General features: G+C 37.9%; 2 protein-coding genes across 2 annotated transcripts; both read right to left on the bottom strand.

The window, feature by feature from the left end:
* Positions 1–5,366: 5,366 nt before the first annotated feature.
* Positions 5,367–38,544, bottom strand: DNAL1 (dynein axonemal light chain 1). The gene is made up of 8 exons (XM_061182714.1): positions 38,502–38,544; positions 31,477–31,515; positions 27,399–27,508; positions 24,029–24,084; positions 18,433–18,488; positions 9,350–9,476; positions 8,333–8,473; positions 5,367–5,462 (listed from the first exon to the last, which is right to left on the bottom strand). Exons 1-8 carry the CDS (start codon positions 38,502–38,504, stop codon positions 5,422–5,424), a joined length of 573 nt encoding a protein of 190 aa, XP_061038697.1. The 5' UTR covers positions 38,505–38,544; the 3' UTR covers positions 5,367–5,421.
* A 17,674-nt stretch (positions 38,545–56,218) lies between these two features.
* ACOT6 (acyl-CoA thioesterase 6) lies at positions 56,219–62,551 on the bottom strand. Its single transcript, XM_061182712.1, has 3 exons — positions 61,951–62,551; positions 59,787–59,989; positions 56,219–57,947 (listed from the first exon to the last, which is right to left on the bottom strand). Exons 1-3 carry the CDS (start codon positions 62,405–62,407, stop codon positions 57,342–57,344), a joined length of 1,266 nt encoding a protein of 421 aa, XP_061038695.1. The 5' UTR covers positions 62,408–62,551; the 3' UTR covers positions 56,219–57,341.
* Between the last annotated feature and the right edge of the window lie 1,315 nt (positions 62,552–63,866).

Genomic DNA, 63,866 nt, shown 5'->3' with positions numbered 1-63,866 from the left:
TTTGCTAGATCATAATTTGGTTGGCTGGTTCCCTTCTAACCTGCCCAATATGGGAAATTAACTAGAATCCAGTTATGACTTCTCCAAGTGTCAAGTGGAAATTTATCTTAGGTTAGAAAAAGGTAAGACTCAGTTTAGTTTTTCAGTTTTCTTTCTTTGTAGTCAGTGGTTGATAAAAAGGCAAGAATAGAGATATAGATGAGGGATTTCTAAAAGTTCAGTGATTTAAAAAAAAAATACCTTTAATTTTTTTATTGCACTTACTTTTAGTTAAAAACACTCATGCTAAAATGAAGATTAAGGAATATGGTCAAGTTAGCTATGTCAGAAGCACCAACTCTGCTACACTGAATCTTGTTTTATATTTAATTATTTACAGGCACGTTAAGCAGCCCAAATAACGAAAATGTGTGCCAAAGAAATTAATTTCTGGTAAAGTATAACTTTCAGTTTAGCAGTTATTTTTTCCTCCTTTACCAATACTTAACAATGTAAGGTCTTTGTGAACAGACAATCAGACTGCAGTTAAAGAGACAATCAGACTACTCATGATTGATGCTTTGACACTTTCCCCCCAATTTTTTAATGATTTAATCCAACCTCTCTAGGCCCTATACTTTTTTCCATTTAGTCCTAAGAAAAATCCAGCTGGAAGATTCTGGGTCACATAGATATCCACCTTCGACTCTACTTACACATCACCAACTCTGAGAATAAGTTAACAGTTAAGATTCATTTCGTACTCCTCTTTATTCTACTTCAGACCACTGGTAAGAGGTATCAGAAGAAGCATCTATTCCAATCAAAATTTCTTTCTATACAGGAACCACATTTACGTGTCTTATACCACCACTATTTGTGGAATAGATCCAGTAACCATACCAAGTTATCATGACCAGACAGTCTTCGGTCCACATGCAAAATCAGTGCCTATACCAGCTACTTTCATATATGATTACCAAATTTTATACAATATTTTTCAGTATTTAATGACTGCTACAGTCTACAAATTTTGTGCATTATTGGACAATGAATGAATACTTAAAGAATGAACACCTAAGAAGGATGATCCATTTTCTAAAGTACACTTAAAATGTTAAACTTTAGAGACAAAGCAAAATCTATCATAAAGTTGGATTCTGTTGATAGTAGGAGAGAGGTAGGTTAATAATTACTGTCCTAAGATAAGAATGCTAAACAATAAAAGCTGAGGCCCTGCTAAAAAACAAGTTGAACCTTCCAGCCCTGAGTTTCTAATGTTATGTGAAAATTATTAAAATGAGCATGACAAAGGAAAACACCAGTGACCATTTCCTTCCATCCACGATTATTAAATACATCACCTTCTCTCAAATAACAACTCAGGTAGCATACGGCTACAGAGTGAAAATAAATGGACCTTGGAAAAAGGAATGTTGCTACAAAGCACTGGTTCTTAAGCGGGGGCGAATTTGTTCCCACCTTTCTGCCCCAGAGGATAGATGGCAATGTCTGAAGACACTTCTGATTGTCACAACTTGGGAGAGGGTTCTACTGGCATCTAATGTGTAAAGCCAGAGATGCTGCTAAACATCCTATACTACAAAGGACAGCCCCCCTCCCCACAACATTATCCAGCCTAAAATATTAATAGTGCCAAGGTTGAGAAACTCTGGTTCAAAGGAACAAACGCCTATTTACAGAGAACACAAAAACCTTTCAAGACCTGACAAGGTAATACAGCCATAAGCTTAGAGTTAGGGAACAGAGGAAAGCTGAATTCCTTGGTAGACGAAAATAAAATTTCCTGGGAAAAATTAAAATACTGTACTGATTCCATCATTATAAGAAGAGAAGAAATTGAATGATCCACTAAAATGGCATAATGCTTTAAACAAGGAGCACAGAGAGAATCTCTTCCAAGTAGGTCAAATATCTAATCCAAGAAGCGTAAACCAAAAGCATTTAATATCAGCTAAATTTGCAGCAGTAAAGGATGATTTAAGGAATGATTTGAGAGGATATTCTGAACTTCTTCATATACCTTATCTTCCATTTTCTAATAACATGGATTCTGGCTTTAATTCCAAGAAAAGGAGGCACAGAAGTCATTCAATATTTGTTGAGTGGAACTGAATTATGAATTTTGTGTGAAATGGACACAGAAAAGCACCTTACACTTCTCTGAGAACTACCAGTGATTAAAAGACATTAAGAAACAAGGAGAAACAGAGAAAATTAGTTTCTATATTAAGAATTCAGAAAAACCAAACACCAACACTGTAAGCCATTTTATAAATAAATTCAGTATGAAGTCATTCATTCATTCCCTACTATATTCACTTCCAGCGTAACTTTTAGAAAATACAGCCATACCTGGCAATAGGGCTTTAAGCTTACCTACTAGATGAAGTGCAGAGTACAAGAAAAGATCGTCTTCTTAGTTTAAACATCACCAAGGAAAATTCTCATTGCCTATGGTTCACAAAAGAAATAGTCAAAGGCTTTGAATGTATAAGCCAGTCAGAGTAAAGATTTCTTCCTATCAGACTGTAAGGAAGAGCAAAAGGAAGCTAAAAAAAGTATTGGACCTTTATTTAGAATTGATTGTCAAAGCAGTGGTCCCTTTTGATCAGAGTGACTCAGAGAAATCATGTAATTCCTACTTAAATGACAGCTGAAAACTTCGGAAAGCCAGGACTACTTATGCAATCACTTTTTAAAAATGACTCTTCCCTCTTTGACTAGTTTTACACAAGTAAATGGGGAAATAGGAGCCAATAGTCTCTGGTTGAGGGACTTTAGGCACAATATGGCAGAGGGCCTCTGACTTCTTTTTTGCAATCTATCAGTGACTCAGTCACAGCCTACTATGGACTTCATCTGGTTACTGACTACCGTATCTTGCATTTTCCAAAAACAATTTTTTCTTATATGATAAATTCCAAGCTCTGCATCCAACTATTGCTTTGCAATTCTGAGGTTAAATCACCTGCTATGCTTCACAGAAGAGGCAATCCTCAAAAATAATGCCGTTTGCCTGGGATTCCATAATGAAACATCTCTTTTCCATCCACAACCATATACATAATTCACTTTAAGAGCTGTTTAACTTAAACTTTTTGAAAAAATATATTTTGAAATACTAAATTTCACTTATTGAAAGGTACCAAATCCAGTCTTTCAAGTTCTACACCCTTACAACAATCACTTCTCTCAACATGAGGGTCAACAGACAAAAGTTATTAGGGCAAATTTTAAAAAATATGAATGGCCAACATTTAGGCTAGGAATTCAAATATAACTACTGCTTATATATATTTACTTATCTAACATATTGGGTTGGCCAAAAAGTTCCTTTGGTTTTTAAGTAAAAATAAAAGACACATTTTTCACTTTAATGAAGAACTTTATTGAACAGCATATTCACCCTTTTGTTCCACTACCTTCTGCCATTTTTCAGGCAACTTCATAATTCCATCTTCCTAAAACTTTTAATCTTTTTGAGCAAAGAACTGTTCCAGGTGCCTTTTACAGTCTTCCAGGGAATTGAAATTTTTTCCATTAAGAGAATTTTGTAAAGACTGAATAAATGGAAATCTGAAGGTGCAATGTCTGGTGAATACAGTGGATGAATCAGAACTTCCCAGCCAAGCTATAACAGTTTTTGCCTGGTCATCAAAGAAACGTGCAGTCTTGCGTTATCCTGATGGAAGATTATGTGTTTTCTGTTGACTAATTCCGGATGCTTTTTGACGAGTGCTGCTTTCAGTTGGTCTAATTGGGAGCAGTACTTGTTGGAATTAATCGTTTGGTTTTCCAGAAGAAGCTCATAATAGAGGACTCCCTTCCAATCCCACCATGTACACAACATCACCTTCTTTGGACGAAGACCGGCCTTTGGTGTGGTTGGTGGTGGTTCATTTCACTTGCCCCACGATCTCTTCTTTTCCATATTATTGTACAGTGTCCACTTTCATCGGCCGTCACAATTTGTTTTAAAAACGGAATGTTTTTGTTACGTTTAAGTAGAGAATTGCATGCAGAAATACAGTCTAGAAGGTTTTTTTCGCTTAATTTATGTGGAACCCAAACATCAAAGCAATTCACATAACCAAGGTGGAGCAAATGATTTTCAACTCTTGATTTGGATATTTTGAGTATGTTGGCTATCTCCAACGTGATATAACGTTGATTGTTCTCAATTAATGTCTTGATTTGATGGCTATCAACTTCAACTGATCTACCCGACCGTGGAGCATCGTCCAGCGAGAAATCTCCAGCACGAAACTTCGCAAACCACTTTTGACACATTCGATCAGCCACAGCACCATCTCCATACGCTGCACAAATCTTTTTTTGCGTTTCAGTTGCGTTTTTACCTTTCTTGAAATAATAAAGCATAATGTGCAGAAACTGTTGCTTTTTTTCTTCCATCTTCAATATTAAAATGGCTACACAAAAATTCACCAATTTTGATAATTTTTTTTTTAAATGCATGCTGATACGACAGCTGTCACAATACAATCTAACAAAATTGTTTCAAATGAAGTTAAAGACAACTAAGTGCTCATAGAGCCATCTTATAGAAAAAACCGAAGAAACCTTTTGGCCAACCCAATATGAGGAACTATAACCAAAAAGTATGCCTAAGATCAGGTCCATATGTGTAATAAGGCCAAAGTATTGGTCAAAGGAGTGATCATAACAGTCATTTTAACCACTGACCTGGATCATGGAATGACTGGCTGGCTGTTTGCAGGACTAGAGTGGACATGCAGGTAAACACAACATAAATTCCAGTTGACAATGCACACACTTTTGGAACAACAAAAAAGTAAATATAACATGGGCTATAAGGCCTCCAAGGTACTAATTTTTCCTTTTTTCACCATAGTTTTTCCAGCTGGACTTTGGAGTCTTGATTCTAGGACTGCTGCTATATTTCTAAGAGGAGCTCTTCCCAAACCAAAGGCATGACACATTTGTGCTTCTGAGTCATAAAGAGATGGACCTTCAAGAAAGATGGCCTACAGATTCAAAAGTTAAGTGTATATATTTAAATGCCTGGCCTAAAAAAAAACAAAAACAAAAATGAAAAAACTAAACAAACTGAATAAAGAATCACATTTGTTCCCTTGTTGTTAAAAATGACTGGTCTATAAAGGTTTCGGTAGATGGGGCCACGCAGTACATAACGGGGACTGAAGACAAAAATTGAAAATTTATAGCTTCTAAAAAGAGAACTAGAATATATAAAGTTGGTGTTATCATTTTGGGGGAGAAACACTGAATAGGTTACGAGAAAAAAAGGAATGAAAGATTTGTTTTATCTTAAGAACCATTTGCCCCACACAGAATCTTTAAAATAGACAACTATACAAAACTTATCTATTGTTCTTATGACATTTAAATAAGTTACACAAAGTGGAAAATGTGGTGTTAGTTATCTTCTTCCTCATCCTCTTTAATTACTGGGGTACCTAAAATGAAAAAGAAAATTATTACTGGTCATTCTCAAGAGATTGTTAAATTCTAAATGAAAATATTTTTCTGTTAACCTGAGGAGTTCTGAGATGCTGAGAAGTGTGCCATAATAAAAATAATATCATAAAATAATCTTTTAAATTTCTAATTAACCAAAAAGCCTCTCAGGAGAATTCCCAAATGGATGAATATAAGTAATTATAAATATTCAGGTCCCCAAATGCAGAGTTACAAATAAAAACACCTACAGGTACCAGGCAGAAAAATAAGGCCCTATACACACTAAAAACTTTGTATGTTAAACACAAAGAAATATTCATTTTTCGCAATAAAATACGCAATCCCAGTATTGCCAGAATCTGAATTTTTATGTTACTCCCCCAAATACTAAACATTGGGGATAAATTGGAAAAAAATAAAAAGAACCAAGGCACAGAAAATAAAATACATCTGCAGGCTCTCACTGGCCCAAGAGCCAGCCATTTCTGAGCTCTGGCATTTGAAGCATGCCCACAATCTGACCCTAGTCAACTGTTCAGTCTTAACTCTTCAGCCAGTCACCCTCCACTCCAGATGAACTGATCAACTCATTATCTCCCAAACTCATCTTGCAGACTACTACCTCTGGACTCCTGGCTAACAAAGTTCCTCCATTTTGGAATGCCCCCATAACACCCCTTCCATCTAGGCCCTACCCTTAATTAAGAGCCATCTCCAGTGCCTCTTCCTGTGTGATTCTTCTTTATGGCAACGAGCAGAGTCTTACCCCTCTGTACTCCCCACAGCATCTGTTTGTGGGGGGTAGTGAATGTTTTATTGAAATATACATACAAAGTACACAAATTTTAAGTGTACAGATTGATAAATGTATACAAAGTGAACACATCTGGTAACCAGCACCCAGCTTAGGAAGAGAACATTATCAGAACCCCCAAAACTTCCTCAGGTCCCCTTCCAGTCACTGTCCCCCCACAAAAGGTATATTCTATCCTAATGTCTAACACCATGGATTATGTTGCCTGATTTTGAAACTGATATGAATAGAATGATGTAGCGTGTGCTCTGTGTCTGGCCTCTTTTGCTCAACATTATGTTTATATGATTCATGTATAGTGTGTGAAGCTATAGTTCATTCATTCTCATTGCTGTTTAATATTCCATTGTACGAATATGTCATAATTTACTTATCTATTCTATTGTTGTTGGGCATTTGGGTTGTTTCCAATTTATAGCTATTAAAATAGTGGTGCAATGAGCATTGTCATACAGGTCTTTTGGTAAACATCCATGCTCTTTTCTTCTGCGTATACAGCTAGGAGAAAAGTTGCTGGGTCATGTGGGATATGTATGTAGAGCTTCTGTAGATAATGCCAGTTTTCCAAAGTTATACCAAGTTACATTACTATCCAGCAGGGTATGAGAGTTCTAGTTGCTCCATGTTCCACTAACATTTGGTATTGTCTGTCTTTTTCATTTTAGCTCTTTAACACCCCTCAGTTTTTCTTACAAGCAACTGAAGAGGAGCAAAAAGAGGCAAGCTAGCAGCTGTGGCCATCTGTGTTCTGGTCCATCTCACTGGTTTAGGATAGACCAGCTGGTTTTTCTAGGGGCTGTTCAGATTGGCCTGAAGTCAATATTTGGTCCAAAAGGCTGTATATAATGTGGCTTGGTCTATTCAGGGTCTACATAAGGGATTCTTTTCCATTCTTAATGGAAGGGGTTCACTTCCTGTGCACAATGAGAAAGGAAGACAAATGATTTCAAATGGTTTCTAGAGGTCAAAGTTGAACATAAAAAGGCTGAAGTCCAAGGCTCTAATGTACCCTCTCTTTTGTTCTATTTTATTTTAAATTATGAAATATTCATTCATATAGATACAATATAAATAAAGAGTAACAAAACCAATTATTGTATACCCACCACCCAGTTTAGGAAACAGAACATCACCAGTATCTAAGAAACCTGTTTGCATCTTTCTGTTTATTCCTGTACCTCCCACAAGAGGCAATCTACTGTCTTTGTTATTTTACCGCTAGGTATGTAACCAGAGGGAAAAAAGGGAACATTCTGCATGATTCCATTTATATAAAACTCTATAAAATACAAACTAATCTATAGGGACAGAAAGCAGATCAGTGACTGCCTCGGGAGGGATGGTGGTGAGCAGCAGGAGGGAGAGATTACAAAGAGGCAAAAGGAAATTTTTTGGGGTGATATATATGTTCATTATCTTTTCCCCCCAACTTTATTGAGATATGATTGATATATAACATTGTGTAGGTTTAAGGTAAAAATGGCCTGGCTTCCTCATAGGACCACTGGAAGGAGGAAAGACCCAGGGAGGTCTGTGACTCTTTTATCATTTCTGGTTTTCAGATGACAAAAGAACAAAGTTTGGTGAGATGAATTAACCAGCCCAATGACAAAAAAGCTAGAACTGGGACTTGAACCCAGTCAGTCAGGGATCTCTCCTGACATTATCACCTATCTTAGGTATTGAGAAACTAAAATTAGGGGGGAGAGGGAGAGAGAACATTACAATTTTGATCCAATTGTGAAAAAGCAACTCCTTACTATTTATGTCTAATTATTTTGCAAAATAATATGTTTGGGACTTGAGAATAAACCCAGCTTTCTTATAAGCTTTTGGTTTAGGGATGATCTTATACCAGTCTAAATATTCTAGGAGTCTTTCATCTCACTCTGGCCCAAACTGGGACCACAAAATTTCCTATGGACAGAAATGGCCTTGGAGACCAGAGATAACCTATCATTTTCTTTAGTTTTGCTCCTTTTCATGATTCCGCGCTACAAATTCAATTCTTACACCCAGAAAACATTTCCAAGCTGGCCCAGAGTCACTCACCATCTAGCTTTTTCAGTTTGGGTACTCTCTTGGTTGCCTCGTCAATCCAGTTCCCTTCAGCAGAATGTTTCTCTTCCAAGGGATTGCCTACAAACACCAGGTCTTCTAGGCATGGTAGTTCTGCCAGCTTCACAAATTCACCTACAAGTACAAAGAATACATTCCATATTAAAATGGCAAGTTTTACTCTTATGATTTTGAAGGGTGAATCCCAGTATCACTAGCCCTCAGTTTGTGACTATTCAGAACAATTCGTTGTTTAAGATTTTGAAGGAAGTAGGGGAAATGATACCATATGAAGTCATTCTCTGAAGACACTATGGAAAGGGAGGGAAAGCGAGATGTACATCTTCTACCTTTATGCTAATCTAAGGATGGGATAAGAAGAGGAAATGAGGTTCAGAATCAACAAATCAATCTCCAGTGACAGGTCTTCTCTATACTGTACTACATCAGTATCAGCTGAGCTAAACTGCCTTTGTCTCTACCCATTCTCTCATCTCTAAATTCTTAAAGCAACTCATTCAAGCCTCTGTTGTAGAACTTATCACACAGTTTTCTAATTATTAACTCATAAACTAATCTTTCCCACTAAGCTGTGAACTCCTTGAGGGCAGGGATAATGTCCTATTCAACTATGTATCTCAACAGCCTGGCATAGTTCATGGCACACAATAGGGCTTTAAAATGCTAAATGGATAATGTACAATAAAAAAGAAAACCAATATATATGTTAAATAAGTCTTCCACTCAAGAATTATTAAACCGATTCCTTTTGGCCTTTGGACAATAGTTTAATTTTTTTCATGATTAATAGGACCAGGACCTATTCAATTATAATCATTCTAAGTAAATATTTAAATGTAAATTTCAAGTGTTTAGATGAAATATAGGAACTCCTATAGCTATTTCCCTCTTTGCTTAGAAAGAAATGTCCCCATTTCGTATCTTGTTCCCTATAGGGCTATTTTCTATAAACATGAGGTAGAAGATTAGCAAAGAGCCAGCCTCACTTACCCCAGTCTTTCACCAGGTTATTAGACATGTAAAGAATCTTCAATTTCTTCATTACATGGATCCCTTTCAACTTCTCAATAAAATTGTAGGAGATCCACAGTTCTTCTAACGTGTCCCCTACTGCTTCCTGAAAAAGAAAGCAATTTGATTTACATACTTATTTTTAAGCTTTTCCTTCTGTCCCCTTCCTCATAAACATAAAGACAATGGCCTTCAGAGAGAACTGAGACCAACCTGTCCCCTGGCAGGAGAGCTGAAGGCTGTGTGGGAGTTTTTTCTCATTAAGAAAGCCACGTAGAACATTTTCTTCCTCTCTTCAAACTGATCTGAACTAAGAATAGCTACTGAAATCACCAAGAGGCAAAATAAGAGCACTATTTTATCATTTTTATTGAATAGTATACTTTTCAAATTACTTCCCTATACATTGTATTATTTGATCCTTATTTAATTAAGATAGGCAAAGCAGGTTATTTGATTTCTATTCTAGATAGATTAAGGGATTTTTCTAAGCTCACAATGCTATTTTTTTTTTTTTTTTTGGCTGCACCACGCAGCTTGCAGGATCTTAGTTCCCCTACCAGGGATAGAGCCCAAGCCCACGGCAGTGAAAGCGCGCAGTCCTAACCACTGGACCACCAAGGAATTCCCAACAATGTTATTAAATAGTAGACCTATGTCTAAATTTCAGGGTTTTTAAAAAATATTTATTATGAAAACTTTCAAACGTAAAAAAGTTGAAAGAATATTATAGTAAATACCCATATATCTACTACCCAGCTTCTACCATTAACATTCTACTATCCTTTTCCTGTCACATATCTGGTCCATCTATCCATCCTGCTATCTATGCATCAATTCACCTTATTTTTTCTGATGTATAAAACTCAACTTAAAACCCATAGTCTTTTCATTATACTATAATGATTATGTCACACTGACCCTTAAATGCTAGATACAATCAATAGTGGCACAAAAACGTTTCCTTCTTTCATATACAAAAGACAAAATGTAGTGATTATTTGTTCCTTAAAAAACAAAAAAATGACTAGGCAGAATCAATTCGATGCTCAATCCCCTCTTAACCCTAAAGAATTTACCTACATCCACATGGTAATGCTAGAATGTAGGACCCAGGTCTATGTCCTGGTAACTGTCCCTTTGAAGACTATAAAGAGAAAAAATGTACTCTGGATAAAGATCATTAATGCATTTTCCATACAGATGGAACCAAGGGGAAAAGCTGAGAATGGAGTGGTCTGAGTTAGTTCTGTGTGTCATCCCAAGGCCCACAATTCATCTTAGTTTCAACTTTCTCAGTAGAAGAAACAACAATTTCGAAGTAAAAGAAACTTTTAAATCAGTCCATCCTGGCACTGAAAGTGTGAGGCAGCAGAAAAAATAGTGACTAAATAATACTAATTAGAAAGTTTAGGCTCAATTCTGGGTTCTGCCACTTACTTAGTGTCGTTTTACATGCGCAGATGAGGACTCCTGGTCAGTTTTCACCTAGCCAATTTGATCAATTCTCCAAACAGCCAATTTGCTGAATTTACTCTTTTACTGATTTACTGAAAAATTGGTTAACTACTTACAAATTATAGCAATTTGTTTTAGATAGGATAGGATAGAAATTACTTTAGACAGGATAACTTCTGAAGATGTCTGTTGTGCTTTGTTCATTCCTTACAAGCATTAATTGAGTTTCAGTTTAGTTTTCAGCCATTTGGATGCAGCTGTTCTGCCACGACCAAATTTCTGTGCATTTGGGGACTTTACTTGGGAATATAAATTCTCATTGCAGAATGAGAATTTCTTATGTATATTGGCTAACAAATGTTGTATAGATTTTGGGTGTCCAGGGCATAGTTTTGTCTTTCAGTACATTTTCAATCTATTCCACTGTTTTTCCTACTTCCCTAAATATAGCAATTCACTACCCAACTCAATTAGATTACTATTTTTATGTGTTTTAATCATTTGAGAAGTGATCAGTGTCTAAAATATGAAACTGACATTCTACAAAGATGGACTGACAAATCTAACAGCTGGGATAAAACAACTGCACTAAAATTAATACTAAATAAAATCTTAAAGAAAAGTTTAAAAGGTGTTGAAACCATTCCAAGCAACACAATTTTCTATATATTTTAAGTAGGTAATAAAGACAAAACTTTGGTGAAGCAATCTGGTGAATGTTAATCACTAAAAACTGGCTAAGTCTGTGTGACTCAATTCAGTGAAATCTGTCATTCAATAAACTAGCCCTTTGGAGAACTGTACATTGAATGAACAGGCATTTAGCAAACTGGTCTGCTTCTGCATGTGAATAAATCACTTCTCTTCTTAGTTTCTAACTCTGTAAAATAAGGAGGCTGGCACAATGAGCTAGCACCTCATACCTGTTAGGATGACTACTGTCAAACAAACAGAAAATAACAAGTATTGGCAAGGATATGGAGAAATTGGAACACTTGAGCACTGTTGGTGTGAATGTAGAATGGTGTAGATGCTATGGAAAACATTTTGGCAGTTCATCCAAAAATTAAAAACATTATGAACCAGCAATCCCACTCCTGGGCATATATCCAAAATAATTTAAAGTAGGGTTTCAAAGAGATATTTGGATACCCATGTTCACAGCAGCATAATTTACACCAGCCAAAAGGAAGAAACAACCCAAGTGTTCGTTGATGGATGAATGGATAAACAAAATATGGTCTATTCATACAACAGAATATTATTCATCCTTAAAAAGGAAAGAAATTCTGATATATACTACAACATGGATGAACCTTGAGGACATTATGCTAAGTGAACTAAGCCAGTCACAAAAAGACAAATACTGTATGATTCTACTTATATGAGATATCTAGAGTAGTCGAATTCATAGAGACAGAAAGTAGAATGGTGGTTGCCAGAGCTGGTGGGGAGGAGACAATGGGAAGTTACTGTTTAATAGGTATAGAGGTTCGGTTTTCTAAAATGAAAAGAAATCAATTCTCTCCAAGTCAATCTATAGATTCAATGCAACTCTACTAAGACTTCCAATGGGATTTTATTTTTTACGAACTTGATAGGCTGATTTTCAAGTTTCTCTTGAAGAGTAAATGTCCAAGAAAAGCCACAAACATTTTGAACAAAGAGAGAGGACTTGTCTCAATAGATACCAAAACATATTATAAAGCGAAAGAAAAGTAAAGCAACATGATATTGGAGCTGAAATATATAGGTAACACAACAAACAGAAAGAAACTTGAGGGACTTCCCTGGTGGTCCAGTGGGTAAGACTCCACGCTCCCAATGCAGGGGGCCCAGGTTCGATCCCTGGTCAGGAAACTAGATCCCACATGCCGCAACTAAGATCCGCATGCTGCAACTAAGAAGTCTGCATGTCACAACTAAAGATCCTGCACAGCCTAAATAAATAAGTAAATATTTTAAATAAATAAATAAAATAAATAAAAAGCACTTGCCAAAAGGATTAGCCTTAAAAAAAGAAAGAAAGAAAGAAACTTGACCATCCAGTAACCTACCCATGCATATACAAGAGTTTATTTAGTATGTGGCATTTCCAAACAGTAGGAAAAGGAGACTTTTCAATATATGGCTAACCATTTGGAGGAAAAAAAATAAGGTCTGATATCTGTCACATGCAATTTGCAAAAATAAACTCCAGATGGATTAAAGGTATAAACTTTTTAAATTTATACTTAAAAAACAATAGAAGTACTAAAAGAAAATATAAGATGATTTTTTTATAATCTAGAAGTGAAGACCTATATAAGATACAAAACACAGATGTTATAAAGATCTGACAAATAAAAATTTTAGAACTCCATACGGCAACTATGAATAAAGTAAAATGACAAGTGATAAACTAAGAGAAAATATATTAAATAATTCTGAAAACTTTGCATTAAATTGCAGTGTGGAACTTGCAATCAGATTGCCTAGATTTGACTAAGTCCTCCACCTTTTCCTCTTCCTTCCTGCCCTTTTTCTCTCCTTCATCATCTTTTCTTTTGTATGTTTAGCTATTCATTTGTAGATGGACACTTGGGTTGCTTCCATCTTTTGACTGTTGTGCATAATGCTGCTATGAATATGAGTGCACAAATATTTTGTTTGTATTTTGAGGGGGGATCATTAGTTGTTTTTTTTAATTTAAAGAGTAACATACATAATCATCACCTAAATAAAAATATAAAATATTTTTTAAAAAAGAGTAACACACAAGATAACAACATAACAAAAATCAAATAGTGCAAACAAGTATAATGAAAAGTCTCTTTCTCACCCACGCCCGTTCCCTTCCCCAGAGGTAACAGCTATCATCAGAAATATTCTATGCATATATGTACAGAGAAATATCCACTTTGCTTCTTTTCATTTAATAATATACTTTGCAAATTATTCTATTTCAGCACATATAGGTAAGTCCTACCTCATTTTCCCCCTTGATATATTTTGTTTAGCTAGTCTACTACTGATAGGCACTTAGATTGTTGCAGTCTTTTATACAAGCTATATTTCAATGAATGTACTTGGTCCACCATCTTTGTTTATGTATGTGAGTATGAAAAACTCCTCGATATAGAATAGTTGGGACAAACTAAATACACATTGAAGACACTGATAGCTATTGACAGACTGCTCATCTCAGCAATAGGGTTTAACAGTGCCTGTTCACTATACCTGGGCATTTTACATAACTATCTGAGCCTCAGTTTCTTTATCTTAAAATGAGGACTGAGGATTTTTTATCTTAAAAGGAGGATATTATCTACTTGTTGTGAGTTTCAAATGAGATAATGCATGTAAAGAGTTCATACACAGTTCATAAATGTAACAACAATAATAGGAATAACATTATCAATACTGGATAAACATTAGGAATATTGAGGAGTGCCTAGAATTTAATAAGAAAAAGATAAAAGTAGAAAATGGGTAAAAAATGTTAGGTCAATTTCCAAAAGAGGAAACATGCATAACCAATAAGTATATAAAAAGATGTTCAAAGTCACAACTAACTAAAGAATACAGATTAAAACAATGTAATACTCCCTTTTTGCCTATCATATTGGCAAATATTAAAAATATGGATAATACTCAGGGATGTTGAGGGTGGAGGGAGTAATCCTCACCCTTATACCATTGATGGAAGTGGAAACTGGCATAAGCATTGTGGGAGCAATCTGAGGTACTTGTCAAAAATTTAAATGCACAAAAATAACCTCAGCTTTTCTACTTTTAGGAATCTAGCCCCTGTAAAGATTCAAATAACTGCTAAAGGATATATGTAAAAAGATGTTCACTACAGCATGATTTGTAATAGCAAAAAAAAGAGAGACAGACGCCCCTTCCTCAATAAAATATCTGGAAATACTCTAAATGTTCAGCAGTATATGAATAGTTAAATACATTACCATATACTGATAATGTAGAAGACAACAGCTATTGAAAAGAATGCATTAAATCTGCCGTTTTTACATGGAAGGATATTCCTGATATATTATTGAATGAAAAAGCAGGAAAAATATGTCCAGTATATTATCAGTACAAATATATATTACACACACACTCACATGCATGCACATGCATACACACACACACACACACACAGAGATATCTGTTTATTTGTGCACAGAAAAAAATTTAAAGTATACCAATATTATTTCTGTTACCTCATGGACTTGAGGAGGTAGGGAGAGGAAAGACTTTCACAGTGTATTTCATACATTTATGAATTGCTTGATTTGTTTTTTAAATACAATTACATCTATTACTCTTAGAATTAAAATTTTAACCTAATAGTTTTTCTAATTAGTAATATTACAAAGCATTATTAAGTCACAATAAATATTTATAGAGTGCCTACTACATGTATCAAGCACCAATGTAGATGGTGATGAACAGAACTGACTTGCTTATCAGGATTTGTGTGTGTGTGACACAGAGAGAAAGAGACAGAGACAGAGGGAGAGACAGAGAGAGGGAAAGAGAATAAACAAATAAGAAAAATGGAAAAAAATTATAGGTGATAAGAGTTATTGTCTAGAGGACTGCTTTATATATAGGATAGTTGGGTCTCTTTTGAGGAAGTGACATCTGAACTGAAGTGTGAAAGTTAAGGAGCCAGTAATGTGGAAATCCAGGGTAACAGAGTTTTTTAAGGCAGAGGAAACAGCAAGTACAAATGTCCTCAGGTGGGAATGAACCTGGCATGTTCAAGGAAGAGAAAGAAGGCCAGTGGCTGGAGATTACCAACTAGGAAGAAGAGTAATATGAAATGAGATCCGAAAGGAAAGCAGAGGCCAGCCAATCACATATAAGAACAGGCTTATAATGTACCTTAATAGTCAGTTTTCTTAAGTAGTTTTAAATAGACTCCTTTTCTTCAATTTAACATTCCATGTTTCACATATTAGAGTAGTTATTTGTAACTTACTGAGGCAGCTATTCAAATCATGCTATGAGGCTGATGTGTCTAGATGAATAACTCAGTTAGCATGTGAACCTATTTGAAGTCCACCATCTGTATCCCTATGGAGACGTATTTTTCTTTAGTCTTTGCATAAGTAGTAAAGCTTTTGGACTGGTTAAATGTTTTTGGTGTATGTATACACACACACACACACACACACACACACACACATACACACATCCTGGGGAAAAAACCAACTGTTGGGGGTTATTGATGGCAGTCTATAGAAAGTAAAGAGATCGAAGTAAGTGATGGTTCAGCTAGATAATATCGCCATACATGCCTTTAATCCTATATTTACAATTTTTTTGTGGTTTCTAGGTATATATTACATTTCATGGGAGAAATTATACACCATATCAATAGTTGAGAATCTGGTGTTCTGTAAATACCTGGGGGAACATCAAGCATTTATCATATTGGCCCTAAAAATTTAGGGGTATATTTATTTGCAAACTCTTCCTTTACAGATAATTCAAAGTAATGTTTAGCCTGAAGTATAATAAATTCTGAATTTTTGTACTATAATTTAATATTTTATCCATTATGAATAATGTCCCTATATATGACATTTTTACCATCTAAGGCTCACAGAATGAAGAGAAGGCAAAATGTCGTTACATTTACCAATCATTTAGAACATCAAAAAAAATTTTTTTCATAGATCATTAGGATTTTATTCATCACATCTAGCTAGAAAGCAAATAATTCACCTAACTACAGAATGTAATCTCTAAGAATTTCCAAGCATTTTATAAATTTATGTCAGTAAGTAGACATGTAGATGTGGGAATATTATCAGATAATTCAAGATAATTCCAAAATTGCACCTCTGAACACTGACTCCTATTCACGTGTTTTGGCTGTTTCTGTAATGGGTGGGGGAGGGGAATGGTCATTTTAGCCTGTCTGGTCTTGGGAGGTTATTGTTGGGAAGCACTGCAGTTTCAGCCTCATTGACTCTTATGAAGAACAAGCTAGAGTTATCGGGCTTGTGGGGGGACAGGAGACCCAAGTGACAAAATATTTCAGGGTTTTTATGAAGTATTTAACAATCAGCACTTTAAAAAAAATTATTATCTTTTGGGGAACATACACAAGAAAAAGAAATTAGTTTCATCTTTTCTGAAATTGCCTAGTTTTACAATATTGTTTCATCTCAACTTTGCAAGGAAATTCAAATGGCCAATAAATATACAAATAAAATACACTGTCAAAAACTTTAAAAAATTTAAAAATGCCCAAGGTTGGTAAAGGGAAATGAAAACCCTCATACATTATTGATGGTAGTATAAATTGTTACAAGCTTTCCGAAGGGTAACTTGATAATATGTCACAAAAGCCTTAAAAGAAATTCATACTTTTGACCCAGCAATTCCATTTCAAGGAATTTATCCAAGGAATTATTCATAGATGTGTGCAATAATATAGCTAAAAGGAGATTTATAACAGCATTGATTATAATAACTCCAAACTGGAAATAAATAATGAATAATAACTTATTTAAATAAATTATGTACATCAACAAAACAGAATATTATGCTGTCATTAAAAAAGTATGGTTGAAAATTATTTTAAAAACTTAAATAACATCCTCTGATCAAAAACCTCCAATGGCTTTGCAAGCCACTTGGAAAAAAATCTAAAATCTTACCAAGTCCTATAAGGATTGGTTCTTGGCTCCCTCTCCAACCACGCTGAGGACAATTCTCCCTCATTCAACTCTTGCTCTTACTCAAGCATACCAAGGAGCTTCAGTTTCAAGACATCTGCACTTGCTGTCCCTCTTCAGTCTGGAGCACTGGTCCCTTGGTCAGCTCTAGAGCCTACATTCTCACTTTTAGAGAGGACTTCCCATCAATCTACGTTCTCTTATATGCCTCATTTTTGTTTTTGTTTTTTTTAATCAATAATTATATTTTATTCCATGATCACCATAAAATCCATATAAATGCTACAAAGACAGAGATGGCATGTTAACCACATAGGAAGATAACATAAATTTGGAAAAATATATAAATTAGGAAAATATAAAATTAGAATTTAAAATTTTCTGGCCAGGCAGAAACTTGAGATAATTTTTAACAGTAAAATTTAATGGAAATAATTATCTATTTGGAATATATGTGTCTCGTTTTTCTTCATTGCATTCATCACCACCTGATGTATTATTATACAATTATTTTCTAGTCTGTCTCCCTCCACTATAATTTAAATTCAATGAGAGCAAGGACTTTATTTTATATCCTGCTGTATCTCTAGTGCCTAGAACAGTGCCTGGCTAAAAGCAGGCATTCAGGAAATATATTGAATGAATTTGCTGAATGAATGAATGACATGGAAAAAATGATCTTTATATACTAAGTAAAAAAAAGAGATGCAAGACAATATATATGGTATGATTTCATTCTCTACATACCCACCAAAGAATAGGAAAAAAAAGGCAAGAAAGATGTCAATCAAAATGTTAGCAGTGGTTTATAGGTAATTTTTATATTTGCTTTTCTATTTTGTAAAGTTTCTGCAACAGACAAGTATTATTTGAATACTCAAGAAAAAGAGTGTATGCTTTTTTAAGTAATAAATAACAACCTACCAGTCCATTTAAGTTCTTTATGTTGTTTCTTCCTAAAGACAATATTCTCAAGTTTTCTGGAGAGGAAAGAAAACAATTTTGGTTTATTAGAATCATATTACACAATTGTTATAAATCTAATATAATAAAGCTTTAATACATTTATATAGGGACTTCTCTGGTGGCGCAGTGGTTAAGAATCCGCCAGCCAATGCAGGGGACACGGGTTTGAGCCCTGGTCCAGGAAGATCCCACATGCACAGAGCAACTAAGTCCATGTGCCACAACTACTGAGCCTGCACTCTAGAGCCCTTGAGTCACAACTACTGAGCTCGCGTGCCACAACTACTGAAGTCGTGCGCCTAGAGTTCGTGCTCCACAGCAAGAGAAGCCGCCGCAATGAGAAGCCCATGCATCGCAACGAAAAGCAGCCCCCGCTCGCTGCAACTAGAGAAAGCCCGTGTGCAGAAACGAAGACCCAATGCAGCCAAAAATTAAAAAAATAATAATAATAATTTTTTTAATTAAAAAAATACACTTATATAATATCCTTATATAATAAAAAAGGCTGTATTAATAAAACATGGTAATCAAGTAAGAAATAACATAGACATATCACTAAGGTAAACACTACAACTACAATTGCACATCACGCCAATGTTAAATTTTAAATGGTTAGCTATTTGAAATGCATGGTTTTAATATTATAAGGATAAAATAAGAGTAAAGAAGATTTGAACTTTAAATTTGGGAGCATATATATTTCAAATCTCTTATAATATGAGGACTTACACTAGAAAATAGAAAACATATTCATGTTTGGTCCACCTTGCTCCACAAAGGATTAGAAGTGAAATCAAATGAATCAGTATTTTAAAAATCTTTTGCTTTCATTTTTTTAATAACTAAATTGTGATTGGTTAAAAAATGTCTATTTGTATTTTTTAAAAGAATGTTTCTATTTTTATATCTATAGGCTATTTCTGGAAGAGAAAAGTAGAAACAGTGGTTGGTTTGGGGGAGGAACTGAGAGTCAGTCTATGGTCAGAGGAAGATATTTTTATTTTTATTTATTTATTTATTTATTTATTTTATTTTGGCTGCAACGGGTCTTAGTTGCGGCATGCGGGATCTTCATTGCGGCATGAGGGATCTTTAGTTGAGGCATGTGGGCTTCTTAGTTGTGGCATGCGGACTCTTAGTTGCTGCATGCAAACTCCTAATTGCAGCATGCATGCGGGATCTAGTTCCCCGACCAGGGATCGAACCCAGGCCCCCTGTATTGGGAGCGTGGAGTCTTACCCACTGGACCACCAGGGAAGTCCCTGGAGGAAGACATTTTTAACTGTACCCTCTTCTGAACTATTTGCATAAAACCATGTACATACATTATTTTTCAAAATTAAAATAAAAGATTTTCTAGTAAAACACAGGAAACCTCACTTCTGTCCTAAAAAACTACTGTGATTACTTATGCATAAGTTATACATTTAATTTTCACAACTTAAACTTCTATAACTATGCTGTCCAGTATGGTAGTTACTAACCACATGTGGATATTTAATTTAATTAAAATTAAATACGATAAAAAATTCAGTTTCTCCGTCACATTAATCACATTTCAAGAGCCTAATAGCTACATATGGCTAGTGGCAACTGTATTGGGACAGTGCAGATAATTCTGTTGGATGGCACTGTTCTATAACATCCATAATTCAATGGTTAAGAGCACAAATCCATAACTGAGTTCCAATCCTAACTCTCTAGGGAAGTAACCAAACCTCTTAGAATCTCAGTTCTGTCATATGTAAAATGAGGAAGTATAGGATCTACCTTATAAGAGTATAAGGATTAAATGAGATAATTGTCTAAAATATTCAGCACAAGGCTTAATCCATGGTGAGTACAAATAAATGATGTACGTGTGTGTGTATCAGGCATATATAGTGAGAGAGGAGTCAAGAAATTACCAAGGAGTTTGGCCTGAGCAACTAGAAGAATGCAGTTGTCACTATCTGAGACAGACACACAAGAAGTTGGGTTAGCTAGGGCTGGGGAAGGACATCAGGACTCAGTATTGGACATGTTAAGTATGAGATGTCCAGTAGACATCCAATGGAAATGTCGGGCAACTGAATGTGTGAATCTGGAGTTCAGAGGAGATGTATGGACTAGAGATATAAATTTGGGAGCCATCAGCATATAGATGGTAAAGCCATGATCTGGATGAGATAATCTAGGGAGTAGGTGAAGATAGAAAAGAGAAGAGATCCAAGAACTGAGTCCCCAGATACTCCAACATTTAAAATTTGAGGACACGAGACTGGGAAGAAGTAGCCAAAAAGGCAGGAGAAAATCAGAAGGGTACAATGTCCTAGAAATCCAGTACTGAAATTGCTTCAAAGAGAAAAGAAATCATCCATGTCAAAATACACTTAGGTCAACTAAGATAAGAACTGATCTCAGAAACTAGAGATAACAGATATATACAAATCTTTTAAAGATAGTATCTAACTTAAATATACACAACTCCTTTTTTTAAAAATGCACATGAAAATGGCAATGAAAGGCTAAAGAGATCTTACTTATTGCTGTACGGGGAAGTAAATTATGATATCAAACTTAATAGATTAACTCTTCTAACATTACAGAATTATGTATTTTCCATATTTTATATGCTGCATAAGTAGAGAGCACCACTAGAAGGAAAACACTGTTTTTTTCTTCTTAGGTCCTGATGAAAATCAAAACAATATCTTAAAGTTTTATGTTTACTTATTTAGTAAACTGAAGGAGTATACTTTTTTACCAAGAAACTTTACTTTCTAATCTTTAATATGAGAGTATTAATATTCACACTGTACAGCTTTTTAGTCACAGTTTTGAACATAGTCATGTCATACAGTTTTCTAGTCACAGTTTTGAAACAATATATACTGCTGTTAGGGTTATTCTGCCTTATAACCCCACTGTTAAATAGGAATACCTACTTATTTCAGATCCTCTTATCACAGCGTAGTAGGTAAGACTATAGTGCTCATGAAAGGAAAGGGGTGGGAGGCAAGCTAGCGTCATATATTCAATCTTTTGCATGAATCAGTTGGCTTCATTTTGCTTCATAGTCACAGACAAAGTGTATTCTCTCCATAGACTGCAGAAATACCATTTGTTATAAGCAGAACTAAAATGAGATGCATCAAATACAGCAAATACATGGTACAAATGCCTATTCTCTCTCATTCCATGCCTACATCAGACATCAATAATTGATCAAGGTACTCTTTTCCACTGAATTTTTGGAACTCTTCTTCATACGACTTTCCTGAGAGTCACTACCAATTGACCAAAGAGAATATGAGTTCAAACCCATTACCAGCCTTATATAGAAGGTTTTTCATATTTTCATTTTCATATTGTCATAGTCATGTTTTTATGAAAGAAAAGCATGTTATCCATACTGATAAATAATATGTTATCAATTTAGTCTCCTTTAAGCAAGTTATTTCAAATACAGACAAAGAATAGGGAATAAAATGAAACATAAATTGTTTAATGAGTCAGTGAAAAATGGAATAGACAGAATCATCTTATACACAACTCTAATAGTAAACACTTCCTCTCCAGCACTATGTAAATACTGAGTGCACCTTTGAGTACAGTACTGGGGGCGGGGGATGGAGATTTGGAATAGAAGATAGAAAGATTAATAAGATGTGATGTTTGTCCTCAAGGAGCTCATTATCTGAAGAGACAGAACATATTCCTCACTAACTATAATAACAGCGAATATTTCTTGAGCATTTATATGCACTAGGCACTATTCTAAGAACTTTATACACACTACTCATTTAATCTTCACAATAACTATATGAAGTAAGTAATTATTATTATAATCTAAGGTAGACTGTTATAAATGTTCCCAAGAAAGAGTAATTATTATGATGATGGAGATTAAAGAAGTCTTTAGGGGTCTCCCTCTAAATGACATTTAAACTTGGCATTCTTAATCTTAATTTTGTTTCTTGTAGGGTTTTCCTGCTAGAGGAAGGGGCTGTTCTCAATGAAAAGCACTGCATTAACAAGTGCACAAAGTCATAGAAAAACAATTATATGTTTGGGTGTGAAGAGGATGTCACAAGCTTTTAGATGACCCTGAATGCAACCTTAAGGCATCTGGTCTTTACTAGGCAAAGGGGAGGCATTAAAGGTCTGATCTGGAGGAATGATAATGAGAACAATATTTTTAAAAAGAAACCTCTGGTGTTAGTGCTGAAGGTCAATGGAAGAACAGAAAGATAGGCGACAAGGAGATCAACTGGGAGGCTATAACAGAAGTTGTAAGGCAGTGTTTTTTCAAACTGTGGGTCATGTGAAATCAACTTAGTGGGTTGTGACAAGCATTTAAAAAACAATGAAATCACGCTAAAAAAATTTATACTGGAACCTACGCTATTAGGGTAAATATTGTTTTACAAATTTTAATCCAGTTCATATGCATATGCTATATTTGATATATGTATTCATATGAATATATATATACTGAGTCGTTAATTCAAATGTATTTCTTACTGTGGGAAGTGATAAAAAACATCTAAAAAATATGACCTAAGGGGGAGATGATGAGGGTCTAAATTAAAGCTGTAGCTCCTGGAAATGGAAAAGCAACAAATTATTTGAGAGCTCTTTCAAAGAATAGAGTTAACAGGACTTACGGATGAACTTGCATGTAGGGCTTGAGGGAAGTAAAGGGAAATATGATAGGCTAAATAATGGCTCACCAAAAGATACCTATATCCTAATCCCTGGAACCTGTGAATGTTACTATATATGGGGAAAAATTACTTTGCAGATATGATTAAGTTAGGGATCTTAAGATGGGGAGAGTATCCTTGATTACCCAGGTGTTCCCTAAATGCAATCACATGTATCCTCATAAGAGGGTGACAGAGAAAGATATGACAGAGACAAAAGAGGAGAAGGCAATATGACGACAGAGGCAGATACTGGAGTGACACAGTCACAAGCCAAGGAATCTGGCAGCCATCAGAATCTAGAAAAGGCAAGGAAAAGATTCTCCCCTGAAGCCTCTAGAGAAGGTGTGGCCCTCTTGATTTTGGCCCAGTGAAACTGATTTCAGACTTCTGGCCTCTAGAACAGTGAGGGAATACATTTCTGCAGTTTTAAGCCACCAAGTTTCTGCAGCCACAGGCAACTAGCACAAGGAGTCTTGGCAACTGGGAAGGTGTCGATGTCATTAACAAAGACAAGGAGGACAGGAAAAACAGGGATGGTCAAGAATAAAATTTTAAATGTAATAAGTATGAAATACAGGATAAATCTGAACAAAAAAATATAAAAAACCTGATTTTCTATTTAAGATATTTCAATTCTAACACTACAAAAACTTTATAATGTCTTTAAACTGCTCAGGTTTCATGTTATCTCTACTTTTCTTTGGATAATTAAATAAGACACATGGTTTATATATTCTTTCTGACATCTGACAATTACTGTGGTTAAAACAGGTGCCAGCTTCTAGGATTATGTAGTGCCTCTGGAATGTTTATTCCAAATAACTACAAAATCCAAGAACCATCTGTTACTGTGGATCACTTACTTAAGCCATTCAGGTTTGCAATTTTTTCAATGCAGTTTGTAGACAGTGAAAGCTTCCTAAAAAAAAAAAAAAAGGAACACTTGAATTAATAAGAAAAAAATGTTAATGGTATATCAGAAATTATTCCTCAAGTGCCCACAGAAGATGATATTTAAGTCACATTTCCTTTTACACTGAATCCTTTTTTCCCTCTCAGACATGACATGTATTCCTTCATTTTGAAATCTTCATACTTTTTCCCTGATTACAAAAGTTAATATACACTACTGTATAAAATCAAAAAAACCTTTTTGAGGGTAATTTGGTGTTACCTATTAAATTTTTAAATGCATGTATTTTTGACCCAGTAATTCATTTCTAGGAATATGTCCTATTGACATACTAATACAAATGCCAAAAAATATATGAATTAGATTATTTACTGTATTATTGTAATAGCAAAAAAGTGGGAAAAATTTATAAATACCCATCAGCTGAGGAATACAGATAATGAAATACTATCTGCCACTAAAGCAAACAAGATTGGGCTATACATACCAACTTGGGAAAATGTCCATGATATGTGTATAATAAAAAGTTATGTAATCCTAACCACCCCACACATTCCCCCAGAGATAATGACTTTTAATAGTTCGTATATATTTTTCTAGATTTTTTTCCTATACATACTTTAATTGTATAAAAACAAATTTTTAAAGGGAGCATAATTACACGTTATTAATCTTTTCTTGACAAAAATGTTTAATATCTTAGTAAATTTCATGCAAAGAATATAATAAAAGCTAATTTTATTGAACACTTAATGTGTGCCTAGTATTCTTCTAAGAACTTTACATGTATTAACTATTTTAACCATCAGAACAATCCTATGAAATAAGTATTATTATCCAAATTTTACAAATGAGGAAACTGAGGCACAAAGATGTTAAACAATTTGCCTGATATTATACAACCAGAAAGTAGCACAGGCAAATTTAAGACGCCAAAAAACTGACTCTAGAACATATGATCTTATCCTTCTGATTTGACCTGAAGAGGAATTCTTCTTCTTCTTTTTTTTTTTTTTTGCTTGAAACACTAAAAGCAATTACTGTACACTGTAAATTACTGGTCAAATCTGTGTATTTTCTAGTCATTCTCCATTCTCAAGAACAACCAGTTAAAGTGAAAAATGGACTGGAAAATCTGGGACTACGGTTGGGGAATGATTCTTTAATTGTTGTTTAGGCAACCTGCTCAAAGAGTGTCAGCAAAAATATGAAGAGGGTGACTCTTTCTAAGCAGTTTCCAAGGTACTTTGGTATGGGGTACAGAACCTTCTCAAATGCTTGCCTTTGAAATGGCTTTATGATAAAAAGATATTTGACCACTTTGAAATAATGCTCTTTGAAATCATGATTTTTGAAGCCAAAAACACATCTAAGGTGGGTTTTTATGTAATACATTGTGTTCTCATCACAAAGGACAAGTTGCATACAATAACTAAATACGTTTGCTTTTCCCTTTAATTCCAAAGACAGGTATTAGTCTAATGCATGAGTTCACAAATATGCATCTAAGAGTCATTCAGATTGCTTATTATAAATACAGATACCTAGTTTCATCAGTAGATTCTGTTTCTATAAATTTGGAGTGGGGCTTATCTACTGCACAAGGAGATTCTTATATAGGTAGTCAGGGGACCACAGTTAGAAAAACACAGGATGAAGAGATCAGAAAGAACCCCAATTGATTCTGTAACATTCTACACCCCCGACAAGACACTGCAGCCTGAGAGCACGGTTACAAGGTGTCATGGTATAATATCCTCAAATTAGCCACAGAACCCTGCTAAAAAGTGTGTATTTAGAAAATAAGTTAAAAGGAATAAATATAGATCTGATACTTAAAGTCTTGGATAAATAGGATTACAAATAAATGTAACTTGATCCCAATTAGGAAAAAAAAATTAGAAGGTGCTATATCAAAATGCTGAGACTTCCCTGGCGGTCCAATGGTTAAGACTCTGCGCTTCCATTGCAGGGGGCAGGGGTGAGATCCCTGATCCCTGGTCGGGGAAGTAAGATCCCACATGCCCTGCGGTGTGACCAAAAAATTAAAAAAATAATAAAATAAAAAACAAAATGCTAACACTGGTTCTCAAAAGGTGTGCAATTTTGGTTGATATTATTTCCCTTTGTGCTTTTAATATTTTCTAGGTTCTTTTTTTTAAAAATTATTTTGTGTCCCTCATGACTTTTTTTTTTTTTTTTTTAATGGCTGTGTTGGGTCTTCGTTTCTGTGCGAGGGCTTTCTCTAGTTGCGGCAAGCGGGGGCCACTCTTCATCGCGGTGCGCAGGCCTCTCGTTATCGCGGCCTCTCTTGTTGCGGAGCACAGGCTCCAGACGCGCAGGCTCAGTAATTGTGGCTCACGGGCCCAGTTGCTCCGCGGCATGTGGGATCTTCCCAGACCAGGGCTCGAACCCATGTCCCCTGCATTGGCAGGCAGATTCTCAACCACTGCGCCACCAGGGAAGCCTCCCTCATGACTTTTAAAGAGGGCTCTTTTTTTTTTTTAATTTATTTATTTTTGGCTGCGTTGGGTCTTCATTGCTGTGCGCGGGGCTTTCTGTAGTTGTGGTGAGCGGGGGCTACTCTTCGATGCGGTGAGCGGGCTTCTCATTGCAGTGGCTTGTCTTGTTGTGGAGCACAGGCTCTAGGCACGCGAGCTTCAGTAGTTGTGGCACGTGGGCTCAGTAGTTGTGGCTCGTGGGCTCTAGAGCACAGGCTCAGTAGTTGTGGCGCACAGGCTTAGTTGCTCCGCGGCATGTGGGCTCTTCCCAGACTAGGGATCAAATCCGTGTCCCCTGCATTGGCAGGCAGATTCTTAACCACTGCGCCACCAGGGAAGCCCTTCCAGGTGCTTTACAATGTATTTTCATAGTTTGAAAAGTATTTTTTAAAGCAGTATCTCTTATGTCTCTGAGTAAGTATAGTATTGACTTTGGTGGATAATCTTACAAGAGAAAGTACTAGATTTTATGACAGAGAAATAGTTTAATTGTGTTATTTAGCTTCTCCTAAGAGACAAGGAAATTTCTATTCTCCAGGCATATTGTAAAAATTGTACTGTAAAAAAATACAGTACAGGATTATTCAGGATTACTCTATTAATAATCCTAGAAACCAATAATCTTTTATGTTTGGCTTTGCCAAAGCGAGAATCAGAAAAAGAAAGAAAGAAGGGAGGGAGGGAGGAAAGAAGGAAGGAAGGAAGGAAGGGAAATGAAGATCAAGAAAATAAATATATTTTTCTAGTTTGTGTATTTAGAAAAGGAAGTGAAACTTAACAGCAATACTAGAAAGGACGAAAAAAGACAAGAGAACTTACTCGCAATTAAAGAGTGTGGACAAGGACGCATCCATCTTCTCTATAGGGGGAATCTGGGCATACAGCTTTATCTCTCTGGCTTCGGATGGCTTCTGACTGGTTTTCTCTTCCTATGATAAAAATTAATTTGGAAGAAAATAATCCAAATGTGGAACTAAAAAAGGCCAAAATTTCTCAAGGCTTTTCAACGTTTATTTCAAAACAATTATTAAAATTCAATAATTCTGTACATTCTTGACAGTTATTGACAACATTACTTATTGACAACATTTACTTACTGAACCTGATAACTAGCCTTATACATGGCTGATTCAGATAATTCACTGTTAGGTCTCAACCAAATGGAAAAGAGGAGGAAAGAATCTAACTTTTATTTCCGTAATTTTAAAAATCCTTTTAGAGTCTATCAATTAATAAACAAAAGTAAAACACAACAACAAAAACATTTTCCTGGGAAGAATTCCTTTTCCCTAAACAAACTTTTCCTAAGTATCGGATTCAGACCTATAAGATCAACTCTTTCTGTCATCTCATCTTTCTGTTCCTATATACAATTTAGTCTGAGCTAGAATCACCAAATACCAAGAATTTGGGAAGATTTTCTCTTTATGACAAAGCTGAGGTCAAATTTATTTGCTCTACAATAATTTACTACTAAATTCTACCTTAGAGTTTAATTTCAGTACTAAGTACACAGTTTAAATTTTAATTACCAGGATATGCTGCCTAATAATAGTTTCTAAGTACCTCAATACTTAGAGTTAGCTCTATCTCTCCAACAAAACAAGAAGATGCTACAGCTCAGGGACCATTTTCTTACTTTCCTATATTTTCTATAACCTGATATTAGACACAAAAGAGGCTTGTTTTTAAAAAATCAAATCATAACACATCAATAATAGAAAATATATAATCAGTTGAAAGAGATCTAATACACATTCACTCAGTATTTTTTTTGTGCCATACATTTATAGGTTAGGAGATGGGAGACTGACACCAAGTAGATCCTTAATGAATGTTGGGTTAATGAGTGCAAGAATGAGCATGATGTCTTCAAATAATCTTAAAGTCAAAGATTTATGGCCATAATGTAATCTAGAAATAGAATCTACAAACCAAACCAAAAAATCAACCACTTGTTATTATAAATAAATAAAATAAAATCCTAAAATCTGATTGAAGGAAATCAAATCTAATACTAAGCCTACTCCACACTTTTTTATTAAACAAAACAGATCTTTCACTAACTAAGCAGAAAAAAAATTTTTTAATGTAATTAGAGTACAAAGAAGTTTATAAGCACTAAAACAAAAATTCAAATATTTCATTATCCTACCCATTTTGTCTATTTTCCCTAGACACCAAGTTTCTTGAAAGACTTTTTATTTAAAGCCCAGCTACAAAAGCAAAAGATACATTATTATACAAAAAAACAACTGATAACATAGTCAAATATGTTATCACTGGGCATAGAAATTGAGGAGCCATCTCTATACTCTATGGAAATTCTATCTATAATGCTGAAATACAACTGTTCAAACTTTATAGAATGTTATATTCAAAATATTTGTTTATATTTAATGCATTTTTTACAATGCAGTTTCCTCTCTAATATTACTATATGCTTTTTAAAAATGTATTTTGTGTATGTATTGTGTATTTTTTCCAGATATAATGATATATAGCACTGAATAAGTTTAATATATACAGCATAACAATTTGACTTATAAAATCACAAAACGATTACCACAATAAGTTTAGTGAACATCCATCATCTCATAAGATACAAAATAAAAGAAAAAGAAAAAAATGTTTCCTTGTGATGAGAACTCTTAGGATTTACTCTCTTAACTTTCATATATAACATACAGCAGTGTTAATTATATTAATCATGTTGTACATTACATCCCTAGTACTTATTTACCTTGTAACTGGAAGCTTGTACCTATTGACCATCTTCATCCAATTCCCCCTACCCCTACTCCTTGGCTCTGGTTACCACAAATCTGATGCCTTTTTCTATGAATTTGTTTGTTTGTTTGTTGAAATATAATTGACCTACAATACTATGTTAGTTCCCAGTGTACAACATAGTGATTCAATATTTCTATACATTATAAAATGATCACTATTTTTTACAGATTTATTGAGATATAACTGACATATAACATTGTTTATGTTTAAGGTATACCATGTGATGCTTTGATACATGTATACATTGCAAAATGATTACCAGAAAAAGGTTAGTTAACACATCCAGCACCTCATATCATTATTTTTTTGTGTGCTGAGAACATTTACGATCTACTCTCCAGACTTCCCTGGTGGCGCAGTGGTTAAGAATCTGCCTGTCAATGCAGGGGACATGGGTCCGAGCCCTGGTCCGGGAAGATTCCACATGCCACGGAGCAACTAAGCCCGTGCGCCACAACTACTGAGCCTGTGCTCTAGAGCCCACGAGCCACAACTACTGAGCCCACATGCCACAACTACTGAAGCCCACGCGGCAAGAGCCCATGCTCCACAGCAAGAGAAGCCACTGCAATGAGAAACCCGTGCACTGCAATGAAGAGTAGCCCCCGCTGGCTGCAACTAGAGAAAGCTGGCGTGCAGCAACAAAGACCCAACTCAGCCAAAAATAAATAAATAAATAAATTTATTTTTTTAAAAAATCTGCTCTCTTAGCAACCTTCAAGTACATAATACAGTATTATTAAATATGCTGTACATTAGATCCCCAGAACTTATTCATCTTATAACTGGAAGTTTATACCCTTTGACCAACTTCTCCCCATTTCCTCCACTCAGCTCTGGCCACCACCATTCTAATCTGTTTCTATGAGTTCGGCTTTTTTAGATTCCACATGTAAGTGAGATCATACAGTATTTGTCTTTAGCTACCTGACTTATGTCATTTAGCATAACGCACTCAAGGTCCTTCCATGTTGTCGCAAATGGCAGGATTTCCTTCTTTTTATGGCTGAATAATATTCCATTGTATACAAATGTACATTTCCTTCATCCATTCATCCATTGATGAGCATTTAGGCTGTTTTCATGTCTTGGCTATTGTGAATAATGCTGCAATGAACATGGGGATACAGGTATCTCTTTGAGATAGTGATTTCATTTCCTTCAGATATATATGCAGAAGTGGGACGGCTGGATCACATGGTAGATCTACTTTTAATTTTTGAGGAACTTCCATAGTATTTACCACAGCACTGTACCAATTTACATTTACATCCCCACCAAAGTGCAAAAGAGTTTCTTTTCTCCGCATCCTCACCAACACTTTTCTCTCGTATTTTCGATGATAGCCATTTTAACAGGTGTGAGGTGATATCTCACTGCAGTTTTGATTTGCATTTCCCTGATGATCAGTGATGTTAAGCATCATTTTAGCATTTTTATTCAATGTTTTTCAGTTGCCTATGCATGATTTTCATTTGTCCACATTGACTGACCATGTTCTAACCTCCAAGAGGCTAAAACCATCATTTGTCTAAAACCTAGATAATCCACAACACATATCAATCTATCACCTGAAAATGACATGTAGTTTAATGATGATAAAGTTGAAAAAGAAAATGTACTGTAACAGAGATTACAGCCATTACAGTACCAGATGAATCAGCCTTTCCATATTTAAATTTTCCAATGGTCAGATTTTTTTAATTGAAATTTTTATTGAGACACTTGAAAATTCATGTGCAGTTATAAAAAATAATACAGAGAGATCCCTCATACACTTTGCCCAGTTTCCCCCAATGGTAACATTTTTCAAAACTATAGTATAATATCACAACCAGGATATTGATATTGATGCAATCCACTGATTTTAATCAGATTTTCCCAATTTTATTTGTACATACGAGTGTAAATGTGTTTGCATGTGTGTATTAAGTTCTATACAATTTTATCACCTGTGTAGGCTCATGTATCCACTAACACCGTCAAGATAGCTAAACAGTTCCAATACCACAAAGATCCCTTGTATTGAATGGTCATATTTAAATAACTATCCAAAAATTCTCCTTATATGGTTTCTAGAAGAAGTAAAAACTCATAAACTCACCCATCTGGCTAGGGCTTCTTTTATTGTTGTTGCTTTTGCCTTAAAAAGAGAAGAAAAAACAAAGCTGTCTTTATTGGTGTGATTTGTTGACTCAATTTTCATGCAATAATTATTAGCCCTGGCATCTACCGTTGAAAAGATTAACTTCTTTTTTTGAGACTTTATATGCAAAGAGAGTGTTTTAATTTCCTGAAATCAGAAATACTCATTTAAATACCTCTCAGAGAAATTAAGGAAATCGTGATGTAATGTCAGATACTTCACTCCCACTCGGTTTACAAAAAACATATAGCTTTCAACACTGATATTAAAATATATCTCATTTCATTCATTCTAAGATTTATATCTTCTTTTATATTTTAATATCTTTGAAATTTGGATACATCTTACAACCAGGAACAATTTATAATTGCTGCAGCCAGGTAGCACTGATGAAGTTTTAGAAAAATATTAACCATCTTGGGCTTCCCTAGTGGTGCAGTGGTTAAGAATCCGCCTGCCAATGCAAGGGACACGGGTTTGAGCCCTGGTCCGGGAAGATCCCACATGCTGCAGAGCAACTAAGCCCGTGTACCACAACTACTGCACCTGCACTCTAAAACCCGCGAGCCACAACTACTGAAGCCCATGAGCCACAACTACTGAAGCCCACGCACCTAGAGCCCGTGCTCCACAACAAGAGAAGCCACTGCAATGAGAAGCCCGCGTACCGCAATGAAGAGTAGCCCCTGCTTGCCGCAACTAGAGAAAGCCCGCACGCAGCAACGAAGACCCAATGCAGCCAAAAATAAATAAATAAATAAAAATAAGAACAGGGAACTATATTCAATATCCTGTGATAAACCATAATGGAAAAGAATATGAAAAAGAATGTATATATATATGTATATATATACACACACATATATATATATATAACTGAATCACTTTGCTGTATGGCAGAAGTTAACACAACATTGTAAATCAACTATACTTGAATAAAATAAATATTAAAAATATAAGAGAGAACAAGAGATAGAAAACAAATAAGTTAAGCATTCAAGATGTTTGAAAAAGTACATCATGAAGGCAGAAGGAGATACAAAGGAAGAAATCAATGAAAAGCAGAATGAGAGGGAAAAAGATTAACAAAACTAAAAGTGGGTTCTGAAGTCTCTGGCAAGCTCAACTGAGCTAAAAAGAGAGATATACAAATTTAAAATATAGAATAAATAAGGGGAAATAACACAGATATCACAGAGATTTTATTTATTTATTTATTTATTTATTTTTGACTGCATTGGGTCTTCATTGCTGCACACGGGCTTTCTCTAGTTGTGGCGAGCAGGGGCTACTCATCATTGCAGTGCGCGGGCTTTTCATCGCGGTGGCTTCTCTTGTTGTGGAGCATGGGATCTAGGCATGCAGGCTTCAGTAGTTGTGGCATGTGGGCTCAGTAGTTGTGGCTCACGGGCTCTAGAGCACAGACTCAGTAGTTGTGGCGCACAGGCTTAGTTGCTTCGCAGCATGTGGGATCTTCCCAGACCAGGGCTTGAACCTGGGTCCCCTGCATTGGCAGGGGGATTCTTAACCACTGTGCCACCAAGGAAGTCCCATCACAGAGATTTTAAAAATAAAATATTATAAGCAAATATATGGTAATAAGTTTGAAAACCTAGACAAAGTATGCATTTCTAGAAAAAACAAAAGTGCCAAAACTCACAAGAAGAATCAGAAAATTTGAATAGACTAATTACTATTTAAAACATTAAAAAGGTAATCAGAGATTTACCCTCACCCTCCTCCCCTAAAGCCCCAAGCCTAGATAAATTACAAGTTTTACCAAGCTTTCAGGGAACAGATATTCCTTGTTATACAAGTGGTTTCAGAAATCAGAAAAAAGAGGGAAAGTTTCCAACTTATTTTATGAGGCCAGAATAACCTTGATGCCATAACCAGATAAGGAGCCCTCTTTACTTTTCAAAACAGATTTGAAAATCCTAGATACAACATTAGATCTCCAAAGCCAATGGTGTATAATGATCATGATCAAAAATGGCTTATGCCAGGATCATAAGGATTGTTTAACAACAGAAAAGTCTATAAATATAAATCATTTATTAATGGATTAAAGGGGGAAAATCACATTTATTTCAGTAAGTGCAGAAAGAGCAGTTGATAAAGTTCTACAGCTGATATTAAAAACTCTCAACTAAGGGTTAAAGTGAAATTTCTTACTTGATAAAAGCTACACATCAAAAAGCTTCAACAAACACCACACTTAAGGGAGCAATTCATTCATTTCAGCAAATATTTATTGATTACCTCCTATGTACCAAACATTCTTTTACTTGCTGAGGATATATCAGTGAACAAAACAAAGATCCCTGCCTTCATGGAATTTACATCTACTGGCGGGAGACAGTGGTAAGTAATATAATAAAGAAATAGATATAAATCATATAGTATATTAGAAGGTGACAATTACTAAGGAAAAAGAAAAAGCTGAGCTTGGTAAAGAGTATCAGGATGTGTGTATATGTGTATGGAGGATTTATTTTAAAAAACGTGGTCAACGTGGGCCAAACTGGGAATGTAACATGAAAAGCAGTCTCAAACTCCTAGAAGAGAACATAGGCAAAACATTCTCTGACATGAATTGTAGCAATGTTTTCTTAGGTCAGTCTCCCAAGGCAATAGAAATGAAAGCAAAAATAAACAAAAGGGACCTAATCAAACTTAAAAGCTTTGCACAGCAAAGGAAACCATAAACAAAATGAAAAGACAACCTACGGACTGGGAGAAAATATTTGTAAATGATGTGACTGACAAGGGCTAATTTCCAAAATATACAAATAGCTCATACAGCTCAGTAACAAACAAAACAAAACAAGACAAACAAACAAAAAAACCCAAACAACACAATCAAAAAATGGGCAGAAGACCTAAACAGACATTTCTCCAAAGAAGACATGCAGATGGCCTATAGACACATGAAAGATGCTCAACATCACTAATTATTAGAAAAATGCAAATCAAAACTACAATGAGGTATCACCTCACACTGGTCAGAACGGCCATCACTAAAAAGTCTACATTGGGACTTCCCTGGCGGTCCAGTGGTTAAGACTCCACACTCCCAGTGCAAGAGGCACAGGTTCGATCCCTGGTCGGGGAAGATCCCGCATGCCATGTGTGGCGACCAAAAAAGAAAAAAAAGTCTACACTGATTCACTTTGCTGTACACCTGAAACTAACACAACATTGTAAGTCAACTATACTCCAATAAAAAAATTTTTTTCAAGTCTACTAATAATAAATCCTGGAGAGGGTGTGGAGAGAAGAGAACCCTCCTACACTGTTGGTGAGAATGTAAATTGGTGCACCCAGTATGGAAAACAGCATGGAAGTTCCTTAAAAAACTAAAAATAGAGTTACCATATGATGCAGGAATCCCACTCCTGGGCATATATCCAGAATAAACCATAATTTGAAAAGATACATGCACCCCAATGTTCATTGCAGCGCTATTTACAATAGCCAAGACATGGAAGCAACCTAAATGCCCACTGACAGATGAATGGATAAAGAAGATGTGGTACATATATACAATGGAATACTACTCAGCCATAAACAAGAAATACTGCCATTTGCAGCAACATGGATGGACCTAGAGATTATCATACTAAGTGAAGTAAGCCAGAGAGAGAAAGACAAATATCATATGATATCACTTATATGTGGAATCTAAAAAAATGATACAAATGAACTTATTTACAAAACAGAGGCAGACTCACAGACATAGAAAACAAACTTATGGTTACCAAAGGGGAAAGGTGGAAGGAGGAATAAATTAGGAATTTGGGAGTAACATATATATACTACTACATATAAAACAGAGAAACAACAAGGACCTACTGTATAGCACAGGGAACTATATTCAATATTTTGTAATAAGCTATAACGGAAAAGAATATGAACAAGAATATAAATATATATATATGACTGAATCACTTTGCTGTACACCTGAAACTAACCCAACATTGTGAATCAATTATACTTCAATAAAAAAATAAATTTTAAAAAATGGATAATTCAAATAGCAAAAAAAAATAGATAAACAACAAGGTCCTACTGTATAGCACAGGGAACTATATTCAATATTTTGTAATAAGCTATAACGGAAAAGAATATGAAAAAGAATATATATATTTAAATATGTATAACTGAATCACTTTGCTATACACCAGAAAACACAACATTGTAAATCAACTATACTTCAATAAAAAAGAAAAAAGTATTCTCTCTAAGATCCCAAACACATCAAGGATGCCTATCTACTATCACTGCTACTGTTTAACATGGTACAAGAGATCTTTATCAATATTACAACAAAAAGAAATACAAATTGGAATGATTAAAGGAGGAAATAAAACTCACTATGTGAAGATGATCATCTGTGTAGAAAACACAATAGAATAAACTAACAAATACTAGGACAGATAGAGTATAGCAAATGAAGAACTCTGTTGACAAGTTAGAAAAAGTAAGAGATGATATTTTCAATGTAAAACCAACAAAGGACTACTATCTAGAATATACAAGGAACTCCTAAAATTCAAAACCAAACAACCAAAAAAAGGAAAAGTTGGTAAAAAATGTAAACAGAAAATTCACAGAAACTGAAAGCCAGATGACTAATAGTGAGGTATTTGAACTCAATGAAAATCAGAGAAATGCAGAGTAAAACAATGGGATATTAAAATACATCCTCAAATTGGCAAAAGTTAGAAAGTGAGAATGTAGAGAAATAGGAACTCTCATGCATTACTGAAGTAAGTAAGAACTAGTATAGTCATTCTGGAAAGCAATCTGACAATGCCTAGGGAAATTAAGTACGCATAGACTCTAGGACCCCGCAGTGTCACTCCTGGGTATACTTCCTAGAGAAATCCTTGCATGGGTCCAAAAAAAGACACCTATAAGAACACTTTCAAGTTGGAAGCAATCTAGTTATCTATAAATTGGTTTATAAGGTCACTAGTTCCCCTACAGATAGCGGGAGTCAAAACCTGAAATGCCTAAAGGACCAACAGACATCATTAATGTGTAAAGCTGGACATGTAAAGAGGATAACCTCTACTTGGTTCTAGAAAACCGTTGGCGGTGGACTTGGGACAAGAGTTACCCTAATATCACATTTCTCCAAATATGAAAACTCTGTTAATTGAAAGTAACACCCTTATTTTATGTACCATTAAGAAAGAAAAGATGCTGCCAATTATATCACACCAACATATTTCAGTAGTACAAAAATATGAAAAAAGATGTGTCTGATAGTGAAATATGGTATTTCTGATTTTTCAGAGAAGCCAGAAATCTGCATTTTGATGTAAAATATGATCATTTTTAAGACACTGGAAGCTAATTTTTTTAAATTAAAAAACTATGTGGGACTGTATTTCTAGAGGGCCCCAGAACTACGAGTTTGCAGCCTCAGCTAGCTTCATCTAATTACTAGTTCTGATTCTCTATTTGAAGATTTTCAATAATTCTCATGGTTCATACTTTCAGAATTATTTAGGGCTAGTTATTTCTTCACCTAAATATAAATTTAGGTTCAAGAATTTTTTACTTTCCTTGGTTTTCAGCTAAATGCCTGTGGAATAAAGTAAGGAAGGCAGAGGGGAAAACTACTTTTAAAAGAGTAGGATTTAGGGACTTCCCTGGTGGCACAGTGGTTAAGAATCCGTGCCAATGCAGGGGACACGGGTTCGAGCCCTGGTCCGGGAAGACCCCACATGCCACGGAGCAACTAAGCCCATGCGCCACAACTACTGAGCCTGCGCTCTAGAGCCGGCAAGCCACAACTACTGAAGCCCGCGCGCCTAGAGCCCGTGTTCCACAACAAGAGAAGCCACCGCAATGAGAAGCCTGCACACCGCAAGGAAGAGAAAGCTCCCGCTCCCCACAACTAGAGAAAGGCCATAAAACAAATAAATTTATTTAAAAAAGAAAAAGAGTAGCATTTAATCTCGTGGTTGAGGTCAGGCATGATTTCCTCATCATTTCAATTTCCTGGGCTCAATTTCTGCCCACTTATATAGCAATGGAATCACAAAAAGAAGAAAACTAGTTAAACTTATTCTTTATAAATATTTCCATCAGGCAGGACAATCACATACTTTGCTAAATAGCTGTGGCTGGGTCTGTAACTAACCAACAACATCCCTTTTTCAACTGCTAGTTGGATCTACCAAGTATGTAAGCAAGAGAGTGCTCACTTTACGTAGGAGTTGAGGAGCATCACTAGGTAAAACCATTACTTCATAAAGAGCTTTGATTAGATAGCCCGCCGACAGATTTCAAGTCTAAGATAGCAGTATTTCTCAAAGTGTTGTGGGAGCCCTCCAATTTTAGAATCACTTGAAATGCACATTCCTGAATGCCCCCTCCAATTAATTAAACATTCATAATCTGCACTCCAACTTAGGCCAAAATCATACTCATGCATACTGAAATTTGAGAAACACTACCCTAATATGTTGTGTTAGAGAGGGTTTTATAATGTTACAATGTTACTAATAACTGAACTGACAGTCATTCAGAGGGCAACCTGGGCGTATCACAGGTTACAAATACTGCGGCAATCAGTGTTACACACATTCCTCTCGTAACCAACCCCACCCTCTATCTCGCCGGGGCGGGGGGCGGATTACTTCCATGGAAAAAGATATCCTTATTCACACTCCCCCTTCCATCACCTTTCCCACTCTACTCCGCTCTTTGCTTTTTGCCCTCTGCTCTTTGCCCTCCCTTTTCTCTGCCAGAGTCTCTGGCAGAGATTAACCCAACCTCCAACCAGCCCCAGACCACCCGGTGCCAGGGCTTCTCTTTCGCCTCAGGCCTCAGAATCTACCGAGCCAGCATCCGCTACCGGTTCCCTTCCGCTGTTCGAGGACCTCCGCCATCCTCAACCCTCCAGTTACCCTTTTCCACTTCCAATCTTCTCTCAGCTTTGGCTACGAGGCCTGGAGGGTACTCACCATTCCGGCGGTTGCTACTGTCACTGCTCTGGTTGCTAGGGCCCGCCGGGGTCAGTGCGCATGCGCACCTCTTGGAGCTCGCCTTGGATCCCTACCCCGGCAGCGGTCTTTTCTCTCCGCCTTCAGTGTGGCGCAAGCAGGGCATTGTGGGACCGCGCGGCGTACGCCGGGGTCCTCCCGCTCCGCGGTCGCTAGCTACCCAGGGACTGCAAGTGCAGCAACGGGTGGCGCAGAGGGGTCGAGAGCATAACCTCGCGGAGTGGTTGGGAGATGTCTTTTTCCCTTGTGAAAGTAATTTCAGCTATTCTGGAGTGAGGTACGTTTAAAACTTTGAAACCTCCCTGTAACAACTGCCACACCCCGTAAAGGAACTTTAAAAATTCCCTTCCTTTGCAGATTGCCCTTCCCGTTCTCTTGACTCCCTGCGGTAATTTACCTAGTTGTCCGACTGAGGATACCCAGACACGGCTGCATTTCTTCAGTTAGCTTATACCAACCCCTTCAGGCAGCCTGAGGCGGCTGAAGCATGAAATGCTGGTTTTACATAACCGAGGTGTCTTTTTACCCCCAACTATCAAATTAGCCAAAAACTGTAAAAATGTCCAGAGTTGCTAGGGGTATGGAGAAGTGGGGCCGCATACATACACTGCTGTTTGTAATTGATACAGCCTTTCCGCAGGCTGTTGGCAATATGTTTTTAAAGCTTTAAAAACTTTTGCACCTCTGTGACTCAGCAGGTCCACTTCTAGGACTTCATCCTGAAGAAATAATCAGGCAAATGCACAGAGATATATGTTCAAAGTTTTAATAGCGAAAAGAAAACCCAAATGTCAACAACAGAGAATTGGTATTATTAAGGATATTATGAGGGGGTTCCCTGGTGGTGCAGTGGTTAAGAATCCTCCTGCCAATGCAGGGGACACAGGTTCGAGCCCTGGTCTGGGAAGATCCCACATGCCGCAGAGCAACTAAGCCCATGCGCCACAACTACTGAGCCTGAGCTCTAGAGCCCACGAGCCACAACTACTGAGCCCATGCGCCTAGAGCCCGTGCTCCGCAACGAGAAGCCACCACAATGAGAAGCCCGCGCACCGCAACAAAGAGTAGCCCCGGCTCGCTGCAACTAGAGAGAGCCCGCACGCAGCAACCAAGACCCAACGCAGCCAGAAATAAATAAACAAATTTATAAAAAATAAATATATAAAAGTTCCATGCAATTAAAAAAAAAAGGATATTAGGAGGTTTTAATGTTTGTTATGGACTGAATTGTGTCCCCTCAAAATTCATATGGTGAAGCCCTAAGCCCCAGTGTGACTGTATTTGGAGACAGGGCCTTCAAGGAGGTAATTAAGATTAAATGAGGCCATAAGAGTGGGACCCTAACCCAGTGGGACTGGTGTCCTATAGGAACAGACACCAGGACTGGTGTGCAGAAAGGAAAGGCCACGTGAGGACACAGTGAGAAAGTGGTCATCTGCAAGCCAAGAACAGAGGCCTCACCAAAACCAACCCTGTCTGCTCCTTGATCTTGGGTTTCCAGCCTCCAGAACTGTGAGAAAACAAACTTCTGTTAAGCACCCAGTCTATGGTATTTTATTACTTGCAATCTGAGCCGACTAATACAAGGTTCATTTTGCTTGTCTGTTTTCTGATTGTTTTATAATGTGCCTGTTTTAAATTTTGAAATAAATTTCACTTTGAAAAAGGTAATTTAATCAATTCCTAAAAATAGGAAAAAGTAAAATTTGTACTGAAGAAAAAAATGTATATTCATAACATATCCAACTTTTGTTCTTGTAGGTTTTCTTCAGTTTTTTTTCAGATCTCCACATCTCCACAGCTCTGCAAACTAGGATTCTTCTTCACCTGCCACAGTCTCTACCAGTTTTGTTGATGTGACTGTAATGGGCATCTAATCCTTAAACATATCTCATAACCCAGCAGAGTAGTCCTTTTACTCAAAACTATGGATTATACCATAAGGAGTTGGTATTAATAATGAAATATCATTAATGAATCAATTTTATCTCATGCTTGCTCAGAACATTACTTCTACTTCCTTTTTGTCATTGCAGCGGTAAACTTTGATCATAAATATGTTTTATTTAACACCATATAAACTATTTACCAGTATATAAACAGAAATCTGCTTGTCTCTGCAAATGAACTCACAATATCTTGATACATTTCCCATCAAGTACATTTTGAGTTTCAGATACTCAAAGGTTAAAAACAGTCACACAAGAAAAAAGAATTATGTAACTGGGATCCTTCCTTTGTTTTTTAAAATCCTGCAAAATGACAAAATAGATTCAAAAAGCTATTCACCAGAGAATATAGCTTGGGGTCCACTTGCTCTTGTTGCAGGCCTGGGTAAAAGAAAGTTGAGAGAAAGGTTAAAAATCTTATTGAAACCATTTCCCCAAATTCAGAAAATCTCTGGAGAAAAGGGACCCCTCCTCTACTGTTGGTGGAAATGTAAATTGGTGCAGCCACTATGGAGAACAGTATGGAGGTTCCTAAAGAAACCAAAAATAGAGTTACTATATGGTCTTGCAATCCCACTCCTGCGCATATATCTAGAAAAGACAAAAGCTCTAAATCAAAAAGATACATGCACCCCAATGTTCATAGCAGCACTATTTACAATAGCCAAGACATGGAAGCAACGTAAATGTCCATTGCCAGATGAATGGATAAAGATGTGATACATACATACAATGGAATATTACTCAGCCATAAAAAGAATGAAATAGTGCCATTTTCAGCAACATGGATGGACCTAGAGATTATCATACTAAATGAAGTAAGTCAAAGACAAATATATAATATCACATATGTGGAATCTAAAAAAAGATACATATCAACCTATTTACAAAACAAATAGACTCACAGACGTAGAAAACAAACTTATGTTGACCAAAGGGGAAAGGGGGAGAGGGATAAATTAGGAGTATGGGATTAACATATACACACTACTGTATATAAAACAGAACCCTAATGAGTTCAGTTTATTTTATTAAGAATGTTTAAATTGAATTATAAGTGAAATATAATATTAGTTTCAGGTATATAACACAGTGATTTGATATTTTTATATATTATGAAATGATCACCATACAGAGTTATTATGATATTATTGACTACTTTCCCTACGCTGTACATTACATCTCCATGACTTGTTTATTTTATAACTGAAAGTTTTTACCTCTTAATCTGCTTCCCTCATTTCACCTGTCCCCTCTCCCCTCTCCCCTCTGGCAACTACCAGTTTGTTCTCTGTATCTATGAGCCTGTTTCTGTCTTTTTTTTTTCTTCCAGTTTTAGTGAGATATAATTGACATACAGCACTGTATAAGTTTAAGGTTTACAGCATAATGGTTTGACTTACATACATCATGAAATGATTATCACAATAAGTTTAGTGAACATCTATCATCTCATATAGATACAAAATTAAACAAAAAACATTTTTTTCCTGTGATGAAAACTCTTAGGATTTACTCTCTTAACAACTTTCATATATAACATTCAGCAGTGTTCATTATATTTATCATGTTGTACATTACATCCCTAGTACTTACTTATCTTACAACTGCAAGTTTGTACCTATTGACCACCTTCATCCAATTCTCTTCCACCCCACTCCCTGCCTCTGGTAACCAAAAATCTGATCTCTTTTTCTATGAGTTTGTTTGCTTTTGAAGTATAGTTTACCTACAACACTATGTTAGTTCCTGTTACACATCATACTGATTCAATATTTCCATACATTTCAAAATGATCATCACGATAAGTCTAGTTACAATCTGTCATCATACAAAGGTGTAATTATTGACTATATTCCCCACACCGTACATTTCACAACTGTGACTCATTTATTTTGCAACTGGAAGTTTTTACCTTTTAATCTTCCTCACCTATTTCTCTCCTACCCCAACACCTCTTCCTTTTGGCAACCACCTATTTGTTCTCTGTATCTATGACTGTGTTTCTGTTTTGTTATGTTTGTTCATTTGTTTTGTTTTTTAGATTCCATGTATAAGTGAAATCACACAGTATTTGTCTTTCTCTGATTTATTTCATTTAGCATAATACCCTCTATGTCCATCCATGTCATTAAAAATGGTAATTTCATTCTTTTTAAAAAAAAATATTTATTTATTTATTTGACTGCGCCAGGTCTTAGTTGCATCACGTGGGATCTTCTTTGCCGCATGCGGGATCTTTGTCGTGGCCTGTGGGATCTTTAGTTGTGGCATGTGGGATCTTTTAGCTGCGGCACGTGGACCCTTAGTTGCGGTATGCAGGATCTAGGTCCCTGACCAGGGATCGATCGAACCTGGGCTTCCTGCATTGGGAGCATGGAGTCTTAACCACTGGACCACCAGGGAAGTCCCGCAATTTCATTCTTTTTTATGGTTAATATTCCACTGTATATTTATACCACATCTTCTTTATCCATTCATCTATTGATGGGCAGTTACATCACTTCTGCATCTTGTCTATTGTAAACAGTGTTGCAATGAACATAGTTGTCCATATATTTTTTCAAATTAGTGTTTTTATTTTCTTCAGAAAAATATATAGAAGTGAAGTTGCTGGATCGTATGGTAGTTCTATTTTCAGTTTTTTAAGGAACGTCTATACTGTTTTCCATAGTGGCTGTACCAATTTACATTCCCACCAAAAAAGCATGAGGGTTCCCTTTTCTCCACATTCTCGACAACACTTATTGTTTCTTATCTTTTTGATGACAGCTATTCCGACAGGTGTGAGATGGTTTTGATTTGCCTAATGAGTTCATTTTAAACACATTTCTCTCCACCATTCCACTCACCTTTGGGTGACTTTGCACAAATGTAGCTGCCTCCTCAAAGTAATCTAAATTTAAATCTTTCATGATTGGAGGTAGATCTTCATAACCAAAACATGGCAAATCCTTGACAAGCCAGGAGACTCGCTTAAGATTCATTTAACCCTCCATCACCAACCATGTCAATCAATCCAGGAAAAGGACCATCTCCTATAAACCAGGAAAGGGGATTAATCTTGGATTAGATGACAGAACATTTAATGAACTATGATACCCAGCTAACATTTTCTAAATCAGAGTCTAGTTGTATGATGTATTCTTTTCTTTTTCTTTTTTAAATATTTGCCTATCTGCTTGGAAAAGAAAACATCCGTTTTGGTTGAAATAGGATTATTGTTGTGGTTGAAATAGACAAATAGACTATTTTGAAGCTGTAAATGTACAAATGGTTTTATATTTTCCCCCCATGAGAAAATCACTGGGAAATTGAAAAAATTATGAAAATTAGCACCAAAGAAATGGAAAGTGTTTTGGTTTGAAGTGTAAGTCCTGGTAAATCTAAGTAAATAGTTCTGCAGACTTTGAGTTATGAAAATATAATACCTCATTTTAAAAAAAATCCAGCTTTAAAAGGCCCTTTGACTTCTCAACAAACTTAAGAAACAGAGTGACCAAAATCTGTAATTAATGAAGGTTTAAACTATATTAAAGGTCTAACAAAGGTGTAATATAAAGTGAACAGTGTGGAAAGGTAGTAAAATGTCAAACTAATAGTCCCACTAACATTGGTCTGTTATTTCTCTCTCAACACCCCTACCGGGGCTTCCCTGGTGGCACAGTGGTTGAGAATCCGCCTACCAATGCAGGGGACACAGGTTCGAGCCCTGGTCTGGGAAGATCCCACATGCCGTGGAGCAACTAAGCCCTTGCACCACAACTACTGAGCCTGCGCTCTAGAGCCCACGAGCCACAACTACTGAAACCCGCGTGCCTAGAGCCGGTGCTCCTCAACAAGAGAAGCCACCGCAATGAGAAGCCCAAGAACCGCAACGAAGAGTAGCCCCCGCTCGCCACAACTAGAGAAAAGCCTGCACGCAGCAACGAAGACCCAACACAGCCAAAAATAAATAAATTAATTAATTTAAAAAAAAAAACCCTACTGGAGATTATGTTACTCATTCACCACTCCAAGAGAGGAATTTCCCAGCCAATTTTGCCTCCTAGTATTTTTCTGATATATACCTCTGTGTTATTCCAATTAAAAGTGCTAGATAACTCTATATAAGTACAGAAGAAGAGGCAAGAACATGAGGAAAGAAACCAAACTAAGAGGCCTAAAATTCCTGTGCCAGAGGCCATTTCTAAGTTCTCAAATCTAGAAACAAGTTAGGTACATCTAGCTACCAAAATGTAATCTAGGGTGTACATATTAAGGCAGTGATCTTTACAAGGTGGTTTTCTTAACATTTAGATATCTCGGCATATCTTGAACTGCTCTTTTTAAAATTAGATAAATCTCAAGCATTTCTAGATTCAAGATTAGTTCCAGAAAGCCTAAAGCAAACCATGAAAAACACATAACGTACAGACCCTCAAATCATTCTGGCAATAGAGTTTTCCAACCATCGGCTTCAAAATACTAACCTGCTTATCACATTAAAATAACTCAGAATTTTGTTTATTTTGTTTCAATTCATTAATTTAATCCCCAGTATGAAAATTTGCTAGGACCTTATAGGCTATTTCAAAAAAATCCTACCCACTCGCCCCCAAACCCCAGCCACGAAAATGTTAAATTTCTCATTTAAAAGATTCTTAGGGAGTTCCCCGGTGGCCTAAGTGGTTAGGATTCAGTGCTGTCACTTTCGTGGCCTGGGTTTGACCCCTGGTTGGGGAACTGAGATCCCGCAAGCTGCAAGGCGCAGCCAAAATACTAAAAAAAGAAAAGAAAAAAAATAAATAAAATATTAGTTAGTTGTTCCTGAGGATCCTGAGCGTGAGAGTAGGGGATAAGCCAGACTGGGCTTTTAAAAACCCAATTATTTCACTCATTGATTCACTCATTCAGCCTGTGTTTGTAAAGGTCAGAGTCAGAGCTCAAAGAGTTGACTGCACCCTGATTTTAGCATCACCTAGCTGTGTGATTTGGTTAAAACACTTTGGTCCTTGGTTTCCTCATTTATATTATAAAGAAGCTGTTCTTTGATCTATGAAATGAGCAACACAACAGTTTTCTCATCATGGTGGAGGTCTCCAAGGTATTAGAATATGTCAGATAACAACAAAAAGGTCATCTTTATCTTAACATGAAGGCAGTGTAAAAGAGTGAGCAATATATAGTGTGCCTTCAGTCACTTTGGGGCTTGGACAGATACCAATGACAGATAAGGTTTGTGTCCACTACTCTTGCCATTTTTTAACAAGAATTGATAACGAGAAAGGTTAACACAAAGCTCTGCCTAGCAGAGGTAGGCAAACAAGCATGTAATGCTAGAAACTGTACAGCAATTTTAGGCTTAGTAAGAGCAAACTTGCAAAGTGTATGCTCTCGAGGAATAGCTTCTGCAGCACTAGGAGTTAGGATGGGCAGCTGGCAGAAGAGAGGTATGCAAGCAGATTAAATTTAAATCCCGGCCACCACTTAGGGGAATGAATGTCCCACCTGATGTCTAGGAGACAAAATAAAGGAATTGAGACACTCATGTGCGATTGGTTCAAGATGGCGGAGTAGAAGGACGTGCTCTCACTCCCTCTTGTGAGAGTACTGGAATCACAACTAACTGCTGAACAATCATCGACAGGAAGACACTGGAACTCACCAAAAAAGATACCCCACATCCAAATACAAAGGAGAAGCCACAATGAGATGGTAGGAGGGGCACAATCACAATAATATCAAATCCCATAACTGCTGGGTGGGTGACTCACAAACTGGAGAACACTTATACCACAGAAGTCCACCCATTGGAGTGAAGGTTCTGAGCCCCACATCAGGCTTCCCAACCTGGGGGTCTGGCAACGGGACGGGGAATTCCTAGAGAATCAGACTTTGAAGGCTAGCGAGATTTGATTACAGGACTTCGACAGGACTGGAGGAAACAGAGACTCCACTCTTGGAGGGCACACACAAAGTAGTGTGTGCATCAGAACCCAGGGGAAGGAGCAGTGACCCCATAGGAGACTGAACCAGACCTACCTGCAAGTGTTGGAAGGTCTCCTGAAGAGGCAGGGGGTGGCTGTGGCTCAGCACAGGGACAAGGACACTGGCAGCAGAAGTTCTGGGAAGTACTCCTTGGTGTGAGCCATTAGCCCCACCAAAGAGCCTGGGTAGGCTCCAGTGTTGGGTCACCTCAGGCCAAACAACCAACAGGGAGGGAACCCAGCCCCACCCATCAACAGTCAAGTGGATTAAAGTTTTACTGAGCTCTGCCCACCAGAGCAACAGCCAGCTCTACCCACCACCAGTCCCTCCCATCAGGAAACTTGCACAAGCCTTTTAGATAGCCTAATCCACCAGAGGGCAGACAGCAGAAGCAAGAAGAACTACAATCCTGCAGCCTGTGGAACAAAAACCACATTCACAGAAAGATAGACACGATGAAAAGGCAGAGGGCTATGTACCAGATGAAGGAACAAGATAAAACCCCAGAAAAAGAACTAAATGAAGTGGAGATAGGCAACCTTCCAGAAAAAGAATTCAGAATAATGATAGTGAAGATGATCCAGGACCTCAGAAAAAGAATGGAGGCAAAGATTGAGAAGGTGCAAGAAATGTTTAACAAAGACCTAGAAGAATTAAAGAACAAACAGAGATGAACAATTCAATAACTGAAATGAAAAATACACTAGAAGGAATCAATAGCAGAATAACTGAGGCAGAAGAACGGATAAGTGACCTGGAAGACAGAATGGTGGAATTCACTGCTGCGGAACAGACTAAAGAAAAAAGAATGAAAAGAAATGAAGACAGCCTAAGAGACCTCTGGGACAACATTAAACACAAAAACATTCGCATTATGGGGTCCCAGAAGGAGAAGAGAAAGAGAAAGGACCCGTGAAAATATTTAAAGAGATTATAGTCGAAAACTTCCCTAACATGGGAAAGGAAATAGCCACCCAAGTTCAGGAAGTACAGAGAGTCCCATACAGGATAAACCCAAGGAGAAACACGCCGAGACACATAGTAATCAAATTGGCAAAAAGTAAAGACAAAGAAAAATTATTGAAAGCAGCAAGGGAAAAACGACAAATAACATACAAGGGAACTCCCATAAGGTTAACAGCTGATTTCTCAGCAGAAACTCTACAAGCCAGAAGGGAGTGGCATGACATATTTAAAGTGATGAAAGGGAAGAACCTACAACCAAGATTACTCTACCCCACAAGGATCTCATTCAGACTTGACAGAGAAATCAAAAGCTTTACAGACAAGCAAAAGCTAAGAGAATTCAGCACCATCAAACCAGCTCTACAACAAATGCTAAAGGAACTTCTCTAAGTGGGAAACACAAGAGAAGAAAAGGACCTACAAAAACACACCCAAAACAATTAAGAAAATGGTCATAGGAACCTACATATTGATAATTACCTTAAACGTGAATGGATTAAATGCTCCAACCAAAAGACGCAGGCTCGCTGAATGGATACAAAAACAAGACCCATATATATGCTGTCTATAAGAGACCCACTTCAGATCTAGGAACACATACAGACTGAAAGTGAGGGGATGGAAAAAGATATTCCATGCAAATGGAAATCAAAAGAAAGCTGGAGTAGCAATACTCATATCAGATAAAATAGACTTTAAAATAAAGACTGTTACAAGGGACAAGGAAGGATACTACATAATGATCAAGGGATCAATCCAAGAAGAAGATATAACAATTATAAATATATATGCACCCAACATAGGAGCACCTCAATACATAAGGCAACTGCTAACAGCTATAAAAGAGGAAATCGACAGTAACACAATCATAGTGGGGGACTTTAACACCTCACTTACACCAATGGACAGATCATCCAAACAGAAAATCAATAAAGAAACACAAGCTTTAAATGACACAATAGACCAGACAGATTTAATTGATATTTATAGGACATTCCATCCAAAAACAGCAGATTACACTTTCTTCTCAAGTGCACATGGAACATTCTCCAGGATAGATCACATCTTGGGTCACAAATCAAGCCTCAGTAAATTTAAGTAAGAAAATTGAAATCATATAAAGCATCTTTTCTTACCACAACTCTATGAGATTAGAAATGAATTACAGGGAAAAAAACATAAAAAACACAAACACATGGAGGTCAAACAATATGTTACTAAATAACCAAGAGATCACTGAAGAAATCAAAGAGGAAATCAAAAAATACCTAGAGACAAATGACAATGAAAACACGATGATCAAAAACCTATGGAATAAAAAAAAAAAAAAAACCTATGGAATGCAGCAAAAGCAGTTCTAAGTGGGAAGTTTATAGCATCCTCAAGAAACAAGAAAAATCACAAATAAACAATCTAACCTTACACCTAAAGGAACTAGAGAAAGAAGAACAAACAAAACCCAAAGTTAGCAGAAGGAAAGAAATCATAAAGATCAGAGCAGAAATAAATGAAATAGAAACAAAGAAAACAATAGCAAAGGTCAATAAAACTAAAAGCTAGTTCTTTGAGAAGATAAACAAAATTGATAAACCATTAGCCAGACTCATCAAGAAAAAGAGGGAGAGGACTCAAATCAATAAAATTAGAAATTAAAAAGGAGAAGTTACAACACACACCACAGAAATACAAAGCATCCTAAGAGACTACTACAAGCAACTCTATGCCAATAAAATGGACAACCTGGTAGAAATGGACAAATTCTTAGAAAGGTATAACCTCCCAAGACTGAACCAGGAAGAAATAGAAAATATGAACAGGCCAATCACAAGTAATGAAATTGAAACTGTGATTTAAAATCTTCCAACAAACAAAAGTCCAGGACCAGATGGCTTCACAGGTGAATTCTATCAAACATTTAGAGAAGAGCTAACACCCATCCTTCTCAAACTCTTCCAAAAAATTGCAGAGGAAGGAATACTCCCAATCTCATTCTACGAGGCCACCATCACCCTGATACCAAAACCAGACAAAGACACTGCAAAAAAAGAAAATTACAGACCAATATCATTGATGAATATAGATGCAAAAATCCTCAACAAAATACTAGCAAACAGAATCCAACAACACATTAAAAGGATCATACACCATGATCAAGTGGGATTTATCCCAGGGATACAAGGATTCTTCAATATACGCAAATCAACCAATGTGATACACCATATTAACAAATTGAAGAATAAAAACCATATGATCATCTCAATAGATGCAGAAAAAGCTTTTGACAAAATTCAACACTCATTTATGATAAAAACTCTCCAGAAAGTGGGCATAGAGGGAACCTACCTCAACATAATAAAGGCCATATACAACAAACCCACAGCAAACATCATTCTCAATGGTGAAAAACTGAAAGCATTTTCTCTAAGATCAGGAACAAGACAAGGTTGTCCACTCTCACCACTATTATTCAACATAGTTTTGGAAGTCCTAGCCACAGCAATCAGAGAAGAAAGAGAAATAAAAGGAATACAAATTGGAAAAGAAGAAACAAAACTATCACTGTTTGCAGATGACATGATACTATACATAGAGAATCCTAAAGATGCCACCAGAAAACTACTAGAGCTAATCAATGAATTTGGTAAAGTTGCAGGTTACAAAATTAATGCACAGAAATCTCTTGCATTCCTATACACTAATGATGAAAAATCTGAAAGAGAAATTAAGGAAACACTCCCATTTACCATTGCAACAAAAAGAATAAAATACCTAGGAATAAACCTACCTAGGGAGACAAAAGACCTGTATGCAGAAAACTATAAGACACTGATGAAAGAAATCAAAGATGACACAAATAGATGGAGAGATATACCATGTTCTTGGATTGGAAGAATCAATATTGTGAAAATGACCATACTACCCAAAGCAATCTACAGATTCAATGCAATCCCTATCAAATTACCAATGGCATTTTTTACAGAACTAGAACCAAAAAATCTTAAAGTTTGTATGGAGACACAAAAGACCCCAAATAGTCAAAGCAGTCTTGAGGGAAAAAAACAGAGCTGGAGGAATCAGAGTCTCTGACTTCAGACTATACTACAAAGCTACAGTAATCAAGACAATATGGTACTGGCACAAAAACAGAAATATAGATCAATGGAACAGGATAGAAAGCCCAGAGACAAACCCACGCACCTATGGTCAACTAATCTATGACAAAGGAGGCAAGGCTATACAATGGAGAAAAGACAGTCTCTTCAATAAGTGGTGCTGGGAAAACTGGACAGCTACATGTAAAAGAATGAAATTAGAACACTCCCTAACACCATACACAAAAATAAACTCCAAATGGATTAGAGACCTAAATGTAAGACCAGACACTATAAAACTCTTATAGGAAGACATAGGAAGAACACTCTTTGACATATATCACAGCAAGATCTTTTTTGATGCACCTCCTAGAGTAATGGAAAACAAATGGGACCTAATGAAACTTAAAAGCTTTTGCAAAGCAAAGGAAACTACAAACAAGACGAAAATACAACTCTCAGAATGGGAGAAAATATTTCCAAATGAATCAATGGACAAAGGATTAATCTCCAAAATATATAAACAGCTCATGCAACTCAATATTAAAAAAACAAACAACCCAATCCAAAAATGGGCAGAAGACCTAAATAGACATTTCTCCAAAGAAGACGTACAGATGGCCAAGAAGCACATGAAAAGCTGCTCAACATTGCTGATTATTACAGAAATGCAAATCAAAACTACAATGAGGTATCACCTCACACCAGTTAGAATGGGCATCATCAGAAAATCTACAAACAACAAATGCTGGAGAGGGTGTGGAGAAAAGGAAACCCTCTTGCACTGTTGGTGGGAATGTAAACTGATACAGCCACTATGGAGAACAGTATGGAGGTTCCTTAAAAATAGAATTACCTTATGACCCGGCAATCCCACTACTGGGCATATAGCCAGAGAAAACCACAGTTCAAAAAGACACATGCACCCCAATGTTCATTGCAGCACTATTTACAATAGCCAGATCATGGAAGCAACCTAAATGCCCATCGACAGACGAATGGCTAAAGAAGATGTGGTACATATATACAATGGAATATTACTCAGCCATAAAAAGGAACGAAATTGGGTCATTTGTAGAGACGTGAATCTAGAGACTGTCATACAGAGTGAAGTAAGTCAGAAAGAGAAAAACAAATATCGTATATTAACGCATATATGTGGAACCTAGAAAAATGGTATAGATGAACCGGTTTGCAGGGCAGAAACTGAGACACAGATGTAGAGAACAAACATATGGACACCAAGGGGGAAAAGAGGCATGGGGTGGGCGTGGGGGGGTGGTGTGATGAATTGGGAGATTGGGATTGACATATATATAGTAATATGTATAAAATGGATAACTAATAAGAACTTGCTGTATAAAAAAATAAATAAAATAAAATTCAAAAAAAATAGTATCTTATTGAATAACATAACTGGCACTTCAGAGAAATAACTCTCATGTGATAGAAAACCATGCAAAACTTCACCAGATTATTGAAATACAAGTGCCTATGAAAAGCTAATTTTCTTTAAAATACTGTGTCTTTTTAGGGGGAAATGCTTCCAGAATAAACGATATCATGTGTTTAAAAAAAAAAAAAAGACACTCGCGTTATTCTCAGACGACAAATTAACTAGCAAAGCAAGCCAGTTTCTTAAGTCCAGTCCCTAAATCCACTGCAAGGCCCTCTGCATAAAAGGCCTCACGCACCAGGGGGCAGCAGGAAGCCGCGCAGGCGGCCAGCTCGCAGCCGAGCTCGGCGCGGAGAGAACTGTGCTGCACCTGGGCGGAGGCGGGCGCCGGGCTCAGCTGCACCGCCAGCCGACACGGCGCGTGGTGGACGGTCACCTCCACTTTGAGGGGGTTTTCATCACTCTCCTCGGCATCCTGCGGAGGAGGCATCCTCCGAGCCGGCCGGCGTTAGGCTCCACAGGAGACCCATGGGCTTCACGCCCCTGAAGTCGCCTCCCAGAGCTCGGAGATCGGTCCCTGGCCGGGTCCAACACCTCCCGCCCCACTGCCGTCCGCCTCATTGTCGGCAGGCTAGAGGAAGAGGCGGCCTCGATCACTGACCTCCGAAGGGCCCCGCTCCCTGGGGCCTAAGCCTTCCACTTTAATACCCAGGAGCTTATTGGTTAGTCCAGTCTTGGTCTTGACGGCCAGGGTCGCGGCCTTTTGGGAGGAAAGGGATGATGTCGACACAGACTTCCGAAGCTGGATGGGAGTCCCGAGAGTTCGGAGCACGGCATGGGCCGCCAGTCACTGGGTGCGGGGATCTTCGCGGCTTTGAGCGCAGGCACACAGACGTGGCTTGGGCGCAAGGAGAACCGGGCTCAGTCGGCGGGGCGGGGCCGGGAGGAGCAGGGGCGGGGCCGACCGGAGTGCAGCAGGAGGGGCGGGGCCCGGAGGGGCGGGGCCCGACGGGGAGAAAGCAGGCCGGGACGCAAGAGGACCTGGGCTGGTTCCTGGGGCGTCACTCAGTAAAGAGCTGCAAAAAGGGGCGACTTAGGAGGGCCTGGGGTCGGTTGTGCTTTTGGAGATCCCGAAGTGGGACCGTCCGGAAGAGGCAGGAGCTTATCCCTAGCCTACCCTTCGACGTGTCGAGAATGAGAAATTAATGAGAAATTAATGATTTCTGACAGAAAATGCCTCCGGTCGCCTCCTCTAAAATCCCTCTCTGGCCATCAGGGGACACTGTTCCCTAAACTTAGTTGGAGGCTACATGTACTAGGCTCCCGCCAAATTCCTTTTCTTGCTTGAGGTTATTTTTGCCTGGATTGATAAAGACTGTTAAAAAAGAAAAAAAGAAAAAACGACTGTCGAGATTAAAGTTTAAACGTTTCAGATGAGGCAGAGTACAGATGTATACACTGTGGAAATAATCTATATTGTCCTGTGGCCTGGCATAATTATTAAAAATGTATATTTTTACATGCAGAGAAAAAAACTTACATTATATGACATTTATGGTTTGTTTTTTTAAAGAAAAAGGCGTAGAACTCACAAAATAAAACCGTCCATGTATACAAAATGGTTCTGGAAGGCTACACTTCAAGTTGGTAACAGTAAATACCTCTGGGAGAAGACTGCAATTGAGTAATGAGTTAAGAGGTTTTTAAATTTTATCTGTATTACTTGAATCTTTTACAATGAAGACTGTACTTACATATATAATTTAAAATTTGTTTTCCAGTATAGAATTCTATCTTAAAATGCACATGTAAAATGAGGTTAATTAACCCAGGTAAAACCATTCTATTAAACTGCTGTGTCAAGTAAGATGTGTGGATATGTAATCTTGAATTCCCTTTCGAACAATCTCATTTTCAGATATATATCTTATCCCTCTTACCCCATAAATAAGATTGTAATTATCATGTATTCTGATTTATGGATGGAAAATATTTGCCACTGAAAGCACATGGTTACTGGACCAAAAACCCTGTCTTTTTGAAAAGTACTTGTTTAAAGTCTGTCTTTGGAGAATACATGGCCGACTCCCAGTTTTAGAAAACAACTCAAGTAATTTAAAAAAAATAATAAATTTATTTATTTATTTATGGCTGCGTTGGGTCTTCGTTGCTGCACGAGCACTTTCTCTAGTTGCGGCGAGCCAGGGCTATTCTTCGTTGCGGTGTGTGGGCTTCTCATCGCAGTGGCTTCTCTTGTTGCGGAGCACGGGCTCTAGGTGCACGGGCTTCAGTAGTTGCGGCACGCGGGCTCAGTAGCTGTGGCTGGCGGGCTCTAGAGCGCAGACTCAGTAGTTGTGGCGCACGGGCTTAGTTGCTCCGCGGTATGTGGGATCTTCATCGACCAGGGCTTGAACCCGTGTCTCCTGCGCTGGCAGGTGGATTCTTAACCACTGCGCCACCAGGGAAGTCCCTAACTCAAATAATTTTGACTTCTGCCCCCCACATCCATCATTATAGAGGCCATGAATATTGGATTTTGTGCATCTCTGCATGTACCACCTGAAAAAACAGAATGCTTTCCACAAGCTTTTATCTTCCCAGTGTGCAAAGACCATTTAAAATGAATGTACACAATAGCTTAACCATGATACTCTGAAAGAATTAAGAAGTGTTTGTGGTTTTCAGTTTGCTGAAATTTGTAACAGGTTTATACAAATATTTCTTAAAGGATCAGTGGTTGACAAAAACATGTATCAATATTTGCTTTCAAAATGGTTCATTGGCCTTTCTCACCCTGATGGAAGTACATTCAAGGGCATTAGGCATACAAACAAAAGCTGAACAATGGGCTGAATTTGGTTATATTTTCTGATTTGTTTTTTGTTGCTGTTGTTGTTTTTAAGTGTCTCCAATTAAGTTTCTTTTAGGCTTCAACTTCTTTGAGCCACTAAGCATCAAGGAAAAATTACTGTCATTGAAAAACAAAAATCAGTATGTTAAAAAATGGTTCCTTACTTCTTATTATTTTAAGTCTGAACTCTCCATCTCCCTCTCATGCGTGGGTCAAATAGTGGGCAGTGGGGGGAGCGCTGGTCACACCCCTGTGTCTGTGATGCCTGTGGCAAAAAGACTCTGCTGGAATAGGTCTCTGCGGGTGAGGAGAGCTCAATAAAATGGTGGTTTCCAAAATAAATACGTAAATCTGAACTCTCCAATTTGGCTTATGGAGCCTCCATTATTGGACCCTAACTTACTCTTGACTTTCCAGTTAAGTGATCCTCATCAGTCAGCTCTGCACTATTTGAGCTTATCTCCTCAGGTTGGAAGGCTGTAGAGCCAAATGGTCAATGAAGGCCATGGACTTTGGAGTTGGACTGGCCCAGTTCTCCCATCAACCAGATATATTTCTTAACCCTCCTGGGTCTCAATTTCCTCATCTGAAATAATAAGAGCTAATATTTGAGAGTTTAAATATGTTACGTGCTTTACTTGGATGACCTAATTTAATCACAACAGCCCAATGAAGTAGTTTCTATTATTATCACTGTAATTATGCCCACTTTATAGATGAGGAGATCGAGGCTTAGAGAGGTTAATAACTTACCCAAGGTCACACAGTAAGCGATGGAGCCTGGGATTTATATCTACTATAGAGGCAACCTTGAGGGTACTACCCTTTACATCATTTAATGTTTCTTAGTAAGACAGCCTTTGGGAGAAACTGATTTCTAAGCTTTGATTTTATTTTATGAAGGCTGTAAATTTTGTGTAACTGATTAGGTTTCCTTCTCTGCATAAACCACTAGAAAACAAACGACTGAACGAGTGGCCCAATCAAGACAAGTATATAGGCCCCATAATAAGCACTATTGTATTGGCCTCATTTCTGGCTCCATTTTATGGATACCTTTTCTCTTTGTCCCTTTTAATTCACATTTACCATATTTTAGGTAGCTTTGTAACAACCTGAAATTCTTTTTGAAATCTTAGAGACAGGGGGCCACATATAATCAACTCTGAGGGGAAAGTGACCAAATATCTTAGTCAGTATAGGGCTTTCCAAGGCTACTTTATTAGTAAGGAAGAAATTAGGATGTAGGGCCATCCCTACACCTAGTGCTTTAGTACACAGATATGTTTAGTCATCACCCTCATGTTTAAGTTCTGGTGTTACCTTTCCGCCCCTCACTTCTCTCACCCTCCCAGCCATTTTCCTTATAACTTCTTCCTATGATATCCCATCCCAAAAGCATCTCTAGAGTAGCAGGACCACCTCGGAGTGAGTTAAAGCACAGGCTCTAAGGATTCAAATCACAGAAAATTATACTCATAGTGAATAAATACATTCAACACGTATTTTTAACAATTGGTCAAAATTAAGTTACCTCTAAGGAACCCTTCTCATTAGATTAAGATCTAATGGGCATTTGCTTGAATAGACTCAAATTGGTGAAAGACAGTATGTGCCCAGCAAGCCAAGTGTTGTGTCTCAGAAAAATATTCTTGCACTCAGGGAAGACCCTCTGCTCTGGTCTCATGAATCTAGATAGTGCCCAGTATAAGGCAATGGATTGAGATAGACTGACCCCAGTCCTTCCCAGTAGGAAGATAATAGGAACAGATGGTGCCAGGAGGAAGTCTAATTTGTCAGGTATAACCTGACATCCAAAGATTAAGTCCTGAAAATCTACTGGCATCAAGGCATTCCTCTAGGTAGCCAAGTACCGAGACTGAGAATTCAAATGGTAAATACAGAGGAAGTATATCAACAGTATACATCAATAAACTGTTTTGCTTACAGCAATTTTTTTGTAAAGGATTCAATTTTACTTTGTAAAGTATCCTTTGAATTTTAAATTCAAAATTTGTAAAGGACACTTTATCAGTAAGGAAGAAATCAAAGTCTAGGGCCTCATTCATAAAATAAAAGCAAAGCTTAGGATACTAAGTATGTCAATGCCCCCAGTCTTCAGAGTGGGGTTCAGAAACAAGAATGAAGCAGATTCCATTCCTTAAGGGACTCAAGTACGCAGGTTCCCAAGGTTCAGACATGGTCAGTTAGGACCCAAAGAGTATATGGGACTCTTAGTACAAAAGCTCAGTCCTCAGAACCAGAACACAAGGCCAAATCTAGGCCAGCAATTGAGACTTGGGCAGGCACTTCTTACATTTTTCCTGCTTAAGGTTAAGACTGGTCCTACAGATAAGATCAGAGTTAAGCCTATACACTGGGAAAAGTTCAGGGGAGAAAGGGATGGACCCAGCAGTGAAGAGAGTAGTGTTGCTAAGGCTCAGGATCCAGTAGGACCTGACAAGGAAGCTGAGATGGTTGCTTTGTTACAAAAAGGTTCCTAGGTGCTCTGGAAAACCTAATACATGTTGTATGACTAGGATTTTTATTAATAGTATATGGTCTATGATTACAATGTTACAATTTGCTGGGCTTGACAGATTTTTTACCATTGAGGTGTTTATGGAAGAAAGTTTGGATTTGCTGCCAGGCATCTACCTGTGCCCTTGAGTGAGCCTTTGGCTCACCTCCATAGAATACTGGTTGGTCCAAAACTGCATGTACAGAGGCTCTACAAAGAGGAAAATAAGGCGGATCAATACAATGGCCAGTTCCTGGGTAGTAGATTATCTGGGGTCTGTCTTTCCCATGGGCTTGTAACCGTTCAGAGGCTATCTGAGCATAGAATTCACTCTTCCAGCTATGATCATCCATGCCAACGATAAACAGGAAGGGTCCCTGGGCCTTTTCCAATGGAATAAGACTTCGGTGGTTGGGTTTCTCCAGTGGGTCGTTCCAAATATCCACCAAATTCAAAAGGCTTGACTCAGTGATTTTATATTTTCCTGGGTCACTGCTGAGATTAGGAATAATCATATCCTTGTAATGCAGAGGAGCTATTGTGTTGGCCACACAGGCATTAATAACTACAGTAGCTGTGATGCCCTTCAAGAAAGAGGCCATTGAGAGACACAGGTCACCTCCTTTGGAGAAGCCAAGAAGCCCAACACTAGGGCCTTTCACCTGATGAAAAGGGAGAAAGAAAGAGAGAGAGAACAAGTCTAGAATTCATAAATGGAGAACTTAAACTGTGATTTTACATTGTCTAGGCAGCTTTCTCAAATGTCATTTGCTTTCCTTTCTTAGGCAACAATCCACAAAGTTCAAATGTATCTATCTTCTAATAAGCAAATCAATTTTTTTTTTTTTTTTGGCTGTGCTGGCACGGCATGCGGGGTCTTAGTTCCCTGACCAGGGATTGAACCCGTGTCCCCTCTATTGGGAACACGGAATCTTAACCACTGGACTGACATGGAAGTCCCAAACAAATCAATTAATTTCCTGGTACACAGGCCCTCCACTAACATTTATGGCGACTAGGTCAAGAGTACACACAGAGGCCCATATACCCTATACCTAAATACTTAAAAGTTATCAATATTTGAAAATTAAATAAAATATATTCTTTTCTGCTACCTTGATAAATATACCTCCATAACAACTTATAAGGTCAGGTTCAAATTTTATATCTTGGAACTTCCTGGAGTTCTGTACTGGAACATGGCATGGGGGGAGCGCCAGCCCCTGGCCCTAGTCCCTGGTCCTTGGCCAACTCTCTTTCTCTTCTCATCCCTGCCTGGCTCCATCATGTACCATAAGGGCCCTCTCACACATGCGTTTGGACAACCCAGCCTATATGTTTAAGGCCTAGGTGTATTCACGTTAATGGACCCAGAGAAGAGGCATAGGGCTTGGAAGCAGGATCAGAGCTGGTTGGCAGATAATTCTGGGGTTCCAGATCCAAAGGGCACGGTGTGAGGAGCACACGGGTTCCAGGTAGACACATTCCCTTGGTCCCTCAAACTCCGCACCCGTGGTCAGGTATGCAGCCAAAGGAAGGCCAAAGAGTGGTCATCTAAAACAAAAGGTCCAGAGCAGAAGCCCCTCTTGCCTAGGTCTAAGGGCAGAACTGATAGTATATATTGGTCTCTTCTTGTTCCTGGGGGCTTATATCCCATAAATAAACCAGTCATCACAGTTCATGATCATCTAGGTTTTAGCAGCTCTATTGAGACCAGTCCCTGAATTCTAACAGAGTTAGACCTTGCAGCACATCTTACTCCTTAACATTAGAATGTCTGGGTTTCTTGAAGTCTAGATAGTAGCAAAGACTATGTATTCCATTGATAATCATACCAAAATGTTTTAATTAATTTTTCCAGTCTCATATAAGAACTTTCTCTACAAAACCACAATACCATTAACACACTTAACAAAATTAATGGTTCCGTAATATCATCGAATACACAACCGCTATTCAAATGTCACCAATTGTCTCAAAAATCTCTTTACAGTCAAACTTTTTTCTCTATACATTTACAATAATCTTTTTTTTTTTTTTTTTTGGCCGTGCTGCACAGCATGCGGGATCTTAGTTCCCCAACCAGGGATCAAACCCCCATCCCCTGCAGCGGAAGTGCTGAGTCTTAACCACTGGACTACCGGGGAAGTCCCTACCTTAATCTTACAAATGAGAAAAACTGAATTCCACAGAGGGAAACTGCCTTATTCAGGATTATAATGCCACATGGTGGTAGACACAGAACCAGAACTTAAGGTTAGTAACTTTTTAGTCTAGCTCTTTGAATTCTGGTCAAGAACTAAAGGGAACTAAACAGTTGAGTCTTAAGGGATTGGAGAGAGATGGGCAGAAATGAAAATAATAATCCTAACAACTTTTGAAGGAGCCTTTGTGTCTCATGGCATATTTCCAGCCCTGGGTGTCCTGGTAGAGCTTTTGGATCCAGCCCTGTGTCTGCTCTACCCCCTCTCCTCTGCATTCAGGTGAGCACCAGAACCCACCTTTGGATGTTGCAGCATGAAGTCCACAGCTTCTTCAAAGTACTCCAGGCACACATTATTCAAATATTCAGGGAGGTCTTCAAATCTGAAATAAGCCAGAGCAAGCACAGCAAAACCATGTCCAGCCAGGAGGCTGGCCCTGTATTCACAAAGGCCACCACCACTTCCAAAAAGATCGAGGATTCCAGGGAATGGTCCTGTGCCTGGAGAGCACCACAAATCATAAGGAGTTTTAGACACTCAAAAGACATTCTTGGGTTTCAGATTTTGGCAGTCAGCAAAGAGAAGTTTTTAAAGCAAGGAAGGTTGTGGGTGGGAGTTTGGTGGAAAAGGACCCTTTTTACTTTGTCTTTTTTTTTTTTAATAAACTTTGGGGAGAAGGGAGGGGGAACAAAATGCCGTATTTTCGCCATAATTTTTCACATATTTGCAAAAAACAATGATAATATAAACCAAATTAGAAATAACATAAGATGAAATGTACATTTTCCACCAAATTTTCCTCAAAAAAACCCCCAAAAAACTGAGAATGCTTTGACAGCTGTAAAGCGCTCTACATATACAGGGGATTATTAGAATATACTCCCCACCTCCTTACACCCTCTGCTCCAGCCTTAAAGAACGCCATTCCTAAATGTGCTATGCTCTCTTTGGCCCTGAAAATGGTGTACACTATTCTCCTCCCCTCTCCACCATTTCTGAACTGGTTGACTCATCAGTCTTCAAATCTAAGTTTAGATCTCCCTTCCTGGGAGACTTCCCAGATGCCCTCCAAGGCTGAGTTGAATTACATAGCCTTTTATATGTTCCCACCAGCACCCTGGGCCTGTACCTCCCCTATCATAGCACTTACCACACTTACAGATCCAAGTATAGTTGCCAGTATCCTCTATTAGGCGGTAGGTACAGTGAGGCCCATGTCTGAATTTGCTAGCTACTGTATGTAGCATAGTTCTTGATTTAACACATACTTGTTAAATAATTGAACTTTTCTGCATTATTTACAAAAAGCCTTTGAGTCAGAAAACAATAAATTTTAAATGGGCCACAGAGTAGATACTAAAATAGTTAACAACTGACTTGATTGAAATATCGCAACTAGGCAGTGAAAGATGTTTTTTTTTGAAAGATTTTTTAAAAAATTAAAGTCTTTAGGAGATTCTTATTGAATCAGTCAGTATGATTTATTGAGCTCTTATTATATCCCTGTGTAAGCCTCTAGGCATACAGAGATATGGAGATGTATAAGTCCAAATTCCAGACCCAGGAGTTCACAGTTGAGTGGGCAGTGCTAGTTAAGGCTGTGAATTGCTGAAGAGCTGTAAGAATAAAGCAGGGCCTCCTGTTTTGGAGAATAATCACAGAATTCAGTTTAGGGATTCTGTAAGCAGTGGCAACTCCAGCATATCTATATAGCAGGGGTTTCAGTCAGGAATTTGGTTGGAAGGGGTGGGTCAGTTGTCTTGTTTACAGGCCACTTTTACCTACCAGCACCTTGTTTTTACTTAGACTAGGGTTTCTCAACCTTAGCACTATAGACATTTTGAGTAAGATATTTCTTCGTTGTGGGGCTGTCCCGGGATTGTGGATGTTTAGCACTTACCCACTAGATGCCAACAGCACCCTCTTCAATTGTGACAATCAAAAATGTCTCCAGATATTACCAAATGCCCCTGGAGTGGGGGAGAATCATCCCAGGTTGAGAACCACTGACAGACTGTTTATTATGGGGGAGGGGACCTTCAGGGAGTTTTTTGTTTGTTTTTTAGTATTATGGGGCACTGCCTCTATCTCTGGGTTTTAGTTTCCTTAGAACTTTGATGTGAAAGAAGGCAAAAATCACTCCCGCAAACCAGCAGAAGTCACTGCCTAATATTAGTATCTGAGACACAGCTGCATGGCTGGCACATAGCAGCATAAATACACTTTTTGAGTACTCTGAATGAACTTTTAGCATATAGCTAAGGGAATGGCAGTACCTCCAGGAAGTGCCCTGAAATTGAGAGGAGAAACTTCCACCCAGAATTCATGATAGACTTTGGAGCTTGAGGACGAATTTAGGGAAGTTCCACAACCACGGGGTTCCCTAGCCAGGCAAGGGGCCGCCCAGGGTCTCAGGACTCTACCTGGCTTTCCACAACAGCCTGGGAAGTGGGCTGCTCACCTGGCGGCAGGAAGAGCGTGGCGCGCACCCGGCCCGAGCGCACGGGCTCGCGCCGCACCCCCGGCGCCAGGAAGTCGCGCTCCTGCACCGCCCGGCCAAGGAGCCCTCCGGCCTCCAGGTCGTGGCCATCGAGCACCTCCAGCTCCACGGCGAAGGGCGTCTGCACGTCCCGCTTCACCAGCCGCAGCAAGGGCTTCTCGGGCTCTAGAGCCCAGAGGAGCCCCATGGGCTCGAGCCCCGTGAAGCTGCCGCCCAGCGCGGGCGCGCGCTCCAGGTCCAGCTGGCCGTCGGCGTCGGCGCAGTAGCGCGCGTGGGCTCGGAAGAGCGCGTCCTTCTCGTCGCGCAGGGACGCGCGCAGCGTGACCGGCTGCCCCGGGGCCAGGCCGCGCACAACCATGCGCACCGGCTCGTCCCAGCGGCAGCGGTCCGCAGGCTCCAGCGTCACCGTCGCCGCCATCTGGATCCCAGCGGAGAAGGGGCGGCCCGGCAGAGTCAAGGGCAGGGCCTGGCGTCTCTCCACCTCCCTGGGGGGCAGTCGCAATTGGAACGTTTGCGCTACTCCCTTTGGGCGGCCGAAGGGACACTTGCTAAACCGCTTTGCGAGGTCTCCTGGAGTTTGTGCAATCCACTACTGCCTGCCTGGAAGAGTATTTGCTAAAATAAGAGTTTTATGGTAATTATTAATCCTGCGGTCCAATATGGCGAGTGTCGAAATAGAAGTACAAAGATTGCTGACAGCTAAAGGATTGGGAAAGATACCGGGCAGTTCCAAGAAGCTGGAGTATTGTTGACTTTAAAAAATGCACAGCGTGAAGAGTTTTGAGTTAAGTTTTATTTGGGGCAAAATGAGGACTGCAGCCCGGGAGACAGCATTTCAGATAACTCTGAGAAACTGCTCCAAGGAGGCGGGGTGGGGGTGGGGGGTGGGGGGATGGGGGGGTGGGGGGGAGGAGCCAGGATATATAAGAGTTTTGCAAACAAAGGAAGGTAGTCGGGAAGTCAAAAGATTATTGTTAATTAAAGAAAACCAGATATCTCAAGTTAAGGAATTTAGTGCTTTTCTATGTATGGGAAGATGCAAGAGTCTGGGCTCACTGAAATCATTCCTTTGATATGCACCTCAGCTATCTGGGGCCAGTACCCTGTATTTTCACATCCTGAGTTTCCTCAGGGCTCATTGCAGGAAGTGGCTGCAGTCTGATGGCTGCTACATGGCAGGTATTCTTTTCAGCCCTGAGTTTCCTCAGGGCTTACCGGCTCACGTTGGAGGGTTGCAATCGTTGATGACTGTGACATCCTTTGTTTATTGATATGGCAGGAAATATTCCATTCGATTTATAAATATTTGATTTATCAGTATTAAAAAGCATCCCAGGTGATTGTAATTCAGGGGATCACTGGAAACATAGTCCTAATCCTACCCTTAACCCTCAGTCCTTTACTGAGCCTTTTTCCTAGAGCTAAGGATACCTACAATGGCTTCCAGAGCAGGGAGATGTTTCTGGAGAGAGAACTTCCTGGGTTCCAGTCTGATCCTGCTCCTTAATAGCGTGGTGATCCTTAGCAAGGTACATAATTAAGCCTCTGAATCCAGTTTCCTTATCGGTAAAGGATTTATTGTGATGGCTAAATGGGCAAACATATGGCCTGAGACTGCACTGATACTGTAGTAGGTGCTCAGTAAGAGTTTTGTTCTTCAACTCACAAATCTGGTCACTGGCAGTATCAGTGTTTTTTTTGTTTGTTTTATTTTCTTTTTTAAATTAATTTATTTTTGGCTGCGTTGGGTCTTCGTTGCGGCGTGTGGGCTTTCTCTAGTTGCGGCGATCAGGGGCTACTCTTCGTCGCGGTGTGCGGGCTTCTCATTGCGGTGCCTTCTCTTGTTGCGGAGCACAGGCTCTAGGCACGTGGGGTCA

The sequence above is a fragment of the Eubalaena glacialis genome, chromosome 2 (assembly GCF_028564815.1).
Source record: "Eubalaena glacialis isolate mEubGla1 chromosome 2, mEubGla1.1.hap2.+ XY, whole genome shotgun sequence".
NCBI lineage: Eukaryota > Metazoa > Chordata > Mammalia > Artiodactyla > Balaenidae > Eubalaena > Eubalaena glacialis.
Note: the sequence above shows the minus strand (reverse complement) of the source record. Positions and strands in the feature narration are given on the sequence as shown.

What these genes read in the sequence shown, in the direction of transcription:
- DNAL1 (XM_061182714.1), bottom strand. An exon ending in TGCAAACCTGAATGGCTTAA is followed by an intron (nt 18,489 to 24,028) that starts GTAAGTGATCCA and finishes TTTCCTCTCCAG; the next exon opens with AAAACTTGAGAATATTGTCT. An exon ending in CAAACTGAAAAAGCTAGATG is followed by an intron (nt 5,463 to 8,332) that starts GTGAGTGACTCT and finishes TTTTCATTTTAG; the next exon opens with GTACCCCAGTAATTAAAGAG.
- ACOT6 (XM_061182712.1), bottom strand. Translation starts at nt 62,407, where the DNA reads ATGGCGGCGACGGTGACGCTGGAGCCTGCGGACCGCTGCCGCTGGGAC. An exon ending in CACGCTCTTCCTGCCGCCAG is followed by an intron (nt 59,990 to 61,950) that starts GTGAGCAGCCCA and finishes GGTGCTCTCCAG; the next exon opens with GCACAGGACCATTCCCTGGA. An exon ending in TCATGCTGCAACATCCAAAG is followed by an intron (nt 57,948 to 59,786) that starts GTGGGTTCTGGT and finishes CCTTTTCATCAG; the next exon opens with GTGAAAGGCCCTAGTGTTGG.